General features: G+C 41.8%; 1 protein-coding gene across 1 annotated transcript; it reads right to left on the bottom strand.

Annotated features, from left to right (window-relative positions):
- Nucleotides 1–26,099: 26,099 nt before the first annotated feature.
- Nucleotides 26,100–37,818, bottom strand: GJB3 (gap junction protein beta 3). The gene is made up of 2 exons (XM_075264636.1): nt 37,770–37,818; nt 26,100–27,520 (listed from the first exon to the last, which is right to left on the bottom strand). The coding sequence occupies exon 2, from the start codon at nt 27,508–27,510 to the stop codon at nt 26,704–26,706; it is 807 nt and encodes a 268-aa protein (XP_075120737.1). The 5' UTR covers nt 27,511–27,520; nt 37,770–37,818; the 3' UTR covers nt 26,100–26,703.
- Between the last annotated feature and the right edge of the window lie 34,271 nt (nt 37,819–72,089).

Genomic DNA, 72,089 nt, shown 5'->3' on the forward strand with positions numbered 1-72,089 from the left:
ACATTATCACAGTCAGAATTCTGATGACATCATAAAGCCAGTGACATTACAATGTACTGTACAATCTATATAACTTGAGGAATGTACTGGAGTTAACTGAGGGTTTTGAAGATGGAGATAGTGATGAATATGAGAAATTTGCTGTTAGTTTTTCTGACAATTTTCCCATGTTTTGTGGATGGGAGGCCAACCATGAGACCTGCAGGTACAGTAATGGACATTTATAACTGGGGGGCTTTACAGATGGCTGTTTGGAGGGAGGGATTCAGGAATTTCCTTGTGTGTTATTCTCCTAATGTAATGATCTATTTCTAAGAGGTTCTGCAGCAGACAATGTGTGCATTGTAGGTATTGCAGCAAACCCTCAGCGGTGAAAAGTATTAATTACAAATATACAAGTGTCAGCATTCGGTATAATATAACGTTTCACCTTTGTGTATTATTCCTTTCTGACAGTGACCACAGATACTGCCACCCTGCGCCCGGCCACCCTGCACCTGGCCACCCTGCGCCCGGACTCCCCCAAGGAGAGAAGTGAGTAGACATCACCCTATGTATATGTATAGTAGCTACTAGTTGTATGTGTCTGGTGGTGGTGATGATACTGTAGAGAACATATCCCACTCAAAACCTACACTACATGGGGCAGATTTATGAAGATTGTCATGTTTATCTCCTGTCTTCAAAACCCCTGAGCTAGTGGAGGGTGCGCTTCATTTACGGTAAGGAACACGCTGTTATAAGTATGACGCACTCTCCACTGGGCCACGCACCCGCAGGGGAAATCTTCAACGTTTCATAACCGCCAAAGATTTCCTTGGTCATTTATGTCAGATTTCAAGCGTACATGATGATAAATCGGAGCCTGGTCCCCGATACAACCTGGCCACACCCCTTTTCGGGAAAGCAGTGAATGCAGCGCAGAATTAACAATTGAGCAAAAATTTTAGACTTTTTCTGCATTGTATAATGCACAATAAATCTTCCCCATTATCTCCGACCTGTGTCTTTCCATCTGTTTGGGAACTACAACTCCCAACATGCCTTGACAATTACAGACCATAATAGAATGTTTTATCACTATGACAACCATAGGGATTCTGTAGTGTGAGGCGATCTATGTGAGGAGTTTTCAGATTACATGATGTCTTATCAACCTTCTTGTTTCTTTCCTTTCAGTCCTTGTATACACGATTTCGCCACTAGTTGGCGTCGTTATTCTGTTGATCGTTTGCAGCATTATGTATTTTTGGTAAGTTTCTGGCATCTTTTCATGAAATATCCACAGTAGAACAGTTATATAGTATCGTGATAATGTAGTGTAAGGTGGGGGGTTATATCATGTCAGATCTACAGGGGGCGATGTGAGTCCTGGGTAATAATCTGCTTGTGCTATGACATCTGATCCATATCATGTCTGTGATATCTAGCGCCCCCTGTATTGTGCCCTCTATAGTAACACATGAGGTGAGGAAGGGCTTCTAGGTTCTCCCCATAACCAGGAGGGGACGTTCCATATTGCTGTATCTCATGATTTTTTCTTGTTATTCCAGCTGCTGCAAACGAAAAAGACCAAAAGACCTGAAAGAGGAGGAGAACTTAAACAAAGTTATTGTTGAGAAGCCGGGTAAGAATATAACCCTGACATCGGGTGTATATGGCACCCCAACTATGACATGTCACTTATAGCACTGCTGCCAATGGGCCCAGGAATGGCTGTGGCCCTGCACCCCTGTAGTTATACGCCATATATACCCCTGTCATACGGTGCAAATATGATATGTAGTATAGCCCCAGAAATTGGAAGTTTCCCTCTAAGTATAGAAGCAGTGTAGTTTAGGAGAACAGAGATAGCTCCTCCCCTGTACTACAGATGTAGCAGGGCTTGTTAGTAATATCACTATGAGTACTAAGAATCCAGAAGATTTACTTGCAGTCCTATGTAAGATCAGTAATAATACTTTATAGCGCCATGAGGAGATGTTCCAGATTACCCAGTCAGCTCTGTTACATCTATAAGCCCACCCATTGGCCAGTACTAATAATCGACACTTATTGATACAAAAGAGCGGAGTATAAAAAAGACAAATAAACATAAAGACAAGCCCAGAGTCCTTTATAATGGACACACATGTCTATCCTCTTCTGATGGTTTCTATTTTATGCTGTAGCTGTTCTAGCGGAGAAGCTAAGCCCGGCGGATGTAAAGGCCATTGCAATTCCTGAACCTGGTAAGAATCACTAATACCAAAGAGCAGAATATAAAGAAGACAAATAAACATAAAGACAAGCCCAGAGTCCTTTATAATGGACACACATGTCTATCCTCTTCTGATGGTTTCTCTTTTATGTTGTAGCTGCTTCAGCAGAGAAGATGTACCCAGTGGATGCAAATGTCATTGTGATTCCCGGACCTGGTAAGGATCACTAATAACCCTGAGAAGGTTGTGTGTCACCCCAATATATAGCAGACTGTCCCTGTGATATATGACCTATAAGGCTTCTCCTGATAATAGTCAATATGAAGAGTAGAAACCCACCTCAAATGTCCAAAATAATCCAAAAACATCAAGTGATCTGCTGTGAAGGACACTGAATATCTGAAACTAACTCTTCTCATTTATGGATTCTCTATTTGTAGACGACGATTCGGATGACGATGGGGAATACCAACGGCCAAGACAACCCCTACAAAGAATACAAATAGTGCAAAGCCAACAATTCCAAAAACCAACAGCTGCCAAAAAACGCAGAAATAAGAAAAGTGCTCATCGTAGAAGACCTTCAAAAGCCTATAGCATGAGCTGTTGTGGAGGAAGAAAGAAGAAAAGAGCTAAGAAACAACGGAAATAAATGTTATTGTTCCTTGCCAGTTGATGGGATATTTATTACTTCTCTCTTGTTTATTTCCTGATGGATATCTTGATACTTTCTTTCTTCTTAGTAAAACCTTAACCAGTTAAGGACCAGGTCTAAAAGTGCTTTATGGACCAGGCCTCATTTTACCAAACTGACATATGTCAGTTTATATGGCAATAACTTTGAGACGCTATAACTTACACAAGTGATTTTGAGATTGTTTTTGCATGACACATTCTACTTCATGTTAGAGGTAAACATTGATCAAAATTTTTGTATTTGATTATAAAACATTTGGAATTTTGTCTCTGCTTTATATTGGCATCTTCTTTTAATGGCCCTTTAATTTATTTTGGATGTTAGAAGGCTTACAGGTGTAACAGCGATTTTCCAGATTAACAAGAAAATTTTCCAAACTCATTTTTTAGGGACCACTTCAGTTCTGAAGAGGACTATAAAGGCTTATATATTATTATTAACCCCCATACATCACCATGATTTTAAAACTACACCCCTCAAAAAATTCAAAATAACATTTGGGATGTTTGTTAACCCTTTAAGCATTTCACAGGAATTAAAACAATATGGAGGTGAAATTTAGACATTGCATTTTTCTTCAATAATACATGACTTTGGATATGGGATGTCCCTCACTCCTACCTAAAACCACCCAAACTACGGTAAATAATGACTTTAGAATAAATGCACAAAACACTTTATTTTGGTTGTCAAAATGGCCACAGCTTTATTAAACTCACAGAAGTAAAATAATGACAGAAGGAGTCAGGTGAAGTGCTAGACCATTGGGATTCACGAATACTGTGAGATCCCCAGCTGTCTGACATACAGCACCCGGCCAGACAGCAATAAATAAATAAAGGGGGGCAGCACGCTCCGGCTTGCAATTCTAGCAGAGCCAGTACACTTTAAGGGCACTAACGACCCTGTGCTTAACCACTGTGCCCGCCCCTGGATGACGTTACTATTACGACATCCTTCAGGCTGGCCATTTCTAAAGCTCAGCCTGTTCACCACCATGAGGTTTAACCTCCTCTATTAGTTAAAATAAGTCTACAATAACTTGCCTGCAACTTCCACCTGACTCCTCAACCACAAAAGTAAAGCTGTGACAGTTTATCAATGGACCATGTGACACGTAATACTTTATTACACACGACTGACTAAATAATGGCAAACCCCCGACTCACAAAGAGTCATCCTACAGCACTCAGGAGAGGAAAAAACCCCTGTGGAGGAAACCTCTAGGGAACCATGGCTGGAGGACTGCCCTTCCCTTGGGCTTGGAAGGATAATGCCCAACAATAACTCATCAAAGTCATCTCAGAATTGAATATATAGAGCCAAATACACAATTACAGTAACACAGCAATGATACAATAATACATTAGATAGGAAAATGTGAAAAAAAAATAAAATAAAAATAAAAAACAAGTATAACATAGTGATGCAAAGAGGGCGGGAGGGCGGGAAATGCTTCATCCAGGTCTTGTGATGAGAAAGAGGATGAAGATGGGTGAGACAGGAAGTGACATCTATTCCTAACTCCTCCCTCCCTACAGTAACACACTAAGCACCATATACTAAAGCAGAACATACACAGATATATACTCCTACAACAGATATATACTCCTACAGCAGAACATACAGATATACACTCCTACAGCAGAACATACACCGATATATACTCCTACAGCAGAATATACAGATATATAGTCCTAAAGCAGAAAATACAGATATATACCCCTAAAGCTGAATATACACAGATGTATATTCCTAAAGCAGAACATACACAGATATATACTCCTAAAGCTGTATATACACTAAAGCTGAATATACACCGATATATTCTTAAAGCTGACCCAGTCTGTATAAATCTACTCAACTACTGCACAAAGAAGAAACTGCAGGAGTTATTGGTTCCCCCATCCCAAAGTCATGTCCCCCTTTGCTGATGGCTCTGGGGGTGTCTTTCCCTCATCCCTAAAATTAACACATTCACAAAGGGTTAAGCAAGATGCCTGCCCCCTGTTATGTACCAATAGACTTGGTGTTTCTGTAGTAATCCATCCTATGCCATCACAAACAGGTTACAAAGAAGCCACAAAAAAATCCTTCATACTTGGAGTGATCATTTTTTTATTGGCTGGATTATGTTTGCATTCAATAGCAGGATTGGTCTGTGAGGCTGACTATATATGTACCCAATTTTCAGGGGCAGGTTCATATCTGGACTGCAGCGCCAGCACTGGCGTCACTGAGGACGGGTTGCTGGTCCACAACAACTAAATCACCCGGAGATGGCGGATGCTCCAGTGTTTGGGCATCAGCACACACAAAGTCATGTGGTAGCTCCTGTGATTGGTGAAGTGGTTGGACAGAGTGAGGAACAGTTAAAGGACCTGAAAACATCTCCTTGGAGGGAGGAAATGTGGGATGACTATGCTGGGAAGATTGGGCATGTTGGGAGGAAGGAGGACCAGACTCTTGGCAAGGAAGAGGACTTGAGGTAGTGGATGACTGGCTAGTGGATAAGGAGCTGTAAGCATTATCCACTAGCCATTGTAACACCTGTTCCTGGTGCTCGGTCCTGTTCAGTGTGGTACCCTGTTTAACGCAGCTATCAAGTCAGGGATCGTGATGAGCACATGCTAAAGTTTCTTTAGCTTAAAATTTGGGTTTCATGTCCAATTGGGGAGGAAAGAAAGTTTCCAGGTATTTTTCCACTTTCATAGAGGTTTTTTTTTAATTTGGAAAGTGTCTAGTTGATAGGCTGTGATAGTGGGGTAAAACTGGGACTTGGGCGTGTTAGATGCCCCCAGACATGCTTCCCCTGCTGTCCTAGCTGCATTCCAGAGGTGTTGTCATCATTTGTTGAGGTGTCATAGTGGACTTGGTGACCCTCCTTAGTCGAATAGTGGTTTCCCCTGAAACAAAATGTTTTGATTCTGATAAAAATTTGAATAAAAAGTGATTAAAGCAATAACATTTCCCGAAAATGGTAGAACTAAAAAGTAAACCCGGCCCCGCAAAAAAAGATGCCCTATGCATTCCCGTACACTTACGTATAAAAAAGTTACGGCCGTCGGAATATGGTGACTTTTAGAAAAAAAATTTTTTAACACAGTTTTTTTTTTTTTTAAGGGGTCAAAATGTAAATAAAACCATATAAATTTGGTAACCCTGGAACCGTACCGAAACACAGAATACATGGGACATGTCATTTTGGCTGCACAGTGAACGCCGTAAAACCAAAGCCTGTAAGAAAGTCGCAGAAATGCATTTTTTCTTCAAATCCACCCCATTCAGAATTTTTTTCCTGCTTCCCAATACATTATATAGAATAATTAATGGTGGCATCATGAAGAAAAATTTGTCCCGCAAAAATTAAGACCTCATATGGCTCTGGGAGCGGAGAAATAAAAAAAGTTATGGGGTTTAGAAGGAGGGGAGTCAAAAACGAAAAACGAAAATCAAAAAATGCCATCGGCGGGAAGGGGTTAAAATTTGAGTTTCATGTCCAATTGGGGAGGAAAGAAGATTTCCAGGTATTTTTCCACTTTCATAAAGGTTTTTTTAATTTGGAAAGTGTCTATTCGATAGGCTGTGATAGTGGGGTAAAACTGTGACTTGGGCGTGTTAGATGCCCCCAGACATGCTTCCCCTGCTGTCCTAGCTGCATTCCAGAGGTGTTGTCATCATTTGTTGAGGTGTCATAGTGGACTTGGTGACTCTCCTTAGTCGAATAGTGGTTTCCCCTGAAACAAAATTTTTTCCTCATAAACTATAATGGGATTCGATATTCGTTCAAATAGTCGAATATTGGGGGTCTATTCAAATCAAATATCGAATATTTCACTGTTCGCTCATCTCTACTCTTCATCCAAGGTGTTCCATTGGACCCCCTTGTTTATCTGCTCAATCTCTTCTCTAGACAGCTGAGCAAGCAGATCTCAAAGTTGTTTCTATACCTCTGCACAGCTCCCAAGACTCTTATAGCTCTTTATTGGAAGAGACACTCCCCTCCATTAGATTCCCACCTTATAGCTAAAATGAAAGATGTGCGTAGTTTGGAATTCCTGACTGCATCCCTCAACCACACACTGGACGCCTTCCACGCTGTGTGGTCTCCTTGGGACACATATTGCATCCTTCGTGGTCTCTGATCCCCCCTCCCCCTCTCCCTTCCTGCTCCTTTTTCATGTTTTTATTTTATTCCTTCTTTTTGAATTGACTGCTTGATATTTTGACTTTATTTGAATCCTTTATTTGTTATGTACACAAAATTCTTAATAAAAATTACAGCTGAAAAAAAAAAAGAATCTAGATGTAAATATACTCTGACTATAGTATAGAGTCATGTGATCATTGTATACACTGCCTGCCATTCAGCACTTGCCCAGATGACATTATCACAGTCAGAATTCTGATGACATCATAAAGCCAGTGACATTACAATGTACTGTACAATCTATATAACTTGAGGAATGTACTGGAGTTAACTGAGGGTTTTGAAGATGGAGATAGTGATGAATATGAGAAATTTGCTGTTAGTTTTTCTGACAATTTTCCCATGTTTTGTGGATGGGAGGCCAACCATGAGACCTGCAGGTACAGTAATGGACATTTATAACTGGGGGGCTTTACAGATGGCTGTTTGGAGGGAGGGATTCAGGAATTTCCTTGTGTGTTATTCTCCTAATGTAATGATCTATTTCTAAGAGGTTCTGCAGCAGACAATGTGTGCATTGTAGGTATTGCAGCAAACCCTCAGCGGTGAAAAGTATTAATTACAAATATACAAGTGTCAGCATTCGGTATAATATAACGTTTCACCTTTGTGTATTATTCCTTTCTGACAGTGACCACAGATACTGCCACCCTGCGCCCGGCCACCCTGCACCTGGCCACCCTGCGCCCGGACTCCCCCAAGGAGAGAAGTGAGTAGACATCACCCTATGTATATGTATAGTAGCTACTAGTTGTATGTGTCTGGTGGTGGTGATGATACTGTAGAGAACATATCCCACTCAAAACCTACACTACATGGGGCAGATTTATGAAGATTGTCATGTTTATCTCCTGTCTTCAAAACCCCTGAGCTAGTGGAGGGTGCGCTTCATTTACGGTAAGGAACACGCTGTTATAAGTATGACGCACTCTCCACTGGGCCACGCACCCGCAGGGGAAATCTTCAACGTTTCATAACCGCCAAAGATTTCCTTGGTCATTTATGTCAGATTTCAAGCGTACATGATGATAAATCGGAGCCTGGTCCCCGATACAACCTGGCCACACCCCTTTTCGGGAAAGCAGTGAATGCAGCGCAGAATTAACAATTGAGCAAAAATTTTAGACTTTTTCTGCATTGTATAATGCACAATAAATCTTCCCCATTATCTCCGACCTGTGTCTTTCCATCTGTTTGGGAACTACAACTCCCAACATGCCTTGACAATTACAGACCATAATAGAATGTTTTATCACTATGACAACCATAGGGATTCTGTAGTGTGAGGCGATCTATGTGAGGAGTTTTCAGATTACATGATGTCTTATCAACCTTCTTGTTTCTTTCCTTTCAGTCCTTGTATACACGATTTCGCCACTAGTTGGCGTCGTTATTCTGTTGATCGTTTGCAGCATTATGTATTTTTGGTAAGTTTCTGGCATCTTTTCATGAAATATCCACAGTAGAACAGTTATATAGTATCGTGATAATGTAGTGTAAGGTGGGGGGTTATATCATGTCAGATCTACAGGGGGCGATGTGAGTCCTGGGTAATAATCTGCTTGTGCTATGACATCTGATCCATATCATGTCTGTGATATCTAGCGCCCCCTGTATTGTGCCCTCTATAGTAACACATGAGGTGAGGAAGGGCTTCTAGGTTCTCCCCATAACCAGGAGGGGACGTTCCATATTGCTGTATCTCATGATTTTTTCTTGTTATTCCAGCTGCTGCAAACGAAAAAGACCAAAAGACCTGAAAGAGGAGGAGAACTTAAACAAAGTTATTGTTGAGAAGCCGGGTAAGAATATAACCCTGACATCGGGTGTATATGGCACCCCAACTATGACATGTCACTTATAGCACTGCTGCCAATGGGCCCAGGAATGGCTGTGGCCCTGCACCCCTGTAGTTATACGCCATATATACCCCTGTCATACGGTGCAAATATGATATGTAGTATAGCCCCAGAAATTGGAAGTTTCCCTCTAAGTATAGAAGCAGTGTAGTTTAGGAGAACAGAGATAGCTCCTCCCCTGTACTACAGATGTAGCAGGGCTTGTTAGTAATATCACTATGAGTACTAAGAATCCAGAAGATTTACTTGCAGTCCTATGTAAGATCAGTAATAATACTTTATAGCGCCATGAGGAGATGTTCCAGATTACCCAGTCAGCTCTGTTACATCTATAAGCCCACCCATTGGCCAGTACTAATAATCGACACTTATTGATACAAAAGAGCGGAGTATAAAAAAGACAAATAAACATAAAGACAAGCCCAGAGTCCTTTATAATGGACACACATGTCTATCCTCTTCTGATGGTTTCTATTTTATGCTGTAGCTGTTCTAGCGGAGAAGCTAAGCCCGGCGGATGTAAAGGCCATTGCAATTCCTGAACCTGGTAAGAATCACTAATACCAAAGAGCAGAATATAAAGAAGACAAATAAACATAAAGACAAGCCCAGAGTCCTTTATAATGGACACACATGTCTATCCTCTTCTGATGGTTTCTCTTTTATGTTGTAGCTGCTTCAGCAGAGAAGATGTACCCAGTGGATGCAAATGTCATTGTGATTCCCGGACCTGGTAAGGATCACTAATAACCCTGAGAAGGTTGTGTGTCACCCCAATATATAGCAGACTGTCCCTGTGATATATGACCTATAAGGCTTCTCCTGATAATAGTCAATATGAAGAGTAGAAACCCACCTCAAATGTCCAAAATAATCCAAAAACATCAAGTGATCTGCTGTGAAGGACACTGAATATCTGAAACTAACTCTTCTCATTTATGGATTCTCTATTTGTAGACGACGATTCGGATGACGATGGGGAATACCAACGGCCAAGACAACCCCTACAAAGAATACAAATAGTGCAAAGCCAACAATTCCAAAAACCAACAGCTGCCAAAAAACGCAGAAATAAGAAAAGTGCTCATCGTAGAAGACCTTCAAAAGCCTATAGCATGAGCTGTTGTGGAGGAAGAAAGAAGAAAAGAGCTAAGAAACAACGGAAATAAATGTTATTGTTCCTTGCCAGTTGATGGGATATTTATTACTTCTCTCTTGTTTATTTCCTGATGGATATCTTGATACTTTCTTTCTTCTTAGTAAAACCTTAACCAGTTAAGGACCAGGTCTAAAAGTGCTTTATGGACCAGGCCTCATTTTACCAAACTGACATATGTCAGTTTATATGGCAATAACTTTGAGACGCTATAACTTACACAAGTGATTTTGAGATTGTTTTTGCATGACACATTCTACTTCATGTTAGAGGTAAACATTGATCAAAATTTTTGTATTTGATTATAAAACATTTGGAATTTTGTCTCTGCTTTATATTGGCATCTTCTTTTAATGGCCCTTTAATTTATTTTGGATGTTAGAAGGCTTACAGGTGTAACAGCGATTTTCCAGATTAACAAGAAAATTTTCCAAACTCATTTTTTAGGGACCACTTCAGTTCTGAAGAGGACTATAAAGGCTTATATATTATTATTAACCCCCATACATCACCATGATTTTAAAACTACACCCCTCAAAAAATTCAAAATAACATTTGGGATGTTTGTTAACCCTTTAAGCATTTCACAGGAATTAAAACAATATGGAGGTGAAATTTAGACATTGCATTTTTCTTCAATAATACATGACTTTGGATATGGGATGTCCCTCACTCCTACCTAAAACCACCCAAACTACGGTAAATAATGACTTTAGAATAAATGCACAAAACACTTTATTTTGGTTGTCAAAATGGCCACAGCTTTATTAAACTCACAGAAGTAAAATAATGACAGAAGGAGTCAGGTGAAGTGCTAGACCATTGGGATTCACGAATACTGTGAGATCCCCAGCTGTCTGACATACAGCACCCGGCCAGACAGCAATAAATAAATAAAGGGGGGCAGCACGCTCCGGCTTGCAATTCTAGCAGAGCCAGTACACTTTAAGGGCACTAACGACCCTGTGCTTAACCACTGTGCCCGCCCCTGGATGACGTTACTATTACGACATCCTTCAGGCTGGCCATTTCTAAAGCTCAGCCTGTTCACCACCATGAGGTTTAACCTCCTCTATTAGTTAAAATAAGTCTACAATAACTTGCCTGCAACTTCCACCTGACTCCTCAACCACAAAAGTAAAGCTGTGACAGTTTATCAATGGACCATGTGACACGTAATACTTTATTACACACGACTGACTAAATAATGGCAAACCCCCGACTCACAAAGAGTCATCCTACAGCACTCAGGAGAGGAAAAAACCCCTGTGGAGGAAACCTCTAGGGAACCATGGCTGGAGGACTGCCCTTCCCTTGGGCTTGGAAGGATAATGCCCAACAATAACTCATCAAAGTCATCTCAGAATTGAATATATAGAGCCAAATACACAATTACAGTAACACAGCAATGATACAATAATACATTAGATAGGAAAATGTGAAAAAAAAATAAAATAAAAATAAAAAACAAGTATAACATAGTGATGCAAAGAGGGCGGGAGGGCGGGAAATGCTTCATCCAGGTCTTGTGATGAGAAAGAGGATGAAGATGGGTGAGACAGGAAGTGACATCTATTCCTAACTCCTCCCTCCCTACAGTAACACACTAAGCACCATATACTAAAGCAGAACATACACAGATATATACTCCTACAACAGATATATACTCCTACAGCAGAACATACAGATATACACTCCTACAGCAGAACATACACCGATATATACTCCTACAGCAGAATATACAGATATATAGTCCTAAAGCAGAAAATACAGATATATACCCCTAAAGCTGAATATACACAGATGTATATTCCTAAAGCAGAACATACACAGATATATACTCCTAAAGCTGTATATACACTAAAGCTGAATATACACCGATATATTCTTAAAGCTGACCCAGTCTGTATAAATCTACTCAACTACTGCACAAAGAAGAAACTGCAGGAGTTATTGGTTCCCCCATCCCAAAGTCATGTCCCCCTTTGCTGATGGCTCTGGGGGTGTCTTTCCCTCATCCCTAAAATTAACACATTCACAAAGGGTTAAGCAAGATGCCTGCCCCCTGTTATGTACCAATAGACTTGGTGTTTCTGTAGTAATCCATCCTATGCCATCACAAACAGGTTACAAAGAAGCCACAAAAAAATCCTTCATACTTGGAGTGATCATTTTTTTATTGGCTGGATTATGTTTGCATTCAATAGCAGGATTGGTCTGTGAGGCTGACTATATATGTACCCAATTTTCAGGGGCAGGTTCATATCTGGACTGCAGCGCCAGCACTGGCGTCACTGAGGACGGGTTGCTGGTCCACAACAACTAAATCACCCGGAGATGGCGGATGCTCCAGTGTTTGGGCATCAGCACACACAAAGTCATGTGGTAGCTCCTGTGATTGGTGAAGTGGTTGGACAGAGTGAGGAACAGTTAAAGGACCTGAAAACATCTCCTTGGAGGGAGGAAATGTGGGATGACTATGCTGGGAAGATTGGGCATGTTGGGAGGAAGGAGGACCAGACTCTTGGCAAGGAAGAGGACTTGAGGTAGTGGATGACTGGCTAGTGGATAAGGAGCTGTAAGCATTATCCACTAGCCATTGTAACACCTGTTCCTGGTGCTCGGTCCTGTTCAGTGTGGTACCCTGTTTAACGCAGCTATCAAGTCAGGGATCGTGATGAGCACATGCTAAAGTTTCTTTAGCTTAAAATTTGGGTTTCATGTCCAATTGGGGAGGAAAGAAAGTTTCCAGGTATTTTTCCACTTTCATAGAGGTTTTTTTTTAATTTGGAAAGTGTCTAGTTGATAGGCTGTGATAGTGGGGTAAAACTGGGACTTGGGCGTGTTAGATGCCCCCAGACATGCTTCCCCTGCTGTCCTAGCTGCATTCCAGAGGTGTTGTCATCATTTGTTGAGGTGTCATAGTGGACTTGGTGACCCTCCTTAGTCGAATAGTGGTTTCCCCTGAAACAAAATGTTTTGATTCTGATAAAAATTTGAATAAAAAGTGATTAAAGCAATAACATTTCCCGAAAATGGTAGAACTAAAAAGTAAACCCGGCCCCGCAAAAAAAGATGCCCTATGCATTCCCGTACACTTACGTATAAAAAAGTTACGGCCGTCGGAATATGGTGACTTTTAGAAAAAAAAATTTTTAACACAGTTTTTTTTTTTTTTAAGGGGTCAAAATGTAAATAAAACCATATAAATTTGGTAACCCTGGAACCGTACCGAAACACAGAATACATGGGACATGTCATTTTGGCTGCACAGTGAACGCCGTAAAACCAAAGCCTGTAAGAAAGTCGCAGAAATGCATTTTTTCTTCAAATCCACCCCATTCAGAATTTTTTTCCTGCTTCCCAATACATTATATAGAATAATTAATGGTGGCATCATGAAGAAAAATTTGTCCCGCAAAAATTAAGACCTCATATGGCTCTGGGAGCGGAGAAATAAAAAAAGTTATGGGGTTTAGAAGGAGGGGAGTCAAAAACGAAAAACGAAAATCAAAAAATGCCATCGGCGGGAAGGGGTTAAAATTTGAGTTTCATGTCCAATTGGGGAGGAAAGAAGATTTCCAGGTATTTTTCCACTTTCATAAAGGTTTTTTTAATTTGGAAAGTGTCTATTCGATAGGCTGTGATAGTGGGGTAAAACTGTGACTTGGGCGTGTTAGATGCCCCCAGACATGCTTCCCCTGCTGTCCTAGCTGCATTCCAGAGGTGTTGTCATCATTTGTTGAGGTGTCATAGTGGACTTGGTGACTCTCCTTAGTCGAATAGTGGTTTCCCCTGAAACAAAATTTTTTCCTCATAAACTATAATGGGATTCGATATTCGTTCAAATAGTCGAATATTGGGGGTCTATTCAAATCAAATATCGAATATTTCACTGTTCGCTCATCTCTACTCTTCATCCAAGGTGTTCCATTGGACCCCCTTGTTTATCTGCTCAATCTCTTCTCTAGACAGCTGAGCAAGCAGATCTCAAAGTTGTTTCTATACCTCTGCACAGCTCCCAAGACTCTTATAGCTCTTTATTGGAAGAGACACTCCCCTCCATTAGATTCCCACCTTATAGCTAAAATGAAAGATGTGCGTAGTGTGGAATTCCTGACTGCATCCCTCAACCACACACTGGACGCCTTCCACGCTGTGTGGTCTCCTTGGGACACATATTGCATCCTTCGTGGTCTCTGATCCCCCCTCCCCCTCTCCCTTCCTGCTCCTTTTTCATGTTTTTATTTTATTCCTTCTTTTTGAATTGACTGCTTGATATTTTGACTTTATTTGAATCCTTTATTTGTTATGTACACAAAATTCTTAATAAAAATTACAGCTGAAAAAAAAAAAGAATCTAGATGTAAATATACTCTGACTATAGTATAGAGTCATGTGATCATTGTATACACTGCCTGCCATTCAGCACTTGCCCAGATGACATTATCACAGTCAGAATTCTGATGACATCATAAAGCCAGTGACATTACAATGTACTGTACAATCTATATAACTTGAGGAATGTACTGGAGTTAACTGAGGGTTTTGAAGATGGAGATAGTGATGAATATGAGAAATTTGCTGTTAGTTTTTCTGACAATTTTCCCATGTTTTGTGGATGGGAGGCCAACCATGAGACCTGCAGGTACAGTAATGGACATTTATAACTGGGGGGCTTTACAGATGGCTGTTTGGAGGGAGGGATTCAGGAATTTCCTTGTGTGTTATTCTCCTAATGTAATGATCTATTTCTAAGAGGTTCTGCAGCAGACAATGTGTGCATTGTAGGTATTGCAGCAAACCCTCAGCGGTGAAAAGTATTAATTACAAATATACAAGTGTCAGCATTCGGTATAATATAACGTTTCACCTTTGTGTATTATTCCTTTCTGACAGTGACCACAGATACTGCCACCCTGCGCCCGGCCACCCTGCACCTGGCCACCCTGCGCCCGGACTCCCCCAAGGAGAGAAGTGAGTAGACATCACCCTATGTATATGTATAGTAGCTACTAGTTGTATGTGTCTGGTGGTGGTGATGATACTGTAGAGAACATATCCCACTCAAAACCTACACTACATGGGGCAGATTTATGAAGATTGTCATGTTTATCTCCTGTCTTCAAAACCCCTGAGCTAGTGGAGGGTGCGCTTCATTTACGGTAAGGAACACGCTGTTATAAGTATGACGCACTCTCCACTGGGCCACGCACCCGCAGGGGAAATCTTCAACGTTTCATAACCGCCAAAGATTTCCTTGGTCATTTATGTCAGATTTCAAGCGTACATGATGATAAATCGGAGCCTGGTCCCCGATACAACCTGGCCACACCCCTTTTCGGGAAAGCAGTGAATGCAGCGCAGAATTAACAATTGAGCAAAAATTTTAGACTTTTTCTGCATTGTATAATGCACAATAAATCTTCCCCATTATCTCCGACCTGTGTCTTTCCATCTGTTTGGGAACTACAACTCCCAACATGCCTTGACAATTACAGACCATAATAGAATGTTTTATCACTATGACAACCATAGGGATTCTGTAGTGTGAGGCGATCTATGTGAGGAGTTTTCAGATTACATGATGTCTTATCAACCTTCTTGTTTCTTTCCTTTCAGTCCTTGTATACACGATTTCGCCACTAGTTGGCGTCGTTATTCTGTTGATCGTTTGCAGCATTATGTATTTTTGGTAAGTTTCTGGCATCTTTTCATGAAATATCAACAGTAGAACAGTTATATAGTATCGTGATAATGTAGTGTAAGGTGGGGGGTTATATCATGTCAGATCTACAGGGGGCGATGTGAGTCCTGGGTAATAATCTGCTTGTGCTATGACATCTGATCCATATCATGTCTGTGATATCTAGCGCCCCCTGTATTGTGCCCTCTATAGTAACACATGAGGTGAGGAAGGGCTTCTAGGTTCTCCCCATAACCAGGAGGGGACGTTCCATATTGCTGTATCTCATGATTTTTTCTTGTTATTCCAGCTGCTGCAAACGAAAAAGACCAAAAGACCTGAAAGAGGAGGAGAACTTAAACGAAGTTATTGTTGAGAAGCCGGGTAAGAATATAACCCTGACATCGGGTGTATATGGCACCCCAACTATGACATGTCACTTATAGCACTGCTGCCAATGGGCCCAGGAATGGCTGTGGCCCTGCACCCCTGTAGTTATACGCCATATATACCCCTGTCTTACGGTGCAAATATGATATGTAGTATAGCCCCAGAAATTGGAAGTTTCCCTCTAAGTATAGAAGCAGTGTAGTTTAGGAGAACAGAGATAGCTCCTCCCCTGTACTACAGATGTAGCAGGGCTTGTTAGTAATATCACTATGAGTACTAAGAATCCAGAAGATTTACTTGCAGTCCTATGTAAGATCAGTAATAATACTTTATAGCGCCATGAGGAGATGTTCCAGATTACCCAGTCAGCTCTGTTACATCTATAAGCCCACCCATTGGCCAGTACTAATAATCGACACTTATTGATACAAAAGAGCGGAGTATAAAAAAGACAAATAAACATAAAGACAAGCCCAGAGTCCTTTATAATGGACACACATGTCTATCCTCTTCTGATGGTTTCTATTTTATGCTGTAGCTGTTCTAGCGGAGAAGCTAAGCCCGGCGGATGTAAAGGCCATTGCAATTCCTGAACCTGGTAAGAATCACTAATACCAAAGAGCAGAATATAAAGAAGACAAATAAACATAAAGACAAGCCCAGAGTCCTTTATAATGGACACACATGTCTATCCTCTTCTGATGGTTTCTCTTTTATGTTGTAGCTGCTTCAGCAGAGAAGATGTACCCAGTGGATGCAAATGTCATTGTGATTCCCGGACCTGGTAAGGATCACTAATAACCCTGAGAAGGTTGTGTGTCACCCCAATATATAGCAGACTGTCCCTGTGATATATGACCTATAAGGCTTCTCCTGATAATAGTCAATATGAAGAGTAGAAACCCACCTCAAATGTCCAAAATAATCCAAAAACATCAAGTGATCTGCTGTGAAGGACACTGAATATCTGAAACTATTCTCATTTATGGATTCTCTATTTGTAGACGACGATTCGGATGATGATGGGGAATACCAACGGCCAAGACAACCCCTACAAAGAATACAAATAGTGCAAAGCCAACAATTCCAAAAACCAACAGCTGCCAAAAAACGCAGAAATAAGAAAAGTGCTCATCGTAGAAGACCTTCAAAAGCCTATAGCATGAGCTGTTGTGGAGGAAGAAAGAAGAAAAGAGCTAAGAAACAACGTAAATAAATGTTATTGTTCCTTGCCAGTTGATGGGATATTTATTACTTCTCTCTTGTTTATTTCCTGATGGATGTCTTGATACTTCCTTTCTTCTTAGTAAAACCTTAACCAGTTAAGGACGAGGTCTAAAAGTGCTTTATGGACCAGGCCTCATTTTACCAAACTGACATATGTCACTTTACATGGCAATAACTTTGAGACGCTATAACTTACACAAGTGATTTTGAGATTGTTTTTGCATGACACATTCTACTTCATGTTAGAGGTAAACATTGATCAAAAATTTTGTATTTAATTATAAAACATTTGGAATTTTGTCTCTGCTTTATATTGGCATCTTCTTTTAATGGTCCTTTCATTTATTTTGGATGTTAGAAGGCTTACAGGTGTAACAGCGATTTTCCAGATTAACAAGAAAATTTCCCAAACTCATTTTTTAGGGACCACTTCAGTTCTAAAGAGGACTATAAAGGCTTATATATTATTATTAACTCCCATACATCACCAAGATTTTAAAACTACACCCCTTTAAATAATTCAAAACAGCATTTGGGATGTTTGTTAACCCTTTAAGCATTTCACAGGAATTAAAACAATATGGAGGTGAAATTTAGACATTGCATTTTTATCCAATAATACATTCACTTATCCCTAAAATTAACACACTCAGAAAGGGTTAAGCAAGATGGCTGCCCCCTGTTATGTACCAAACTAGAATACGAATACAAAAAATGTCATCAGAAAATAAAAACAGATTAAAAAAAATATAATTTATGATGCAACTAACAACATACCTTTGTATAAATCTATTGGGGATCTTTTGCCTTCTGATCAGATTGAATAAATGAGACATTGTTACCATTATTTGTTAAGCAATTTCCCTTGACTAAGGAAATGCACCACATGCGTGTTTAAACTGTTGTATGGTCACATAGTTGGACCGAGAAGGGATAGAAAAATATTTGGAGGACAGGTTTTACTGTAATAGTTTTCAGGTACCATGTCACATGTACCTCAAGTGCCAAAACAGTGGAAATCACCAACAAATGCCCTTGGTTTGGAAATTACACCCCTTTAAATTTCATCAAGGGGTATAGCAAACACTTGGACTTCACTGGTATGACAATTTATTTTCCAGAAATTGCTTCACAAAAGGTGATTAAAGGTAAATCTGTGCAGAGTACATCACAGTATAAGGAAGTGATATAAATTCTAACTGTAATAATCCATGGATGTGTGGTACAATCTGAAGCAATCCTTTATGCACAAACCAGGTTTTTCAGGGCAGGTTTCACACTGATAAATTGCATCTTTCCTTTTGAAACACACTCTGCACATTTTTTTAGGTCTTCCTTAGTTTGTGCAATTTCACCAGGAAAATGTTGCCCTGGTACAAAACGGGCACCTTCAGTTCCAGAAGTACTGGGGCCTGACACTTCTTGGTCCCCAAATATCACGGCTTTGATAACTTTCTCACAAAACTCATGGAAAGTTCCTGCCCTGCCTGCACATTGTGATAGCATGTAAGCATTATACAGTGCCATCTGTACCATGTGCATGACCAGATTTTTGTAGCACACTCTTGTTTTTCTAATGAGGTGAAATGAGGCGGCCTCCTCAGGCAGCACTATGTAAGGGACGGCAATTTTTACAATTTTTTTACTAGTTTTTTTTTATCCTAAACCAGCCCAAGACAGGCTGCTCTGGAAACAAAGCTGATCAGGACCTGTCCTAGGCTGGTTTAGGAGACCTCTGCATCTTGGCACCAGCAGCTATGCTATGATGTCATTGCGCCTCCTTCGCTGAGACGCATACGTTTTATGCACGGGTGAAGCAGAGGCGGTTTCATCAAGGGATCACAGGTAGGTGAGGATAACTTTTTTTTTAATAGGATGTTTCCTGCTGGAGTAACCCCAGCAGGTAATGGGCCCTATTTACTTACCTATCCCCGCTGGGGGAGCAGAAGCGCCTGTGATTAGGAGAAGGGATTGGTAAGTGAGGCCTCTGGCCCATGAACCCCAACAAATGCTACTATTATTATTCTCTGGGGTCTTTGCAGACCTTGGAGTATAATAATCAGAGACCCAGTGGAGGTGAGGGAACATAAAAAACAGTGTTACTTACCTCTCCTGGTGTTACTCCCAGCAGGCTTTGGACCTTTTTGGTGATGTCCCAGACGTCACATGGCCAGACTAAAGTCATTATGCATTGCAACACTGGCCTGGCCCAAGTGACGTCTGTGCCGACGCTGAGGAAGGCCAAAAACTGAAGGGAGTACGCCGGAGCCTGGGATAGGTAAGTAACAGTGGTTTTTATGTTTGTCACCTCCCCATATCTACAATCATTATACTCTGGGGTCTGAAAAGACCCCAGAATATAATAATAGTTCATGGGTGGACCACTATGGGGCATAATAGAGTGTGCAGGGGCCACTGTGGAGCACAATAAAGTATGCAGGGGTGCCTGTGGAGCATAATACCACATGCAGGGGCCACTGTGGGCCATAATACTGGGTGTAGGGGCCGCTGTGGAACATTATAGTGTGTGTAAATGGGGCATTATACTGTGTGGGGTCCAGGAAAGGGGGTGCTATGCTGAGGGGGGCCCAAGTCCAAAGATTGCTCTGGGACCCAGTCTTTGCTAACTGATAATGGGTTTTTAGGAAGGGGCATATTATATAAGGGGGCTTTATGAAATTAAGAGGTGTCATTTATATAGGGGCATTATTAATACAGGGGGGGGGGGGTTATTTATATAAGGGGCCATTAGGGAGTATTATATATACATATATATCTAAGGGGGTGGCCATTTATAAAAGCGTTCATTAGGAGACATCAATTATATAGAGGGGGGCATTAGGGGACATTATAAATATAAGAGGGCATTATTTATTTATGTATACTTATAGAAAAGGTGAGTAGGGGAGCAGTATTTATGTCAGGGGAAATCAGGGGCCTAATATAAGGGGGCAATTAATTAAAAAGCTTATCCAAGATAACCACTTTTTTAATATGCGACCAGGAAAATTGATTAAAAAAATTCTACTCACTTGTCTCTTGTGCTCTGATGTCTGTCTCCTACCACAGTCTGGTTCTGCTGCTCCGGTGTTTTCTTCTGGAAGAAGTGTCCACCGCACATGACTGCAGAGGTCACTGACATGGGACATCACAGTGCTGTGGGACACTGGAGCAGCAGGACTGGAACACGCTGGAAGACATTGGATCATCTTCCATAGTCTCATATTTAAAAAGTGGTTATTCTGGACAACCCCCTTAAAGTCACAATTGGTCTTTATAAAGGGTCTTTCCAGCTTATTTTTATTGATGGTCTATTTGCTAAAGTGTTCAATTCACTGCCCAGCCCTGTCTTAACTGAAGACTCACAGGCCAATCAAGTTACGCTAGGTTCACATATGCATTCAAGTTTCCATTCCTGGACTCCGCTTGGGGACCCCACATACGGAAACCTAATATGCTTAAAAAAGTAGTTACCTGTGGAAACCCACAGTCCCCATAAATTATAATGCAGTCTGCCGGGTTACTGCCTGAAAAAGGCAGAAAGATGCATATTTTTCAAGTGGATTAGAGGATGGAAACCCCGACTGGAGATAGGACGTGTGTGTAAACCTTGCCTTCCATAGAAATCTATAGAGAGGAGAGGAGGAAGAGCAACCAAGGTACTAAGAAACATAGAGAAACAGACATTGTTGTTTTTTTACATCTATATTGCTCAGTGCTGCTAAAACCTGCTGTAAACTTCTATAAAACAATTAGTATTTTAGTATAGTGTATATACTATATAGTATATATAGTATCGTATAAGGAAAATGTTTGTTCTCGTACTGTGTTAGCCAATGGGTAGGAAATGTAAAAAACAAAACAAAAAGAACTTGATAGTCTTCAGTAGTTGATACCTTTTTAATGGCTAACTAATAATGATGACAGATTTCGGAACTCTAGGTTCCTTTCTCAAGTAAATTTAAAAACCATTTCTGAAGGATACATATTTATGTACATCGCCATACAATTAGAGAATGAAGAATGGACCTTCCCGTATCAAAACATTTCTGCAATGAGGATCACAATATCACCGATCACATGAAAATTTGGTTTTAAGAGGGAATTTTAAATCAAAGAAAGAACAACGGATTTATGAGTATAAACTTATGACCCTGCTTCAAACACTGGAGAAGGGGTTAAATCTGTCATGTGGTTTTATGGCATCTTACAGAAATCACTGACCTGAGACCCTGAGAACTGATAAGAACCTGGAATTGTTTACATTGTTTCTACCAATTACTAATAACCCTCTACCCCCCTTCTTCCTAGAATTCTATCCCTATGTGTCCTTTTGTACATAAATATGCATCCTTCAGAAATGGTTTTTAAATTTACTTGAGAAAGGAACCTAGAGTTTCGAAATGTTGTAATCTGTCATCATTATTAGTTAGCCATTAAAAAGGTATCAACTACTGAAGACTATCAAGTTTTTTTTTGTTTTTTTTACATAAAACAATTGAAATGCTAAGTGTTATCTGAACTACCATGTCCCTGTGTCTGTTTTTCAGTTACTGGACTCTTCCTCCACCCTGACTTCTGTATAATCTGATCTGTTTGTGAGCTGTAGCGTGTCTTCCCTAAAGATTGAATACAGCACCGTTGTTGTGGCAGTGTGGCTAGGTGTTAATTATGTGGTAATTTACCCTTTCTTGTGATCTTGCTGGCGTTTTATTGGTATTACATGTTAGTGCTATATTCTGTGTACTTTACATCTTTTATTATGTTTGCCGTATGCTATTCATATACCTTTACTTGTTGCTATTTATGCTCATGCTTATATTTTGTTACACCTTCCTTGCCAGCTTTTCTTGCTTAAAGAGGACCTTTCACATCCTCGGGTACATGTGGTATTATATACCGATAGAATTCAGTGCACTTCGGCTTTCCCGTTATGTGCTTCTGCTGAAGAGCTATCGATGCCGTTATTGTATCACTTCACTGTCAGAAGGGCGTTTTGGACAGTCTGTGATGAACACCCCTCCTGACAGTAGAGTCCATAGCGCTGTACTGTCAGAGGGGGTGTTCCTTCCTTGTCCATCAATGACACTGAGCAGTGAGGAATGATGCTGCCTCCTGACAGTACTTGTCTATAGACTGTCAGGAGGGGCGTTCCTCAAAGATTGTCAGAAACGCCCTTCTGACACTGAAGAGCTATGGTATTGGCACCGATAGCTCTTCAGCAGGGGCACATAATGGGAAAGCTGATAGTGTGCTGAATCCTAGCGGTATAATACTGCATTTGCCCAAGGACATGAAAGGTCCTCTTTAGACACCCCACACTGTCTTGGTACTTAGATTTTCCAAGTCCCCCTTGTGTATGTTATTCCTTTCTTTTTCATATATCCTTGTATGTTTTTTTTTTTTATTGGATATTAATATATTTGTATTGTTTTAGTATTATTTTGGTGTGGTTTTTATTTTTGGTATTTGATGTTGTGGTTTCCCCACACATGTGGTTTATTATTTGCTTCTTTTCTGTATTACTTTACTAAAGATTGGTCAGAACAGTGAATTGAGCAATCAGTTTAGAAAGAGAGGGCAGATAATAAGAGATAGAAGATAGGAGATAGAAGCATTTCCTCCAAAGAGATATATTCCAAAGATTGTTATAATCATCTACATTATTGAATAATGGAAAAAAAACTGAAAATGATAGTCTTTAAAGTGTAACTAAACTTTTTGGAGAACTTTTGATTTCTGGCAGTATCTGTGTCAATAATAAATTCTGTAATATACTTTATTAACAAATTTTGGATCATTTCTGTGAAATCTTGCATTTTCCAGCAAAAACTAACAATGAACTTAAAGGGGTTGTACAGTTTCAGCAAGTAAATGTTACTGTATCCTGAAAAGTATAGAAATGCAGAAATAAGAGCTGAGCTATAATTGGTTGCCATCTGTAATAGGACAATTTTTTGTTTCTGACAGCGTCGATAAATGAGGATCACTGTACCAAACTTATTAAAATGTTAAATGTTGTGAGATAACATTGGCATAACTTGTTAAACAGATTAGCTAGTTTTTGTCTAGTTGCTGGTGTACATTAAAACCAATATCTTGCACAAAAAAGAACATATGGCATATCCTAATATAACTGACTCTCAACTAGGTTTGAGCAGTTTTAAACTATACTATATCCTTTATATGGTCGATTGATATTAGTCATGATATAAAGAAGGTCTCCAGCAACTTTATTTAATGGGGTTTTCTGGGGCTCCCAGGCATTTTCCATACTGATGACCTATACGCACAGGAAAACTGAAAACTATAACTATTGAAGTAATTGGAGCAGAGCTGTAGGACTGCAATTCTATCACTATAAAGTGGATGTTGACTGAAAAGGGTTCCATTCACTGTGTTATGGTGATGCCTGGGTACCTGAATAGGAATGGTCCTGCATCCTACTCCATCCATTGCTATAGCTTCTGGCTCCTGGAGGCAATGAGATCACCTGATTAATGGGGGGTCCAGGCGTAAGACCGATAAGATACTGATGGCATATCATGTGGATGGTCCATCAGTATAAAAAAGGCCTTGGGGCCCAGAAAAATCCACTACAACTTACAGCTGGGACTGTCAAGGTTGTAGAACACATTATAGTTTCTATCCTTGTGCCTAATATGCTGTCCCTCTTCTATGTACATTTTATACAGTATGTTCGTATGGTTTCATTTCAAAACAAATTAAAACAAATTTCACTTATTTAAAAAAATGTGATTTTAATAAAATATACAGTTTTATAAATAATAAATACAAATTCAGTAGAAAGAATAGTCTTGGAACTTAACATAAGATAACAACGGTTCTTTTGCAGTGTCATTCATCCATCCAGTCAGTCAGTCCCTATCATTGGTTAGTAGCTTTAGCTTTTCATTATCTCTTTATATCAGTTAAAGTACTCATTATTTTACAACTATCTGTGTACAGTTCAGAACTGGATCATGGAAGGTGGAGGTACCTAGGCAAAGAATTTATTGGGGAGCATCCTTCCATCTTATAGATGGGATTTACTACTACGCCCTTCACATTAGCCTACAAGTCCAATTGACCCCATTGGTGAGCCTCTGAAGTGAAGGCTAAGTTTATGACAGAGGAAGAAATACTGCTGATAATGTGTCAAAAGCTCATACATTAACATGCTGAAACTCCCATGTCCATGTCTATGGCCGGAAGTCCCTGTACAGTGCTTAAGGGGAGCTGGTAGTGGATGCTCTGAAAAAACTGCCTTTTCTGCCCTATAATCCAGCCTTGGTTCTGTTTGTTAAAGCTTATCTCTAGTTATAAACCAACCTTTCATAAGTAAATAGTACAGGTGAATATAAGAAATGTGTAATACACCGTATAACATTATTAAAACCTATCTGACTTCCTCCTCTCTTCATACAGGGTCTTATCTGCAATAAATTCCATATATTTATTCACTCAGCTTCACTCACAGATGCCTGTGTGTGTATATGTATGTGTGTATGAGCATGTGTGTGTACGTATGTGTGTGTATTTGTATATGTGTATGAGTATGTATGTGTATGAGTATGTATGTGTGTCTGTGTATGAGTAAGTATGTATGTGTGTGTGTGTGTGTGTGTTTGTGTGTGTGAGAGTTTTTTCGTGTGTGTGTATGTGTGTGTGTGTGTGTGTGTGTGGGGGGGGGGGTTAGGTGGAGTGTCTACAATAGTGGAGCCTTATCTCAAAAGATTTAGAAGTGTCAAAAGAGCCCCCTCACTTACAGTGCATCAGAGTTTAGATCTGTAACGGGACTTTTATGAAAAAAGTAGATCGACATTATGTCTGTGAGGATCCAACACCATGGACCCACGTAGATCATATGCTCCAGGATAGTACAGCTCATGCTAATATTTACATGTTGGGGGTCACTTACTTGCCATGCAAAGTCTAACAGTGGTTTTGGGTCCTGTATACTTGGGGCAGCACAGTAGTACTAAAGCCACCATATACCCCATGTACGGTGTGTGAGCAGGGCAGCTCGAGATATGTAAACCTTATTGGGATATGTGCTATCTTGGTGTAAATGATCTGTAGGAGTCCTGAGCATTTTACCCTTGCAGATCAAAAATTGTTGGCCAATCATTGAGAAAATATAGATGATCACTTTAAAAAGATACATTGCAAAGTTTCTTATATTCACTTGTATTATTCATTTATAACGTTATATTATAATTGTACACTTTAACAGACAACTTACACACAGATGTAGCAAACTTTAACCTATTACCTACTAGGTAAACTTTACCTACTGCTGTAAACTTTACCTTGACATTTTTAAAGGCATATGATGTGATAAATGTAAAAAAGTAAAAAGTTAAAGTCATGTTATGAAACTTGTTACATGTGAAGATAAAGTTAACTCTATCAGTACAGTTGTAAATAATGAATTTCTTTTACAATTTGACAACAGGTACATGGACACGGCCATCTTGAAACACATTCTATTTTAGATATTTTCTAGAGTAGTAGTAGTGATAAGTGTTTTAGCTTGCCTACTATTATCCTTATTAGAAATCTATAATCAAATCTATAATGACACTTAATGGCTAGTCTAGTAGCTGTAGGATAAAAAAAACATTACATGTTACAAAAGCAAATTGATAGAGCCTCAGAACTTGAGCTCATTGAAGTAATCCCTTGGAGGGCCATTCTGACCCTGTATTTGAATGGAGTTTACCAATTTCAGCATTGGTGTATTATAACAAGGTATTGTCCACACAGTAATAGTGGAATGTTATTTTTCCTTCTTCAGCTTCCATTGTCATACATAAGATACAGTAGTCCATTCCAATGGTTTAGTCTCTGTCAACATGTACAGGATATTGCGGCAGTAAGTATAATACTTTCTTTTGAAGATCTCCATTACTTGTTGAGTCACCTCAGTTTTCACCTAGACCATGAAATGCATGTCATTGGATTTGTATCGCACTTGTTTCCAGAAGTAGACAGCAATATTGTCTTTATACTGTCTTGGTTGAATTTCAACCTATAGTGTTTACTATGCTTTGTTATATTCATGTAGTATTTCCATCATGGAATGTTTCATCCTCAGTAAAAGTTACGACACACATTTTCGATTCTAGCCAAAATCCTTATATCAAGACTCCAGGTATCTCTCTCCTAGACTTTTTAGACCAGACCTACCAACATACAAGGTAGTCCAAGTTCTGTGAAGTGCGTGACCTGTCTGGCAGTTGCTCAATGTCTTGTATGGACTGATATGACCACTTTACAAGGAGGTTAGATTGGGCGCAGAAGCTCTTAGGGAAGCCACTGTTTTGTTCATGGGTTTCTTCTCTGAGGCTTCCAAATGGATATGGCATTGACATGTTGATGCTTTGCTGTAGGTAACTGAGTGTTTATTGGTCCTTTTATACTTAGTAACACACCTGACAACTCTTTTAGTAATGAGGTAGAATATCTCACAAATACTCAGGATAATGCAGATGGCAGAGGCTGCTACCATAAAATAGGTAAAAACCTTCTTCTCTGTTGGTCGTGCAATGTAGCAATCCACAATGTTAGGACAAGGATCCACATTAGTACACTTGACAAGTCTTGGCAGGTCAAAGCTATCCCACATTTTATGAAGGATATACAGGAATGTGATTTCTATACCAGTTTTGAAGAAAAGGCTAATAAGGTAGGTCCACCACAGACCACCATGTTTCTTACCTGTGTTTTCATACAATTTATGACAGTTGTCTCCATTTTTTAATTTGTTCTTTTTCTCTCGATCTTCTCTGTAGGCCACATGCATAATGACCAAAAGTGATGGGCAAGTCACAAATATAAGCTGTAAAGCCCAAAGCCGGATATGAGAAATGGGGAAATAGTGGTCATAGCAGACATTGGTGCACCCTGGTTGTCGAGTGTTACAATCAAAGTCTTTTTGTTCATCTCCCCATACTTTCTCCGCTGCAACCACGTACACAAGAACTCGGAATACAAATACCACTGACAGCCAGATTCTTCCAAATGCTGTAGAATATTTATTGACGCCACTCAAGAGACCTTGGAAGGTTTTCCAATCCATTTTGGATTAGCTGTATAAAGAGATAAAAATAATTGGGTTACGTTGGTGCATTTAGCTTAGTATTGCTGCTCTACTCTATGTAGTTAGATATACATCACTTAGTTAAGGCTTTCTTTTTGTATGTCCGGGCCTCCGGTACAGTACAACAATATACCTTAGGGAAACTACTGACACAAGTAATCCTTTATTTACCTTGGGGTTATTTTTGTGTCGACAATCTTTGAGCCAGATGTTTCCCTTAGCTGAATAGAGAAACTTTATATATGCCTTGAAGATGAACAGCTGCTCAAAGGCAACAACTTAACCTTAACTGTGTCCTACTTAGGAATAAAAGAACTATACAGAGGCAGCTGTTATATGCAAGTCCAGCCTTATATAGTACAGTGCAATAAATGGCACAGTATATTAATGGAGCCTTCACACGGAGTAAACGCGTGTGTATTTTTGCAAAATACACGTGTAAAAATACACGTGTAAAAATAAGACTCCCATTGACTTCAATGATATTTTTTACACATGTAAAAATATGCCTGTAAAAATATGCCTGTAAAAATATGCCTGTAAAATGTCATTGAAGTCAATGGGAGTCTTATTTTTACATGTGTATTTTGCAAAAATACATGCGCGTTTACTCCATGTGAAGGCAGAGTGAGAGCTATATTTCCAATCTTAATCCTACCTCTGATGAGATGCCCCGGTTGATACCTTTGGGGCATTGAAACGCGTTAGGTGGCATGTTTTATTAGGTAGCAACTGTAGAGAAGTCCATAGGGTAGATATCAGCCTATATGTGGATAGCTGACCGGTGAAAAACTAACAAAGGTCGGGATCCGGGGCTATATCTGCTCTATGACCGGGGATGATTTGCTCATCGCTGTGACACTCCATAAAGATTTAAATGAATCAGGAAGGCAAAGTAATACTGGTCTTACTCGCTTGAAAGGACTTAGCTTTGGCTATTTGGCCATTTTTAGATCGCTTTTTACCTCCAAAAATAGGGGTGCCATCTGAGTTTTGAACACTGGTTTATGGGTGTTGGTTTTGTTTTTTTGTTTTTTGTGGGGATACAATTTTAAATCAATTATTTAATAAAATTGTTTTTATGGGAAACGTCCTAGTGGGATAGGTTTACTCTCCTGTTCGTATATTGGCAACAGTAAATTTAGTGTACAGATCCTGTAATTGATGCTACATGTGTTCCTCCAGTCACATGCTGTACCAACCTGACTATCCTTTCTTGCATTCCTTAGATGGTTCTTATTCCTGGTACATTACCAGTTCAACACTGAACGTAGTTAACAGGAATAGCAGCAGATTATTATTGTGTCTATGTATAACCATAAAACATGTCCAGATACTAATTATATCTGACTGTATAAGTGATTATAGTCTTCAATGCGTAGCATATGGATGAAAATCACAAAAGCCTTAGACATTAAAGAGATTCATTCTTAGATTTCTGGTACCATGCTTGTATAGAAAGTACAATTTACATACAATCTAAACATGAGAATTATTGGACAAAATATCAGAATATAGCACATGCCAAGCAAATTTTGTTTTGCTTGTAACTATGACAAGTCTAACTAGTCATTCGTGTTTGTCAGTTCACGGACAACTTTTATCTAGGTAATTAACATTTCATGGGATTGTCTTTTCAATTCTACTTTTTAACAAGAAGAGCAACAACATTCAATAGGAGACTCAAAAACCAAAGTAAGGGTGCATTCACACAGAGTAACATGCCGCGTGACCTGGCACGTATACGCCGTGTGAGATTTTGCGGGGCGTATATGCTCACATTGATTTCAATGGGAGCGTGTCTCGTAAACACCACGTTATTTTGCGGCCGTGATTTTGCGGCTGCAAAATAATGCGGCTTTTACTATCCGCGCTCCCATTGAAATCAATGGGAGCGTATATGGCCCGAAAAATCTCACACGGCGTATACGTGCCAGGTCACGCGGCACGTTATTCCGTGTGAATGCACCCTAATAAGGGCTTTTTCACATAGCAGTATTTAATGGCCACGTGCTGTTAGTTTTTAATGGACTACTGCACATGGCCCCATTGAAATCAATGGATCTCTTCACAAGGCCATTTTTTAATGACCTTGTGTCCGATACAACATAAATTACGGCATCTCTTAAGGCTCAGACAACATTTTTTAACGGATGTCAAACGGCAGCATTGAATTCATTGTCAGTGTATGGGGGCTATTCACATGACAATTTTTTGTCACAATATAGGTCATGTCCTATTTTTAGGGGATCTGTGAAAATGGGTGCCCTCCAAGAGCATGATGGCTGTAAAAAAATTGACATTTTGAAAGGCTATTTTGCACCCAGTTGTTTGAATGTAGCCTTAGGCTAGATGTACATGATCAAGGTGTAAAACAGACGTGAAAAACATCCACGGCTTTCTTACCCTTGAGGGGCACCCGTTTTGATGGATCCCCCATACATTTCACTGACTGAAATTAATGCTTCCGTGTGACGTTCATGAAAAAAACAGACGTCACATGGCCAGTTTTCACTGAAATGAATTTAGCCGTAGTCTGACTTATTTCGTTATATGGACCCAAATTGACTATGAAAAGTGGACTGATGCCTCTGTGTTGCATGGCTGACATTGTCATGTGAATATATGCTAACCCTTCCATAGTGTATGTCATGAGCAACATTTTCTCCAGCTTATCTCCTGTTTATGGAATATGAAAGACAATACTGTTTATACTTACATATACTATACTATATATACTATATACTGTAGGGTGAGGGAATGTTAATATATGTAACAACTTTTTATATTACCTGAAAACTGATGAAATTCTCTCTCTTTCTAGTGTCTATACTGTATGTGTGTCTACTAATGGCTGACCCACTGACTTTTAAAAAAAAAATGACATCAATAATTCTATCTTGTTCCAGTGACCTAGACTGTCTGGCATCTTGTATGATAATTTTATCACTGCACGTGCCAAATTGGTTGTGCACATGGATGTGAACTCTAAAAGGAAGACATGAGGCCATGTGTTGGGTGAGGACTCAGCATGTAGTAATAAATTCTCAATAGGTGTGGAAGCCAAAACTATACAGTTATTGGAAACTACGAAAGAGGAACTAAATACCAAAATGCAGGAGACTAAGTGTGAATATGCACTCTCATGCTGAGTTACTGGATTGAGATGTAATAAAAAAAAATGTAGTGATAAAATTAAAGTATAGTACAAAATGCCTTAGATTACTTTAGGTGCCAGTACATTGTAGCTTATCTTCATTTATATACATATAGAAAGGAACTTCACACCCAGTTTAAATAAACACATAAAAAACACTAACCATTTTATTATCAGGAATACGTCTGATAACTTTATTTGCTTTAGAAAGTGCTGTGTCTATGAAAGAATTTTTTTCCTGAGTACTGGCAGGTCATATAAGAAGAGTAAATATGCTCTGCAGTCAATTTATGTATCCAGTCAGTAGAAACGGATTCAGTGAATCTCGGACATTCACATTCAGAATAACTGGCACGTTCTTATAAAGTCAATGAAATGAATGTATAACCTCAAAGCAGAACATCTATAAAGCAGGTATAGTACAGGTGTCTAACAGAAAACCCTTGGAAATACATGTTTGGGTGCATTCACACAAAGGAAAATGGCACTGAATTTGGTGTGGAATCCGCGTCAGATTCAGCGCTGAAAAAAAGCCTGCCATTGACTTCAATGGGTTCCTTTTTCTTGTAGCAGAAAGCGTCCCATTGACTTCAATGGTTTCCTTTTTCTGCTACCAGAAAAAGGAATCCATTGAAGTCAATGGGAGGCTTTTTTTCAGCACTGAATCTGATGCAGATTCCACACCAAATTCAGCGCCATTTTCCTCCGTGTGAATGCACCCTTTATCTTAGCATGCACATAGGGGAGGTTTCTAGGGGAGAAATCATCTGGCATACATTTCCCCTCCTGGTTCATGAGTAGAGGCATGTGCCTCGTCATAAATGAGGCGTACCCTTTGGCAGCAATGGGCTTCTGGAGACAGGCATTGATAACACCAGTCTTCATAAATCTGCCCCAGTGTCTTTTATGACGTCTCACTACACACAAAGTAGAGGACAATTTGTTCCCGAACACTCTCACTCCAGAATATCCACAGAATCATACAGGATAATATAAAATAGTACTGAACTATATTGATATGAATAAAGCATTTGGGGTGAGATAAAAACTTCCTGTTTAGTTCCTTTCTCCCCTCTGCCTCTAAACGCAATGGTGAAGCAATTGAATAAACACAATTGCATAGACTTGTCCTTGACTCTACTGTAAAAACATATATATGCATGATACAAGTTTATCGTTGCACTGTTTTTCATGTTTGGAACAAAGGTACATTGATGTAGCTTATTATTGCCAAAAGTGTACGGCAAAAGCATGCTTTAAAAAAATAAATAAAAATTATATATATATATATATATATATATATATATATATATATATGTATGTAGCTATTATTAGTTCGTAGTCATATTGGACAAGTTCCTCACAAGTACTTTCTAACTTATCCAGCGAACACAGGCCTAGATTTCCTATTGTGCTTACGACAAGACACTGGCGTAAATGTACTGCATCTTTAGCACAATGTTGTGCATCTAGCTTGGTCTAAAATTTTTCAACTTGTTAGACATGTGGGTGTGGATTCTAAGGAAAAGGGGCAGTCCTTAAATGTGAAATTCTGTCGGAAAAAAAGCTAATAAAAAGGTACTTAGCCAACTTAGACAAGCCACTCTAAGGATACGCCAGATTTATGATCCAGCATCAGCCAATGTGATAAATTGTCATATTTTCAGACTAAGTTTACACGGTTTACTATTAGTAAATCTGTTCCAGAGTTCCCAACTGTTGCATAAACCTAACGTTATTTGCACAGTGTTATCTTGCTTTCAGGGTATCCATGTTCTGTGTGTGTAAACTCTCCAGCTGTGCAGTCAGCGCAGTCCATGACCTGTTAACGTTCCCTGCATTTTATTACGATGACACAAAGGTTACATTGCTGTACCTTTACTCAGGTGAACATTGCATTGGCAAGGAGTGGAAATATTAAGTGTTTGTTCTCTGAGAAGCATAAAATGTGCGCTAGAGACAAACATCTGGGTGTAGAGTTTCAAGTATCAAACTTGCTGGGCAGGTTTCAGCAAAAAGTATTCTTTACACAGACAAAGGGAGAAATCAAGAGTAAAATGGAGAAAGAGGAATAGAGTGTAACTTTGTGTTAGTAATATTCAGGTTTCCGAGGTGTGTAGGTTACCTTATTGTCATGCTATGACTACATCAGCAATTCTGCTTTAGAAAATGAGTGACGGTGAAATAGGATAAGGGAGTTAGTGCCTTCATAATGGAAGCTTAACCGATCACTAAGACAACACCCTTTATTCAGTGCTATTTTCTCACGCCCTAATACACAGACAACATGAGACTGCTCTCTTACAGAAGAGTCTGGTTGTGTATATTTTACTTCTAAGGCCTCGTTCACATCTGCGTTGGTTCGGGGGAATCTGCATGGGGATCCCCCCAAACGGACTACCGAACACATTTGCAAGCGGTGTGCAGTGAAAGCACACGAATCCCCATAGACAATAATGGGGTCCGTGTGCTTGCCACGAGATCTCCGCAGGGAACATGCGGACAGGAAAGTACTTCACAATCTACTTTCCTGTCCGTATGATTCGTGTGGGCAGTGCGCGGCAAGCACACAGACCCCATTATAGTCTGTGGGGTCCGTGTGCTTTAACTGCACACCGCTTGCAAATGCATTCAGTAGTCCGTTTGGGGGGTCCCCATGCAGACTCCCCGAATGGATTGCCAAACGCAGATGTGAACCAAGGGTATGGCTATTGCCAAAACGCTGTGTTTTACAGTACCTGCAAAGTGGATGAGAATCTGGCTAATGCCATCCACACATTGCAGAAAACAATCCACGGCGGAAAAGATGAGTTTTAGAAAAACACAGCATGTCAATTGTACCATAGTTATCATAAGGGCAGAAAGTCAGCAGAGAAAAATTTAGCAAAAATGCAATGAAAAACACTGAGGAATAAAAATACAATATGTTTCCATTGTGTTTTTTTCCGCTGTGTTTTTTTGCTGCAGTTCGCTGTGGGTGCCTTAGCCTTAGGTCTTTTCCCCACGTGACAGCATTTGCCACACGTCCGTTTTCACAACAAATTGAATTCGGTGGGGTTATTTATCATCTGCTTTTTTTTTGGCCATGCATTTTGCAGGTGAGTCTTTTTTAAGAATAGTTTTAGTGCAATGCTGATTTATGATGTAGGCGCAGCGCCGCACCTCCCATGAGGCGACCTGAAGCGGCACTATGCCAGGGCCTCAGGGAGGGCGGCATTTTTGGTTACCTAAGTCAGTCCAGGACAAGCTGTCCTGGACTGGCTTAGCACCGAGTGGTGGTTTGGGGAGGCCACTGGAGCAGCGCTCCTCCAGTAGCCTCCTCTCACTCTCAGGCAGAGAGCAGGTCGTCTCCGTGCCTGCTCTCTGCCGGCGAACGGCGCTAAGCCCCGCCCCCACACTTCACCACGCCCCCTCCGCTCCACTACGCCCCCTCCGCTCCACCCCCTCCTCCCGGCAGGGGGGGGGCTTTCTGTAGTTCGCCTTGGGCGGCGAAAGGGGCAGGTTCGCCCCTGTGTAGGCGCACGTCTTTGTTAAATATTGTGCACATGTTAGTGTAAATGTGCCTTTTTAGGCCATGTGCTCTTTGCCTCTTTTCGGTCAAACAGTGCAATTGTCCCTTTCTAATGCATTTAACAGCTTTTTACACTGCCCATGGACTGGAGTGCGTTTGCGTCTTTTTAAGAAAGGCGTATGTCATAAATACAGTATAAAAGGATCTTCATTTAGGCCAAGTCCCCTTTTCACACCAAAAAGCAAAAGTGGTGAGAGCATGAAAAAAAGGTGCAAATGCAGCGTAGCAGAGGAAAAGACCTCAAAAAGGGGCAATTTACAACATAAAAGGCTCAAGGGGCTTAATAAATGTGCCCCAATGTGTTCAAACTGAAACACTATCTTTGTCCATTTTCACAAACACAGACTCAATAGAAATCAATGGATTGTTTCATCTAACGTACAATAGACTGACCTCCACCAGCTAAAAATGGATCAGTGGGTTGGGTGAAAAAAGAAAGACTGATTAAATCCCTCCGTTGTTTTTACTGACAGTTAAAAACTGATTAAAAACTGATGACACTTGGCCATCAAAAAAATGGAAGAACTAAACAGAACGGATGCAAAATGAATGGACATCAAAAAAAAATCACTGTGCAATGCTAGGTTCACAAGACCGAGATTTTGCCACATTTACCAGCCTGAAATTCATGCTGTGAGCGGGATTTTCAGCATCATAGTTATCTATGCTGCTAGTGCCAGTGACATACTGTCCTATACTGTAATCGGTATGGGACAATAACTTGCTGGGAAGCCGGGACTCCTAACATCATAGATAACCATTATGCTAAGAGTCCCACTTCTGGATACTGTTCTGGCTGTTAAATCTAGTGAACACTCACGGACCAAGTTTCACGAGTGAAGCTCAGTTGTGTGAATCTAGGGTAAGAGTGATCCCTAACTTTTAAAGTTTTCTGCCAACAGTGATTGGCTAAATTGGTCACATACTCGTTTGAGATATTGCTGTTAGAGTGGCAAGTACAGAGACTGGTAGGGGACTAGAGAATGTTGCAATGGGAGCAGTAGGGGTTGGTAAGGTATGACTTTGTGTATCATAGATCATCTTTGCTACAAACTTATGCAATCAAGTGGTAGTGAAAAAGTATCCATGTGTAATAATTTGACAATATCCATTGTTGTCCTTTTCTTTTTTTGTTTCACCTGAATCTAAAGTGTGGTAGACTACACTATTCTGCCCAGCTAAAAACCCATATATTTAATATGGCCTAAGACTATAACCTTAAAAAACAAAAAAAAAATGACTTCCTGGCTGGAGAACCACTTTAGGCCAAGGACAAACAAGTTGAGGTTGCAGCAGGTTAGCTATGGCGGAATTGTAGGAGGCTAACTCACTGTGATGTACAGCTGAAAATGGCCAAAGATTTTTCTCTTTCTTTTAAACTGTGATGTACAGTAGCGGTTTAGTGGATGGGATGTACACAGATCCTATCCACACACTGCAGACAACAACCTGCAATGCAGTGTCTTTCAGTTATTGCTTTGGGATTTTGTTGCAGTTTTCAACCTTTGCAATTTAAGTACAAAGGTTGAAATCTGAACCAGTAGCCTAGAATTCATGGCTGAAGGCTGCAGCGAAAATAAACCGATTTCGGCTGTCCCAGGCATCCCTAAGCTTAAAAAGGAATTTATAAAGCATCTTGTATAACAAGCTCACAGACCTTTGACACACATGTATTTACAAAAAGGGTAAGGGTGCATTCACACTGAGTAAACGCTAGCTTATTTTGTAGAGTAAAATTACACTTGTAAATTTTGCTATCCCATTGACTTCAATGATATTTTTTTACAAGTGTAAAAATACGCCTGTAAAAAATACGCCTGTAAAAAAATACGCCTGTAAAAATACGCCTGTAAAATGTCATTGAAGTCAATGGGATAGCAAAATTTACAAGTGTAATTTTACTTTACAAAATAAGCTAGCGTTTACTCAGTGTGAATGCACCCTAATATGTGTCATTTGTGGCAGCTGCTTTTTTGGACCAAGCAGAAATATAAGTGGATATCACACAAGTTAGTTGCATAACAATATGTTTGTACTGACTACCCCCATTTCTAAAATTAAAAGGTAACTTGTATACTACAATATATAAAGATAATAAGGTATATACAGTAACATGAGTACAAGATTTAGGTTTTTAATCTGTGGGATTTCCTCCTGGTGAGTCTTAGTAACCTCCTCCATCCTTCACATAGTTGTGCTTTCTCCTCAGCCTCACTTTTCCCTGTTTATCTACCCTACCCCTCCCAAGCAGGGTGCTGCGTAGAGCTTGGCACTGGGTACAACAAATAAACTTTATTCTAGGCAGTCGCTGGGAGGCACTCTGTAATGTCAACAAGACTTGTAGCAAGGCAATGACCCTATTATACTACTAGTAACCAATCACTATCAATAACACTATATCAAAATGGTTCCAGCATATAGATAGTTAATTTTATATTAAATAAAAGAAAGATAATATTAAATAAATATTAAAATAAAATAAAGATAACATTGGAATATAGTTATAATAGAGAAGTGCCTATTTAAATTTTTTTGGATTTTTTTTTTTTTTTGCTTCTAGTCAACCACTAGGTGCCGTCATAGATTATCAATATAGAGGTGGGAACAATCGGCTCTTTGGTAATGCCATGGAGGGAGGAGACAGATTGTTGGCTGGATTTTCCCCTGTCCATGCTCCGCAATCATTTTACAAGAAGGCCACGAGACAAACATTCTATGAGACCAAGCCTAACACTTACTGTACTAGTCACCAGAATTTTAGCTTTGTGTAGCTTCCTTATTCAGAGGACTATGCCTTTATAGCTTTAATGTAGTTGTCTGATTAAGTGCATTTTTTCTGTTTTTAATACTGTACACCAATAAAACAATGTCATATAAAAAAATACAAATATATATTTAGAATTCCATGGTCATATACATAGAGTATCACTAACAAGGGAAGTGTGAAGCATGATTATACTGCTTGTTTAGGAAATGAAATAAAGTGAGTGCCAGATCATATATTCTACATAGTATGCATTAAAAGATGGTGCATCAGCGAGACTTCACATTAGCAAATGCATACAAATTGGTTTATCCATACACGTAACCTGTATTCAGAAGTGCGTACTATATGAGCATACAATCTGTGCTGTCAAACTCATAGGGCAAATTCCTTTCTGCATTATAAAGTACAAACGTTTCTGCTCTTTATCTATTGCTCCATGTATTCTGGTTCTCATTGCTTCTTTTTACACTTTGAATCATACTGCAAGCTTTATAGAATAGAAAAGATATTTAGTCTTGTATAGAAGTGAAGAAAGTGTCAAGAAATAATGTGTGTTGCATGCGATATGTCAGCTATTCTGGATTTGCTTGCACAGCAAAGCTTGTAACAATAGAAAACAACTTTAGGTGTGAGATCAGTATAGTATCTGTTCAAGAAGATATAAGAGTTCCGATCTATCTCAAGAATATATCGCACCTGAGTTACAGCCCCATAATACAAAGTGTTAAGTGCTGGAGTCCTACCTGTATGCCAGAAGTAAGAGTAGGGTCCTGATAGACTTGAATCTAGGTGTCGTACAGTCACAGAGCTCCAGATCCTTCGCAGCTTAACTAGGTGTGGCCAAGGAAATACCTGCACAGGCTGTATCATGTAATGTAAGTGATTGGTTAGGAGGAAAAGTACATGCTACTTGTAATGTTCTCCTAATTCCTCATGGTATAGTTCACTGTAGCCACGCAAGCTACTCTAGACAGGCATGTTAACATTATGGTTAAGAGCTGCATATTTTATACATGGAGATGGATGGAGAGCTGGACTACTAAAACAGCAGCTGGGGCAACATGGTGGCTCAGTGGTTAGCACTAGAGATGAGCGAACACTAAAATGTTCGAGGTTCGAAATTCGATTCGAACAGCCGCTCACTGTTCGAGTGTTCGAACGGGTTTCGAACCCCATTATAGTCTATGGGGAACATATACTCGTTAAGGGGGAAACCCAAATCCGTGTCTGGAGGGTCACCAAGTCCACTATGACACCCCAGGAAATGATACCAACACCCTGGAATGACACTGGGACAGCAGGGGAAGCATGTCTGGGGGCATAAAAGTCACTTTATTTCATGGAAATCCCTGTCAGCTTGCGATTTTCGCAAGCTAACTTTTCCCCATAGAAATGCATTGGCCAGCGCTGATTGGCCAGAGTACGGAATTCGACCAATCAGCGCTGGCTCTGCTGGCGGAGGCGGAGTCTAAGATCGCTCCACACCAGTCTCCATTCAGGTCCGACCTTAGACTCCGCCTCCTCCGGCAGAGCCAGCGCTGATTGGCCGAAGGCTGGCCAATGCATTCCTATGCGAATGCAGAGACTTAGCAGTGCTGAGCCAGTTCTGCTCAACTACACATCTGATGCACACTTGGCTCTGCTACATCAGATGTAGCAGAGCCGAGTGTGCATCAGATGTAGCAGAGCCGAGTGTGCATCAGATGTGTAGTTGAGCAGAACTGGCTCAGCACTGCTAAGTCTCTGCATTCGCATAGGAATGCATTGGCCAGCCTTCGGCCAATCAGCGCTGGCTCTGCCGGAGGAGGCGGAGTCTAAGGTCGGACCTGAATGGAGACTGGTGTGGAGCGATCTTAGACTCCGCCTCCTCCAGCAGAGCCAGCGCTGATTGGTCGAGTTCCGTACTCTGGCCAATCAGCGCTGTCCAATGCATTCCTATTGGAAAAAGTTTATGTCACAAAAATCACAATTGCACACCCGATAGAGCCCCAAAAAGTTATTTTTAATAACATTCCTACCTAAATAAAGGTTATCCCTAGCTATCCCTGCCTGTACAGCTATCCCTGTCTCTTAGTCACAAAGTTCACATTCTCATATGACCCGGATTTGAAATCCACTATTTGTCTAAAATGGAGGTCACCTGATTTCGGCAGCCAATGACTTTTTCTGATTTTTTTCGATGCCTCCGGTGTCGTAGTTCCTGTCCCACCTCCCCTGCGCTGTTATTGGTGCAAAAAAAGCGCCAGGGAAGGTGGGAGGGGAATCAAATTTTTTTGGAGTTTGCCACGTGATGTTCGATTCGAATCGAACACATCGAACAGCCTGATATCCGATCGAACATGTGTTCGATAGAACACTGTTCGCTCATCTCTAGTTAGCACTGCAGCGCTGGAGTCCTGGGTTAGAATCCTGCCAGGAACAACATCTGCAAGGAGTTTGTATGCTCTTCCCATGTTTGCATGGATTTCCTCCCATTCTACAAAGACATACTTAAGTGAAAAAAAAGTACATTGTGATCCCTATATGAGGCTCACAATCTACAAAAAAGAAAAAAACAAAAACAAAAACCAGCATCTACCTGCGGACTCAATAGACTCTAATGGGGTACGCCGGCTGAGCACCATTTTTATACTAAAATCTGCAGAGAGAAAAGTCCTCCATGCAGTGAGCACTCCAACAAAGACTCGGCCGCAGATGTGAACTTAGCCTAAGTTAAATTAGATATGTGTAGAACTTTTCCTTTTGCTTTTTGGTAAATTCTCTCAGACAAACTTCTCAGAAGTAAAAGAAAATGTGAAGACAATTTTTAAGTGAGAACTACAGCATTTTCTTTTGTGATTTAGTGAAAATCATGACTAGAACCAAGGTATGATAATGACACACTAAATGAATACACCCTTATTATCTCAGTAAATTTTAATGTTTTGTGTGCTATAGAGGCATATGAACATTTTAGAGGAGAGACGGTAAACTGTAAACTAGGTGATTTAGAACAAAAATATACTGCTGCATAACATCAAGTAATATACCGTAATTAGTTTCAGTAGCTAATATGGTAACAGCTCTGGGATCTAGGACATAGAAACAATTAATGTCTGCAACCTTTTCTAGGGCATGGCACAACCATGACAAGGCATGAGGAGAGATAGCAGTTTCTAAGTGGAGGGGCTCCCCTAATGGCAGGAGTAACCAAGTAAATGCAGCAGAGTCAGTTGTGGCACAGGAAACATATCGCCAGGCCCCTTTCCAATAGATGGCAGCCCAGGGGAGGTGACTGAAAATAAATAGATATACTCACCTCTCCTGGGCTCAGTGTCCTCTCCGGCACTCTTCCGTTATGTGACTGATGCCTGTGATTAGGCGGTCACATGGGGCGTGGTGGCGTAATGACATCAGTGCGCCCCACGTAACCACTGAGGACCAATCATAGGCCTCAGCACTGATGTCTGAAGAGCGATGAAGATGCTGAAGACAGCAGAATGGAGCAAGGATGCCCAGAAAAGGTGAGGCAAGGTGAGTGTGAGTGTTTGTTATTTTTAATCACCTTCCCTGGGCCTCTGATTACTATACAGTACAGACCAAAAGTTTGGACACACCTACTCATTCAAAGAGTTTTCTGTATTTTCATGACTATGAAAATTGTAGATTCACACTGACGGCATAAAAACTATGAATTAACACATGTGGAATTATATACTTAACAAAAAAGTGTGAAACAACTGAAAACATGTTGTATATTCTAGGTTCTTCAAAGTAGCCACCTTTTGCTTCACCGCTTTGCACACTCTTGGAATTCTCTTGATGGTCTTCCAACAGTCTTGAAGGAGTTCCCAGAGATACTTAGCACTTGTTGGCCCTTTTGCCTTCACTCTGCAGTCCAGCTCACCCCAAACCATCTCAATTGGGTTCAGCTCTGGTGACTGTGGAGGCCAGGTCATCTGGCGTAGCGCCCCATCACTCTCCTTCTTGGTCAAATAGCCCTTACACAGCCTGGAGGTTTGTTTGCGGTCATTGTTCTGTTGAAAAATAAATGATGGTCCAACTAAACGCTAACCGGATGGAATAGCATGCCTCTGCAAGATGCTATGGTAGCCATGTTGGTTCAGTATGCCTTCAATTTTGAATAAATCCCCAACAGTGTCACCAGCAAAGCACCCCCACACCATCACACCTCCTCTTCCATGCTTCACAGTGGGAACCAGGCATGTAGAGTCCATTCGTTCACACGGTAGTTGGAACCAAAGATCTCAAATTTCGACTCATCATACCAAAGCACAGATTTCCACTAGTCTAATGTCCATTCCTTGTGTTCTTTAGCCCAAACAAGTCTCTTCTGCTTGTTGCCTGTCCTTAGCAGTGGTTTTCTAGCAGCTATTTTACCATGAAGGCCTGCTGCACAAAATCTCCTCTTAACAGTTGTTGTAGAGATGTGTCTGCTGCTAGAATTCTGTGTGGCATTGAGCTGGTCTCTAATCTGAGCTGCTGTTAACCTGCGATTTCTGAGGCTGGTGACTCAGATGAACTTATCCTCCGCAGCAGAGGTGACTCTTGGTCTTCCTTTCCTGGGGAGGTCCTCATGTGAGCCAGTTTCTTTGTAGCGCTTGATGGTTTTTACAACTGCACTTGGGGACACTTTCAAAGTTTTTCCAATTTTTCAGACTGACTGACTCGTTTTTTTTTTAGCTGCTTTTTTCTTGCCATAATACAAATTCTAACAGTCTATTCAGTAGGACTATCAGCTGTATATCCATCTGACTTCTGCACAACACAACTGATGGTCCCAACCCCATTTATAAGGCAAGAAATCCCACTTATTAAACCTGACAGGGCACGCCTGTGAAGTGAAAACCATTTCCGGTGACTACCTCTTGAAGCTCATCAAGAGAATACCAAGAGTGTGCAAAGCAGTAATCAAAGCAAAAGGTGGCTACTTTGAAGAACCTAGAATATAAGACATATTTTCAGTTGTTTCACACTTTTTTGTTAAGTATATAATTCCACAGTGTGAATCTACAATTTTCATAGTCATAAAAATACAGAAAACTCTTTGAATGAGAAGGTGTGTCCAAACTTTTGGTCTGTACTGTACTTTGGGGTCTAAGTAGACCCCAGAGTATAATAATAGCACCAAAGCGGAGGGAGCTGTTGGGAGCATATAATATTGTGTGTGTGGCAACTGTGAAACATATAATCCTGGGTGGGGGCCACTGTGGGGAGCATATAATACTGGGTGGGGGAGCACTGTGGCACATATAATTCTGTATTGGGGCCACTGTGGAACATATAATGCTATGTGGGGGCCACTGTCAAGCAAATAATACTATCTGGGGGCTACTGTGGAGCATATTGTACTGTGTGGGGACCCATAACTGTCACTATTTAGAATTTGCTGTAGGGAAGGGGTATGGGGACCCGGACAAAAGTTTGCACCCAACAGTTTAGTTGCACCACTTGTTGCCATCCATTCGATGCAGGGTTCAGTGTCCCTAGAGTGGTTGAACCTTGATGTGGACCCTAGGTCCCAATGCCGGCTACAGAGCTCCTCCAGAGATTGCAGTCGATATTGCAGTCGACGCCAAGCCGGATGGCGTGGGTCTGCCTGTTTCTCCTCTGCGTAAATAGTAAAAAAAAAGTTATAAAAGACCTCAAAAAACCTAAAAGTTCAAATCACCCCCGTTTCCCTAGAATACATATAAAAGTAAAATATTACTGTGAAATATATACGTTAGGTGCAGCTGTGTCTGACAGTGCCTGGCCAACAAACTTATAAAAATATATTTCCCTTATGTTAAATGCCGTAGTGGAGGAAGAAAAATGCATAACCGCTGATTTTTTAATGTTTTGCATCTAATGAAAATTTGAATAAAAAGTGATCAAAGCAATAGACATTCCCCAAAATGGTATAACAAAAAAGTACACATAGCCCTGCAAAAAAAACAAAAAAAACAAACAAAAACACCCTATCCATCCTGGCACATAGAAATATAAAAAAGTTATGGGATTCTTTACTATGTTGTCCTTTTTCTTACACGACTGTAATCGCTACTGTTCTCATCTGATTTATTGCCGTTACAAACTTTTCTTCCTTAACAGATAACTTGGTGTTTACCAAATACATCCGCAGTGAAAGTAAGTTGTTCATATTTAATAGTGCACATAGAAAGATATAATATTATGGTCTCATAACAACAATTTATCTCCGAGAGGGATAGTCTAGCTTTGATTTTATAAGTCATGTGTGACTCATCATTTACGCACATAGAGAATACAGACTAGTGGTTTCATCATGGGAATTTGCTGTTACTCAGAGTGCATGTTACTATAGTGACCATGTTTCTTAAGAAGAAAATATTGTAAACATTCTTTTTTGAGGTTTATTCTGTTTTTTATTAGGTGCAAGGATAAAATGAACATGCTCTACTTTTTCATGGATCATAGGTCATTACTTTTGTTAAGTTCATGCAGATAGTCTTGTGTAATAGGGGTCTTACTGTCACTGTAGAGGGAATTCCATCAATGATAGGTTTCCCTTTGGACTAATGAAACTAGAAAGCATTTCAGTGGCCAGGATCACAGCAGACAGGTAATAGCCTAATTCATGAAGAAAATTCATAAAAAAGGTAATTCTAAAAATAATTTCTCTAAATGTTAACAACTAGAGATGAGCGAATAGTGAAATGTTCGAAGTTCGATGTTCGATCCGAGTAGCCGCTCAATACTCGACTGTTTGATCGAACATCGAACCCCATTATAGTCTATGGGGAATAAATATTCGTTTAGGGGGAAACCACTATTTGACTCAGGAGGGTCACCAAGTCCACTATGACACCCCAGGAAATGATGCCAACACCCGGGAATGCAACTGGGACAGCAAGGGAAGCATGTCTGGGGGCATCTAACATGCCCAAATCACTGTATTACGTCCAGATCCCTGTCAGCTTGTGATATGCGCGAGCTGACTTTTTCTCATAGGACTGCATTGACCAGCAGGGTTCAGCGCACACTCAGCTCTGCTGCATCTCTGATAAGGCAGAACTGAGTGTTCAGCAGGGTTCAGCGCATCTCTGATGCAGCAGAGCTGAGTGTGCAGCAGGGTTCAGCGGTTTTCTGGTGTAGCAGCGGTTCTCCAGTGTAGCAGTGCTAGCCGTGCGCTCAGATCGGCTCTGCTATATCTCAGCATAGGAATGCATTGACCAGCATTGATTGGCCGAATGCCATACAGAGTACAGCATCCAGCCAATCAACACTGGTTCTGCCGGAGGAGGCAGTGTCTAAGATCGGTCCACAGCAGTCTCCATTCTGGTCTGATCTTAAACTCCGCCTCCTCACAGACGAGCCTCCAGCAGAACCAGCGTTGATTGGCCGAATGCTGTACTCTGTATGGCATTCGGCCAATCAACGCTGGTCAATGCATTCCTATGGGAAAAAGTCAGCTCCCACATATCACAAGTTGACAGGGATCCCGACCAGATAGAGCCCCAAAGAGCTGGGTGAGTGACAATCCCACCTAAATAAAGGTAATCCCTAGCTAACCCTGCCTGTACATCTATCCCTGTCTCACAATCACATAGTTCACAGTCTCATATGAACCGGACATTAAATCCACTGTTCGTATAAATTGGAGGTCACCTGAATTAGCCAACCAATTACTTTTTCCAATATTTTTTCAATGCCTCGATTTGTCCTAGTTCCTGTCCCACCTCCCCTGCACAGTTATTGGTGCAAAAAAAGCGACAGAGAAGGTGGGAGGGGAATCGAATTTTTAGTGAGTTTGCCACCAAATCAAACATCTTGAACAGCCTGTAACTTCTTTTTTCAAGATGGCACCGCACTGAGTGGCTGCCTCGATACAGAGCTCCAAGCTGAGAGCAATCTTTATCTTTCCTTTTCACTCTTTCTGTCTGTATCTTCAAGAATCCTCTAACCAAGCAAACTAGCACTATGAATTAGCAGCTATAAATCGAATGAATGACCCTGTGGAGTATTTTTTTTCCCTTTTGTTTCTATTGTTAAAGCATTGAGAAGACTCAAGCTGGTTTCCTGTGTTAACTAGAGATGAGCGAACAGTGTTCTATCGAACTCATGTTCGATCGGATATTAGGCTGTTCGGCATGTTCGAATCGAATCGAACACCGCGTGGTAAAGTGCGCCATTACTCGATTCCCCTCCCACCTTCCCTGGCGCCTTTTTTGCTCCAATAACAGCGCTGGGTAGGTGGGACAGGAACTACGACACCGGTGACGTTGAAAAAAGTAGGCAAAACCCATTGGCTGCCGAAAACATGTGACCTCTAATTTAAAAGAACAGCGACGCCCAGCTTCGCGTCATTCTGAGCTTGCAATTCACCGAGGACGGAGGTTTCCGTCCAGCTAGCTAGGGCTTAGATTCTGGGTAGGCAGGGACAGGCTAGGATAGGAAGGAGAAGACAACCAACAGCTCTTGTAAGAGCTAAATTCCAGGGAGAAGCTTGTCAGTGTAACGTGGCACTGACGGGCTCAATCGCCGCAACCCAGCTTTCCCAGGATCCTGAATGGAATACACTGTCAGTGTATTCCCGTATACCCGATATATACCCCGATACCCGTTCCAACGGTGTGCCCCCCCACCTTCACCCCAGAAATACCCTGCAAGTCCCCTAGCAATAGAATTGGGGCTATATACACCCACAATTTTTACTACTGGTATACAGTGCCATTGTCTGACTGGGAATTCAAAGAATATATTGGGAATACAAATACCCTCATTTCTTGCTACTGCCATATAGTGCCAGTTTCTGACTGGTAATTCAAAGAATATATTGGGGTTACGTGCACCCACAATTTTTACTACTGGTATACAGTGCCATTGTCTGACTGGGAATTCAAAGAATATATTGGGAATACAAATACCCTCATTTCTTGCTACTGCCATATAGTGCCAGTGTCTGACTGGGAATTCAAAGAATATATTGGGGTTACGTGCACCCACAATTTTTACTACTGGTATACAGTGCCATTGTCTGACTGGGAATTCAAAGAGTATATTGGGAATACAAATACCCTCATTTCTTGCTACTGCCATATAGTGCCAGTTTCTGACTGGGAATTCAAAGAATATATTGGGGTTACGTGCACCCACAATTTTTACTACTGGTATACAGTGCCATTGTCTGACTGGGAATTCAAAGAATATATTGGGGTTATAAATACCCTCATTTCTTGCTACTGCCATATAGTGCCAGTTTCTGACTGGTAATTCAAAGAATATATTGGGGTTACGTGCACCCACAATTTTTACTACTGGTATACAGTGCCATTGTCTGACTGGGAATTCAAAGAGTATATTGGGAATACAAATACCCTCATTTCTTGCTACTGCCATATAGTGCCAGTGTCTGACTGGGAATTCAAAGAATATATTGGGGTTACGTGCACCCACAATTTTTACTACTGGTATACAGTGCCATTGTCTGACTGGGAATTCAAAGAGTATATTGGGAATACAAATACCCTCATTTCTTGCTACTGCCATATAGTGCCAGTTTCTGACTGGGAATTCAAAGAATATATTGGGGTTACGTGCACCCACAATTTTTACTACTGGTATACAGTGCCATTGTCTGACTGGGAATTCAAAGAGTATATTGGGAATACAAATACCCTCATTTCTTGCTACTGCCATATAGTGCCAGTTTCTGACTGGGAATTCAAAGAATATATTGGGGTTACGTGCACCCACAATTTTTACTACTGGTATACAGTGCCATTGTCTGACTGGGAATTCAAAGAATATATTGGGGTTATAAATACCCTCATTTCTTGCTACTGCCATATAGTGCCAGTTTCTGACTGGGAATTCAAAGAATATATTGGGGTTACGTGCACCCACAATTTTTACTACTGGTATACAGTGCCATTGTCTGACTGGGAATTCAAAGAATATATTGGGGTTATAAATACCCTCATTTCTTGCTACTGCCATATAGTGCCAGTTTCTGACTGGTAATTCAAAGAATATATTGGGGTTACGTGCACCCACAATTTTTACTACTGGTATACAGTGCCATTGTCTGACTGGGAATTCAAAGAATATATTGGGAATACAAATACCCTCATTTCTTGCTACTGCCATATAGTGCCAGTTTCTGACTGGTAATTCAAAGAATATATTGGGGTTACGTGCACCCACAATTTTTACTACTGGTATACAGTGCCATTGTCTGACTGGGAATTCAAAGAATATATTGGGAATACAAATACCCTCATTTCTTGCTACTGCCATATAGTGCCAGTGTCTGACTGGGAATTCAAAGAATATATTGGGGTTACGTGCACCCACAATTTTTACTACTGGTATACAGTGCCATTGTCTGACTGGGAATTCAAAGAGTATATTGGGAATACAAATACCCTCATTTCTTGCTACTGCCATATAGTGCCAGTTTCTGACTGGGAATTCAAAGAATATATTGGGGTTACGTGCACCCACAATTTTTACTACTGGTATACAGTGCCATTGTCTGACTGGGAATTCAAAGAATATATTGGGGTTATAAATACCCTCATTTCTTGCTACTGCCATATAGTGCCAGTTTCTGACTGGTAATTCAAAGAATATATTGGGGTTACGTGCACCCACAATTTTTACTACTGGTATACAGTGCCATTGTCTGACTGGGAATTCAAAGAGTATATTGGGAATACAAATACCCTCATTTCTTGCTACTGCCATATAGTGCCAGTGTCTGACTGGGAATTCAAAGAATATATTGGGGTTACGTGCACCCACAATTTTTACTACTGGTATACAGTGCCATTGTCTGACTGGGAATTCAAAGAGTATATTGGGAATACAAATACCCTCATTTCTTGCTACTGCCATATAGTGCCAGTTTCTGACTGGGAATTCAAAGAATATATTGGGGTTACGTGCACCCACAATTTTTACTACTGGTATACAGTGCCATTGTCTGACTGGGAATTCAAAGAGTATATTGGGAATACAAATACCCTCATTTCTTGCTACTGCCATATAGTGCCAGTTTCTGACTGGGAATTCAAAGAATATATTGGGGTTACGTGCACCCACAATTTTTACTACTGGTATACAGTGCCATTGTCTGACTGGGAATTCAAAGAGTATATTGGGAATACAAATACCCTCATTTCTTGCTACTGCCATATAGTGCCAGTTTCTGACTGGTAATTCAAAGAATATATTGGGGTTACGTGCACCCACAATTTTTACTACTGGTATACAGTGCCATTGTCTGACTGGGAATTCAAAGAATATATTGGGGTTATAAATACCCTCATTTCTTGCTACTGCCATATAGTGCCAGTTTCTGACTGGGAATTCAAAGAATATATTGGGGTTACGTGCACCCACAATTTTTACTACTGGTATACAGTGCCATTGTCTGACTGGGAATTCAAAGAATATATTGGGGTTATAAATACCCTCATTTCTTGCTACTGCCATATAGTGCCAGTTTCTGACTGGTAATTCAAAGAATATATTGGGGTTACGTGCACCCACAATTTTTACTACTGGTATACAGTGCCATTGTCTGACTGGGAATTCAAAGAATATATTGGGAATACAAATACCCTCATTTCTTGCTACTGCCATATAGTGCCAGTGTCTGACTGGGAATTCAAAGAATATATTGGGGTTACGTGCACCCACAATTTTTACTACTGGTATACAGTGCCATTGTCTGACTGGGAATTCAAAGAGTATATTGGGAATACAAATACCCTCATTTCTTGCTACTGCCATATAGTGCCAGTTTCTGACTGGGAATTCAAAGAATATATTGGGGTTACGTGCACCCACAATTTTTACTACTGGTATACAGTGCCATTGTCTGACTGGGAATTCAAAGAATATATTGGGGTTATAAATACCCTCATTTCTTGCTACTGCCATATAGTGCCAGTTTCTGACTGGTAATTCAAAGAATATATTGGGGTTACGTGCACCCACAATTTTTACTACTGGTATACAGTGCCATTGTCTGACTGGGAATTCAAAGAGTATATTGGGAATACAAATACCCTCATTTCTTGCTACTGCCATATAGTGCCAGTGTCTGACTGGGAATTCAAAGAATATATTGGGGTTACGTGCACCCACAATTTTTACTACTGGTATACAGTGCCATTGTCTGACTGGGAATTCAAAGAGTATATTGGGAATACAAATACCCTCATTTCTTGCTACTGCCATATAGTGCCAGTTTCTGACTGGGAATTCAAAGAATATATTGGGGTTACGTGCACCCACAATTTTTACTACTGGTATACAGTGCCATTGTCTGACTGGGAATTCAAAGAGTATATTGGGAATACAAATACCCTCATTTCTTGCTACTGCCATATAGTGCCAGTTTCTGACTGGGAATTCAAAGAATATATTGGGGTTACGTGCACCCACAATTTTTACTACTGGTATACAGTGCCATTGTCTGACTGGGAATTCAAAGAATATATTGGGGTTATAAATACCCTCATTTCTTGCTACTGCCATATAGTGCCAGTTTCTGACTGGGAATTCAAAGAATATATTGGGGTTACGTGCACCCACAATTTTTACTACTGGTATACAGTGCCATTGTCTGACTGGGAATTCAAAGAATATATTGGGGTTATAAATACCCTCATTTCTTGCTACTGCCATATAGTGCCAGTTTCTGACTGGTAATTCAAAGAATATATTGGGGTTACGTGCACCCACAATTTTTACTACTGGTATACAGTGCCATTGTCTGACTGGGAATTCAAAGAATATATTGGGAATACAAATACCCTCATTTCTTGCTACTGCCATATAGTGCCAGTGTCTGACTGGGAATTCAAAGAATATATTGGGGTTACGTGCACCCACAATTTTTACTACTGGTATACAGTGCCATTGTCTGACTGGGAATTCAAAGAGTATATTGGGAATACAAATACCCTCATTTCTTGCTACTGCCATATAGTGCCAGTTTCTGACTGGGAATTCAAAGAATATATTGGGGTTACGTGCACCCACAATTTTTACTACTGGTATACAGTGCCATTGTCTGACTGGGAATTCAAAGAATATATTGGGGTTATAAATACCCTCATTTCTTGCTACTGCCATATAGTGCCAGTTTCTGACTGGTAATTCAAAGAATATATTGGGGTTACGTGCACCCACAATTTTTACTACTGGTATACAGTGCCATTGTCTGACTGGGAATTCAAAGAGTATATTGGGAATACAAATACCCTCATTTCTTGCTACTGCCATATAGTGCCAGTTTCTGACTGGGAATTCAAAGAATATATTGGGGTTACGTGCACCCACAATTTTTACTACTGGTATACAGTGCCAATTTCTAACTAGGAATTCAAAATGCGCAAGGCTCCCGGAAAGGGACGTGGACGAGGCCGTGGGCGAGGTCGGGGGAATGGTTCTGGGGAGCAAGGTAGCAGTGAAGCCACAGGGCGTCCCGTGCCTACTCCTGTGGGGCAGCAAGCATTGCGCCACTCCACAGTGCCAGGGTTGCTTGCCACATTAACTAAACTGCAGGGTACAAACCTTAGTAGGCCCGAGAACCAGGAACAGGTCTTGCAATGGCTGTCAGAGAACGCTTACAGCACATTGTCCAGCAGCCAGTCAGACTCTGCCTCCTCTCCTCCTATTACCCAACAGTCTTGTCTTCCTTCCTCCCAAAATTCCGAAGCTTTACAGAACAATAACCCAAACTGTCCCTGCTCCCCAGAGCTGTTCTCCGCTCCTTTCATTGTCCCTCAACCTGCCTCTCCACGTCACGATTCCACGAACCTAACAGAGGAGCATCTGTATCCAGATGCTCAAACACTAGAGTCTCCTCCATCTCCGTTCGATTTGGTGGTGGATGACCAGCAACCCACCCTCATCGACGATGATGTGACGCAGTTGCCGTCAGGGCATCCAGTTGACCGGCGCATTGTGCGGGAGGAGGAGATGAGACAGGAGTTGGAAGAGGAAGTGGTGGATGATGAGGACACTGACCCGACCTGGACAGGGGGGATGTCAAGCGGGGAAAGTAGTGTGGATGTTGAGGCAGGTGCAGCACCAAAAAGGGTAGCTAGAGGCAGAGGCAGAGGTCAGCAGCTTAGGCGAAGCCAGGCCACACCCGGAATCTCCCAAGATGTTCCAGTTCGTACCCAGCCCCGAAAAACTCCCACCTCGAGGGCACGTTTCTCGAAGGTGTGGAGTTTTTTCAAGGAATGCGCCGAGGACAGATATAGTGTTGTCTGCACAATTTGCCTCTCGAAATTGATTAGGGGCTCTGAGAAGAGCAACCTGTCCACCACTTCAATGCGCCGTCATTTGGAATCCAAGCACTGGAATCAGTGGCAGGCAGCAACGGCAGGACAAAGGCCGACTGCCGTTCACGCCACTGCCACTGCCTCTGCCTCTGCCTCTGCCACTGCCACTGCTGACTGTGCTGGCGATGCACTCCAGAGGACGAGCCAGGACACCACTTCATCTGCCTCCGCCACTTTGTTGACTTCTACCTCATCCTCCCCTGGTCCTGTCTTATCTCCTTCTCCTGCACCATCAAAGGCACCATCAGGCGTTTCTTTACAACAACCCACCATCTCTCAGACATTGGAGCGGCGGCAGAAATACACTGCTAACCACCCACACGCGCAAGCCTTGAACGCCAACATCGCTAAACTGCTGGCCCAGGAGATGTTGGCGTTCCGGCTTGTTGAAACTCCCGCCTTCCTGGACCTGATGGCAACTGCGGCACCTCGCTATGCCGTCCCTAGCCGTCACTACTTCTCCCGGTGTGCCGTCCCCGCCTTGCACCAGCACGTGTCACTCAACATCAGGCGGGCCCTTAGTTCCGCGCTTTGCACAAAGGTCCACTTGACCACCGACGCGTGGACAAGTGCATGCGGACAGGGACGCTACATTTCACTGACGGCACACTGGGTGAATGTAGTTGAGGCTGGGACTGCTTCCCAAACTGGCCCGGTGTACCTCGTCTCCCCGCCTAACATTCCTGGCAGGGACACGAGAAGAACACCCCCCTCCTCCTCCTCTTCTACCGCCTCCTCCTCCGCCACCGCCTCCTCCTCCGCTGTTAGATTGACCCCAGCTACGAGTTGGAAACGTTGCAGCACTGGCGTTGGTAGACGTCAGCAGGCTGTGCTGAAGCTGATCAGCTTGGGGGACAGACAGCACACTGCCTCCGAGGTGAGGGATGCCCTCCTCGATGAGACGGCAATATGGTTTGAGCCGCTGCACCTGGGCCCAGGCATGGTCGTTTGTGATAACGGCCGGAACCTGGTAGCAGCTCTGGAGCTTGCCGGACTCCAACATGTTCCATGCCTGGCCCACGTCTTCAACCTAGTGGTGCAACGTTTCCTAAAGAGCTACCCCAATGTTCCAGAGCTACTGGTGAAAGTGCGGCGCATGTGCGCCCACTTTCGCAAGTCGACAGTAGCCGCTGCTAGCTTAAAATCTCTCCAGCAACGCCTGCATGTGCCACAACACCGGCTTTTGTGCGACGTCCCCACACGCTGGAACTCAACGTTTCAGATGTTGAATAGAGTGGTTGAGCAGCAGAGACCTTTGATGGAATACCAGCTACAAAACCCTAGGGTGCCACAAAGTCAGCTGCCTCAGTTTCACATCCATGAGTGGCCATGGATGAGAGACCTTTGTGACATCCTACGGGTCTTTGAGGAGTCCACAAGGAGGGTGAGCTCTGAGGATGCGATGGTGAGCCTTACAATCCCGCTCTTGTGTGTTCTGAGAGAATCCCTGATTGACATCAGGGATAACTCAGATCACACAGAGGAGTTAGGGATAGCATCCGATCCGTCACAGCTGGAGAGTAGGTCCACACATCTGTCCGCTTCACTGCGTTTAATGGAGGAGGAGGAGGAGGAGGAGGAGGAAGAAGAGTTGTCCGATGATGTGATGGTGATACAGGAGGCTTCCGGGCAACTTCGAATCGTCCCATTGTTGCAGCGCGGATGGGTAGACATGGAGGATGAGGAGGAAATGGAGATTGAACTTTCCGGTGGGGCCAGAGGAGTCATGCCAACTAACACTGTGGCAGACATGGCTGAGTTCATGTTGGGGTGCTTTACAACCGACAAGCGTATTGTCAAAATCATGGAGGACAACCAGTACTGGATCTTTGCTATCCTTGACCCCCGGTATAAAAACAACATCTCGTCTTTTATTCCGGTAGAGGGGAGGGCCAATCGCATCAATGCTTGCCACAGGCAATTGGTGCAGAATATGATGGAGATGTTTCCAGCATGTGACGTTGGCGGCAGGGAGGGCAGTTCCTCCAGTAGGCAACCAAGTTCTCACCGGTCCACACAAACGAGGGGCACACTGTCTAAGGTCTGGGACACCTTGATGGCACCCCCTCGCCAAAGTGCCGCCACGGAGGGTCCTAGTGTCACCAGGCGTGAGAAGTATAGGCGCATGTTGCGGGAATACCTTTCCGACCACAGCCCTGTCCTCTCCGACCCCTCTGCGCCCTACACGTATTGGGTGTCGAAGTTGGACCTGTGGCTTGAACTTGCCCTATATGCCTTGGAGGTGCTGTCCTGTCCTGCCGCCAGCGTCCTATCTGAGAGGGTGTTCAGTGCAGCCGGTGGCATCATCACTGACAAGCGCACCCGTCTGTCAGCTGAGAGTGCCGACCGGCTCACTTTGATAAAAATGAACCACCACTGGGTAGAGCCGTCATTTTTGTGCCCACCTGTGTAAAGCACCCCAACATGAAACTCCATGTCTGTACTCAACCTCTCCAATTCCTCCGCATCCTCATACTCATCCACCATAAGCGTTGCACAATTCTGCTAATACTAGGCTCCCTCCACCCTGATTTCCCCCAACTCTGCTGGTTAGAGGCTCCCTCCACCATGAATTTGCCCAAACTGGGCTGTTTAGAGGCTCCCTCCACCATGAATTGGTCCAAACTGGGGTGGTTAGAGGCTCCCTCCACCATGAATTGGTCCAAACTGGGGTGGTTAGAGGCTCCCTCCACCATTAATTGGTCCAAACTGGGCTGGTTAGAGGCTCCCTCCACAATTAATTGGTCCAAACTGGGCTAATTAGAGGCTCCCTCCACCATGAATTGGTCCAAACTGGGTTTTTTAGAGGCTCCCTCCACCATTAATTGGTCCAAACTGGGCTGGTTAGAGGCTCCCTCCACAATTAATTGGTCCAAACTGGGCTAATTAGAGGCTCCCTCCACCATGAATTGGTCCAAACTGGGTTTTTTAGAGGCTCCCTCCACCATGAATTTGCCCAAACTGGGCTGTTTAGAGGCTCCCTCCACCATGAATTGGTCCAAACTGGGCTGGTTAGAGGCTCCCTCCACCATGAATTTCCCAAAACTTGGCTGTTTAGAGGCTCCCTCCACCATTAATTGGTCCAAACTGGGCTGGTTAGAGGCTCCCTCCACCATTAATTGGTCCAAACTGGGCTGGTTAGAGGCTCCCTCCACCATTAATTGGTCCAAACTGGGCTGGTTAGAGGCTCCCTCCACCATGAATTTCCCAAAACTTGGCTGTTTAGAGGCTCCCTCCACCATTAATTGGTCCAAACTGGGCTGGTTAGAGGCTCCCTCCACCATGAATTTGCCCAAACTGGGCTGTTTAGAGGCTCCCTCCACCATGAATTGGTCCAAACTGGGCTGGTTAGAGGCTCCCTCCACAATTAATTGGTCCAAACTGGGCTAATTAGAGGCTCCCTCCACCATGAATTGGTCCAAACTGGGTTTTTTAGAGGCTCCCTCCACCATGAATTTGCCCAAACTGGGCTGTTTAGAGGCTCCCTCCACCATGAATTGGTCCAAACTGGGCTGGTTAGAGGCTCCCTCCACCATGAATTTCCCAAAACTTGGCTGTTTAGAGGCTCCCTCCACCATGAATTTGCCCAAACTGGGCTGTTTAGAGGCTCCCTCCACCATTAATTGGTCCAAACTGGGCTGGTTAGAGGCTCCCTCCACCATGAATTTGCCCAAACTGGGGTGGTTAGAGGCTCCCTCCACCATTAATTGGTCCAAACTGGGCTGGTTAGAGGCTCCCTCTACCATGAATTTCCCAAAACTTGGCTGTTTAGAGGCTCCCTCCACCATTAATTGGTCCAAACTGGGCTGGTTAGAGGCTCCCTCCACCATGAATTTGCCCAAACTGGGCTGTTTAGAGGCTCCCTCCACCATTAATTGGTCCAAACTGGGCTGGTTAGAGGCTCCCTCCACCATGAATTTGCCCAAACTGGGCTGTTTAGAGGCTCCCTCCACCATGAATTGGTCCAAACTGGGGTGGTTAGAGGCTCCCTCCACCATGAATTGGTCCAAACTGGGGTGGTTAGAGGCTCCCTCCACCATTAATTGGTCCAAACTGGGCTGGTTAGAGGCTCCCTCCACAATTAATTGGTCCAAACTGGGCTAATTAGAGGCTCCCTCCACCATGAATTGGTCCAAACTGGGTTTTTTAGAGGCTCCCTCCACCATTAATTGGTCCAAACTGGGCTGGTTAGAGGCTCCCTCCACAATTAATTGGTCCAAACTGGGCTAATTAGAGGCTCCCTCCACCATGAATTGGTCCAAACTGGGTTTTTTAGAGGCTCCCTCCACCATGAATTTGCCCAAACTGGGCTGTTTAGAGGCTCCCTCCACCATGAATTGGTCCAAACTGGGCTGGTTAGAGGCTCCCTCCACCATGAATTTCCCAAAACTTGGCTGTTTAGAGGCTCCCTCCACCATTAATTGGTCCAAACTGGGCTGGTTAGAGGCTCCCTCCACCATTAATTGGTCCAAACTGGGCTGGTTAGAGGCTCCCTCCACCATTAATTGGTCCAAACTGGGCTGGTTAGAGGCTCCCTCCACCATGAATTTCCCAAAACTTGGCTGTTTAGAGGCTCCCTCCACCATTAATTGGTCCAAACTGGGCTGGTTAGAGGCTCCCTCCACCATGAATTTGCCCAAACTGGGCTGTTTAGAGGCTCCCTCCACCATGAATTTGCCCAAACTGGGCTGTTTAGAGGCTCCCTCCACCATGAATTGGTCCAAACTGGGCTGGTTAGAGGCTCCCTCCACCATGAATTTCCCAAAACTTGGCTGTTTAGAGGCTCCCTCCACCATTAATTGGTCCAAACTGGGCTGGTTAGAGGCTCCCTCCACCATGAATTTGCCCAAACTGGGGTGGTTAGAGGCTCCCTCCACCATTAATTGGTCCAAACTGGGCTGGTTAGAGGCTCCCTCCACAATTAATTGGTCCAAACTGGGCTAATTAGAGGCTCCCTCCACCATGAATTGGTCCAAACTGGGTTTTTTAGAGGCTCCCTCCACCATGAATTTCCCAAAACTTGGCTGTTTAGAGGCTCCCTCCACCATGAATTGGTCCAAACTGGGCTGGTTAGAGGCTCCCTCCACCATGAATTTCCCAAAACTTGGCTGTTTAGAGGCTCCCTCCACCATTAATTGGTCCAAACTGGGCTGGTTAGAGGCTCCCTCCACCATGAATTTGCCCAAACTGGGCTGTTTAGAGGCTCCCTCCACCATGAATTGGTCCAAACTGGGCTGGTTAGAGGCTCCCTCCACCATGAATTTCCCAAAACTTGGCTGTTTAGAGGCTCCCTCCACCATTAATTGGTCCAAACTGGGCTGGTTAGAGGCTCCCTCCACCATGAATTGGTCCAAACTGGGGTGGTTAGAGGCTCCCTCCACCATTAATTGGTCCAAACTGGGCTGGTTAGAGGCTCCCTCCACCATTAATTGGTCCAAACTGGGCTGGTTAGAGGCTCCCTCCACCATTAATTGGTCCAAACTGGGCTGGTTAGAGGCTCCCTCCACCATGAATTTCCCAAAACTTGGCTGTTTAGAGGCTCCCTCCACCATTAATTGGTCCAAACTGGGCTGGTTAGAGGCTCCCTCCACCATGAATTTGCCCAAACTGGGCTGTTTAGAGGCTCCCTCCACCATGAATTTGCCCAAACTGGGCTGTTTAGAGGCTCCCTCCACCATGAATTGGTCCAAACTGGGCTGGTTAGAGGCTCCCTCCACCATGAATTTCCCAAAACTTGGCTGTTTAGAGGCTCCCTCCACCATTAATTGGTCCAAACTGGGCTGGTTAGAGGCTCCCTCCACCATGAATTTGCCCAAACTGGGGTGGTTAGAGGCTCCCTCCACCATTAATTGGTCCAAACTGGGCTGGTTAGAGGCTCCCTCCACAATTAATTGGTCCAAACTGGGCTAATTAGAGGCTCCCTCCACCATGAATTGGTCCAAACTGGGTTTTTTAGAGGCTCCCTCCACCATGAATTTCCCAAAACTTGGCTGTTTAGAGGCTCCCTCCACCATGAATTGGTCCAAACTGGGCTGGTTAGAGGCTCCCTCCACCATGAATTTCCCAAAACTTGGCTGTTTAGAGGCTCCCTCCACCATTAATTGGTCCAAACTGGGCTGGTTAGAGGCTCCCTCCACCATGAATTTGCCCAAACTGGGCTGTTTAGAGGCTCCCTCCACCATGAATTGGTCCAAACTGGGCTGGTTAGAGGCTCCCTCCACCATGAATTTCCCAAAACTTGGCTGTTTAGAGGCTCCCTCCACCATGAATTGGTCCAAACTGGGCTGGTTAGAGGCTCCCTCCACCATGAATTGGTCCAAACTGGGGTGGTTAGAGGCTCCCTCCACCATTAATTGGTCCAAACTGGGCTGGTTAGAGGCTCCCTCCACCATTAATTGGTCCAAACTGGGCTGGTTAGAGGCTCCCTCCACCATGAATTTGCCCAAACTGGGGTGGTTAGAGGCTCCCTCCACCATTAATTGGTCCAAACTGGGCTGGTTAGAGGCTCCCTCCACCATTAATTGGTCCAAACTGGGCTAATTAGAGGCTCCCTCCACCATGAATTTCCCAAAACTTGGCTGTTTAGAGGCTCCCTCCACCATTAATTGGTCCAAACTGGGCTGGTTAGAGGCTCCCTCCACCATGAATTTGCCCAAACTGGGCTGTTTAGAGGCTCCCTCCACCATGAATTTGCCCAAACTGGGCTGTTTAGAGGCTCCCTCCACCATGAATTGGTCCAAACTGGGCTGGTTAGAGGCTCCCTCCACCATGAATTTCCCAAAACTTGGCTGTTTAGAGGCTCCCTCCACCATTAATTGGTCCAAACTGGGCTGGTTAGAGGCTCCCTCCACCATGAATTTGCCCAAACTGGGGTGGTTAGAGGCTCCCTCCACCATTAATTGGTCCAAACTGGGCTGGTTAGAGGCTCCCTCCACAATTAATTGGTCCAAACTGGGCTAATTAGAGGCTCCCTCCACCATGAATTGGTCCAAACTGGGTTTTTTAGAGGCTCCCTCCACCATGAATTTCCCAAAACTTGGCTGTTTAGAGGCTCCCTCCACCATGAATTGGTCCAAACTGGGCTGGTTAGAGGCTCCCTCCACCATGAATTTCCCAAAACTTGGCTGTTTAGAGGCTCCCTCCACCATTAATTGGTCCAAACTGGGCTGGTTAGAGGCTCCCTCCACCATGAATTTGCCCAAACTGGGCTGTTTAGAGGCTCCCTCCACCATGAATTGGTCCAAACTGGGCTGGTTAGAGGCTCCCTCCACCATGAATTTCCCAAAACTTGGCTGTTTAGAGGCTCCCTCCACCATGAATTGGTCCAAACTGGGCTGGTTAGAGGCTCCCTCCACCATGAATTGGTCCAAACTGGGGTGGTTAGAGGCTCCCTCCACCATTAATTGGTCCAAACTGGGCTGGTTAGAGGCTCCCTCCACCATTAATTGGTCCAAACTGGGCTGGTTAGAGGCTCCCTCCACCATGAATTTGCCCAAACTGGGGTGGTTAGAGGCTCCCTCCACCATTAATTGGTCCAAACTGGGCTGGTTAGAGGCTCCCTCCACAATTAATTGGTCCAAACTGGGCTAATTAGAGGCTCCCTCCACCATGAATTGGTCCAAACTGGGTTTTTTAGAGGCTCCCTCCACCATGAATTTGCCCAAACTGGGCTGTTTAGAGGCTCCCTCCACCATGAATTGGTCCAAACTGGGCTGGTTAGAGGCTCCCTCCACCATGAATTTCCCAAAACTTGGCTGTTTAGAGGCTCCCTCCACCATTAATTGGTCCAAACTGGGCTGGTTAGAGGCTCCCTCCACCATTAATTGGTCCAAACTGGGCTGGTTAGAGGCTCCCTCCACCATTAATTGGTCCAAACTGGGCTGGTTAGAGGCTCCCTCCACCATTAATTGGTCCAAACTGGGCTGTTTAGAGGCTCCCTCCACCATTAATTGGTCCAAACTGGGCTGGTTAGAGGCTCCCTCCACCATGAATTTGCCCAAACTGGGCTGTTTAGAGGCTCCCTCCACCATGAATTGGTCCAAACTGGGCTGGTTAGAGGCTCCCTCCACCATGAATTTCCCAAAACTTGGCTGTTTAGAGGCTCCCTCCACCATTAATTGGTCCAAACTGGGCTGGTTAGAGGCTCCCTCCACCATGAATTGGTCCAAACTGGGGTTTTTAGAGGCTCCCTCCACCATGAATTGGTCCAAACTGGGGTTTTTAGAGTCTCCCTCCACCATGAATTGGTCCAAACTGGGGTTTTTAGAGTCTCCCTCCACCATGAATTGGTCCAAACTGGGGTTTTTAGAGGCTCCCTCCACCATGAATTTGCCCAAACTCTGCTGGTTAGAGGCTCAATCCACCCTGATTTTCAAAACAAATGTTGGTGCCAACCTCAACTTACTACAAGGGCCAAATTCACTGCTGGTGACAAGCTCTCCTCACTGCAAGTGCCAAATACACATGTTTCAAGGTGTTTTCCTACTGTCAGAGAGGTGGTATTGAGTGTGTAAAGTGTGTAGTTGTTAGGCTGTGATGTTGGGGTAATAGAGGGTCTTTGGTGTGTTAGATGCCCCCAGACATGCTTCCCCTGCTGTCCCAGTGTCATTCCAGAGGTGTTGGCATCATTTCCTGGGGTGTCATAGTGGACTTGGTGACCCTCCAGACACGGATTTGGGTTTCCCCCTTAACGAGTATCTGTTCCCCATAGACTATAATGGGGTTCGAAACCCGTTCGAACACACGAACATTGAGCGGCTGTTCGAATCGAATTTCGAACCTCGAACATTTTAGTGTTCGCTCATCTCTAGTGTTAACATGTACCTGTTACCATCCCCCCACGAGCTAAGAACCACATGGTCACCATGAGACAGACAAAGCTGGAGGAAAAACCTACATGGAATTGTGGACTTCTTCTTTCAAGGAGATGATTTTTGGCGTCTATTGCTAATGTGTGAAGATACCTACAGCTGACTGGTATTTCTTTCTTTTACTGTGGACACGTGGGACTCTGTTACAGCCTGGGAACCTACCATCACCCACCTACCCCATGAGTTTATGGAAGCTTGGCAAGAGAGCAGCACCCTGTCTACCTGGATGGCTTCAGACTTCTTTGGGCAGTAGAACACAGTGGTAAGAAGAAAGGGAGGGCTTGTGATGAAGGACATTTGGGCCATTTTATTGTGGTTAAGGAACAATAGCGCTGATGCAAGATACCGAACTATCAGCTGTGAGCAGGAGATATCACTACCTACCAAAGGAACTGCCACATGTTATCATGATAGCTGCATATGTCCCCCACCTCTGCAAAAACGTTTCTGCCTTTTATATCTACATGCTGTGACCCCCCTCCTCGTGTCCTTCAACCACGGTCGGGCTGTATTATTAACATCACTCTGCACAGAGAACTAAATGATCCTGCAGTGTGTCTGTGTTTCTTTCTTTTTAGTTGCTATGATTCCTGGGATTTCTCTATCTGCCATGAGCTTGTATGTGTTTCTTTCTTGTTATATACTACTGTACCATCCATGAAACTGTATCACTGAAATTTCCCCATTGTGAGACTTTTAAAGGATTATCTTATCTTATCTCTTATATCCGATCGAACATGTACTCGATCAAACGCTGTTCGCTCATCTCTATTAACAACATAATCAAATATTTTAAACATATCGTAGCTTTATGATAACATATTTAAAGGGGTTGCCCATGATAAATCTTTATTTTAATCACAAGCCTTCCCCCCTCCAACTTTCTAAATAACATTTATTATTAATTTTTTTTAGTTTTACTGTAAATATATGTAGGTATATGATCTACACATATTCATTTATTTGCCTTTCCGCTGATGTTCTGGTGTCTTGTTCTAATGGATATCCGCACCCAAAATGTCATGGAAAGGTGCCTGTCCCCAGCCCTATTATACTTACCTGCTCTTCCTGTGGATATCTGCACAGTATATGCACAGTGTTGGCGGCCACTATGGAGTATTATACTGTGTGGGGGTCACTGTGGAGCATATTATACTGTGCGGTGGCCAATGTGGAGCATTATACTGTGTGGGGGCCACTGTGGAGCATATTATACTGTGCAGTAGCCACTGTGGAGTATTATACTGTGTGGGGGCCACTGTGGAGCATATTATACTGTGCAGTAGCCACTGTGGAGTATTATACTGTGTGGGGGCCACTGTGGAGCATATTATACTGTGTGGTGGCCAAGGTGGATCATTTATAATATTAGTAGGATTCCCCCGCTAGTGTTAGATGCACTAACAATTATTAATGTTTGACTTCCCCCAACGTGCATGACATCCCTTATTACAGTCATACAATTTAAATAGTGGTAATGGTAATTTAGGGCTTGTATCATGTTTACCATGCTGGCTGATGCAAAAATCTTATTTGGAGTAGCTTTTGAAGAATTCTCAATTATTTTGAAAGCAATCTATAAATTTCTGAATATTGTGCATGAATTTGTTGCGACCTTTCATGTACGGACATTTTGTAGGCAAAGGGTAAAACTACTAAGAATTTGCAGGTGTTTGACAGATTTATAATGTTTCCATGGATATTAAATATTAGCAATAAATATTGTACAAACCTGCGTTCCTTCCAAGTAAAATGACTTTATTTGTTATGGGTGGATGCTTCTAAGAAGGGAAGCTCAAGGCAGGTTTTTGTGTTGCTTTTAATACACTACTGTTGAGTAGACATGTTACTTCTTGTAAAGAACAGAGAAATAGATAATAAGTTACGATATTGCGTGCTTGGAGTCAGTTCTTGACTGTCTGCTCAGTCTTGGATCAGTATAGACATGTAAATGCAAGGCTTCATTTATTTCATTTTTTCATTATTTATCCATTGATTTCATAATCGCTAAAATAAATAATGATACATAGATGGAAAAATGACTGACTAAACTCCCTTACACAAAATATAAAGTGAAGATCAATTGTATTTATTGAACACTGTTAATTTCTGCTTAAAGGGGTTGTGCTACCAAAGGAAAGTATGATCAATCAATATAGAAGCCATACCAGTATCTCTGCTCAATAAGCCCCATCTTCTCATTCACTCTACAATCATCTTGCTGCTGTATTAGGCCTGCTGTTGTGTGGGCTCATACTGACGAAATCTTAGTTGGTAACATTTTAGGAATTTGTAAAAAACATCAGGTAATATTTGTAGGTAGCTGTATAATGGGGCTCCTGAATGAAAATGACTGGTGATGTATGTGCAGTGACTACTGCAAAGAAAACCACTACAAAATTGGCAAGCATCAGTCTAATATGAGGCTTAGTAGCCAGAGGGAAAATAGGTGAATTAAAAAAAATAAATAAATATAAACATATATATTGACATGGAAAACTAAAAAAATAATCATCAAAATTTCTACAAAAAAGAAAAAAAATTAATATAAAGACACGATTTAAACTCTTAAGACAAAAACCGCCTTAGCCTAAGGCCCCATGAAGCTGGCCACAGCAAAAAAGTGCTGTGAGAGAAACTGTAGTGGAAATACATTACAGTTTTTCCTTAATCGCTTTTCACAGAAAGTCCACAGAGGTTTCCTCAGCAGACCTTCTGCTTCACTTATACCCAGAGGGAATCACCACTGCAGACATAATTGACATACTGAGATTTCCAAAACCGTAATGGTTTTGGAAATTGAAACGTGTCCACTATGCATGTCTTTCCACGATGTGTGCATGGGATTCACTAGAATCCTATCTGAGTTGCAGATAGGCCGGGGCCCCATGGGCCAGAATCGCCACGGGAAAAATTGTGGTGTTTTACAGTAACTACAAAGAGGATGGGATTCTTGTGAATCCCATGCCCACTTTGTGGTAAAAACCGTAGCACAGACATGCTGCAATTTTCAAAACTGGCACGTTTTTGGAAATCGCAGCATGTCAATTATATCTATGGAAGATATAATTGTAACAGAAAGTCTACGAAGGAAAACGCCGCAAACTTTCTGTTTAAAGCACTGCAAGAAGAACTATGATGCGTTCCTGCCACGTTTTTTCCCGCAGTGCTTTATAGCAGCGGGTCATCCCGTGGGGCCTTAACCTAAATGTGTTTTCCGGGCAAAAATTGCCAAAACACAAGCCAGTCTAGGAGACTATAGCATGAGCGAAAGGCAGGTTTACAGGGATTAAAGCCAGAAATGTGTGTGTAATGAGCAAAGGAATCCAACACACCTATCAAACCATCAAAAATGCTCCAAGAAACAGAGTCAGGACTGTCATGTGACCTATTTCAGAAGTGACATCACTACTAGCCTTCCGTGTTTTTTTTGCAAATCCGCAAATACGGAAGACTGCTGAGGATTATGGAGAGAATTTGCAGACAGTGCACTACAGGAGAGGATGACAAACTGAAGAACTGCTGAATGAATTTATGGATGAGTCTATCTACAATTGTGGATAATATTTTTTTTTTTTGAGAAGAAAGCCTTAAGATTAGAGATGAGCGAGTACTGTTCGGATCAGCCGATCCGAACAGCACGCTCCATAGAAATGAATGGATGCACCTGGTACTTCCGCTTTGACGGCAGCCGGCCGCTTAACCCCCCGCGTGCCGGCTACGTCCATTCATTTCTATGCGAGCGTGCTGTTCGGATCGGCTGATCCGAACAGTACTCGCTCATCTCTACTTAAGATGTTTATTGTCTTTTGGTAAAAACTGTTTGGTAGGGGTGTGCCGAAGAATTTTTTTTTTTTCAGGTGTGTCTTTAATCTGAAAAGATTGGGAAACACTGCTCTAAATGCTTTGTTTGCAGACTGTTTGGAATTATCTTTATAAATATTGTCCTTTGTTATAAGTGTACAGAGGAAAACATTAAAATGTCATTTCAAGGATTAAGAAAATACTAAGTATATATAAGGCTTAAATTAATCTGTGTAGCAGACTGTCATTCTACACTTGGATAGATTTAAGACATGATGAAATAAGACACATAAAGATTAAAAATTTGATGTAGACTGTGTGCATCTTCCACAACTTTGGTGTTTACAGCCTTATGCAAATAACCATACTAGTCAAATACTGTGTATAAAATTTATAAAACGCTCATCTGTAACAGCTAACTTATAGAACCCTGATAGCGTGTGTGCCAGAGGTGGCACTCAGAGCCCTCTGTGGGCACTCATCTGTGGAACAGATTATACTGTGTAGGGGCCACTTTTGGGCAGATTGTACTGTGTGGGGGGCACTGTGGAGCAGATTGTACTGTGTGTAGGGGGATGGGGGTGTACTGTAGAGCATATAATACTGTGTCAGGGCCACTGTGGGGCAGATTGTACTGTGTGGGGTCCCTTCACAGTATCTGTTTTATAGCAGACATGATATTATTACAGGCTGTAATAACATTGCACGGTCACTATTAAACAGATTTGTGCAATGTAAATAGTGAATATTAATTGTTTAAAAGTGCCAAATGCAAATGTCTACCTTTCAGTTCAAAGTTGTTTGTATCATTGAAAGCTCTGTAAAGCCCCATTCACACTACCGTATTCTGCTGGTCCATAATTGTCCGCAACGTGGATGTACACAGTTTTGGGTTTTGGGTTGCAGTTTGGTCATCGGTCTCTATAAGGTTCGCCATCACTGCTATAGAAGCACAGGTTTTTGTCATACGTGGTAAAAATCAATGTTAATATTTACTTATTGTATAACATATGGAGCAATAGGGAAATACATTTAGATGTAATTGACTATATACACTGGGTTCACATCTGCACCGGGTGTCTGTCCGGTGCAAGAGGGACCCAGAAGACCCAACTTTCTTGTCCAGAGATTTCAGTTAAATTTTACTTCTGACTGCCACTTGATGGATCCCATTATAGTCAATAGACCAGAATACCGGAAACACAGTGTATATGGGAACCTAGCCTTACCTTAGTTTCATTGATTTTTATTCAAAAATAAAAGTTTTCCAAAGTATCAAAAATTGAGATACACCAGCGAGTCTTGGAGATTTGTTGGATGATAAATCCTTATTGATCTGTGCAATTTTTAGTTCTGTCAAAGGGGAATTCATAAACTGTGATTACGTTAGTTTAGGGAGATTAATATGTGATAAAAAGTTATTAACATCTAATAAGGAAGGCTGGGTCAGAAATACTTCCTCTTTTATGTTACACAGTGAAGAATAATAATCTCTAAATCTTTTGGCAATGGATTCTGGAGTATATAGTTTATCTTTCCCATTGGTGTATAGAAAAAAGGGAATTTTGGACTTTAGAAGAAGCCAAAAGTTTGCCAACTTATAACTTGCTTTAATCCTTTTAGGCCATGGCCCCACATTGCAAAAATACTGCATTTTTTTGCTATTTTTTACAGTTTACAGTACCTGCAAAGTGGATGGGATTCTCGCTAACCCCATCTATATATAACAGAAAAAAATCCAAAGGGGAAAATCAAAACATAGTCAATTATACCTGTGGAAACCGTATAATAGAAGCAGAAAATCTGCAGAGGAAAACTTGCAAAGAAAAACATTGCAGAAAAAAACATGATGTGTTTCCACCTCGGTCTTTTCCACAGTGTCTATTTGTTGTGCATTTCTATATGTGGCCTTAGCCTTAGTCTGTCGAAAAAGAAGTGACTAAGTTGTTGTCTTAGCAATATGAGCTGCTGGGCCTGTGTTAGTGTCTGGTGATTTTTACTAATGTTGTCTACTGCTTTTATTTTTTGTAAAAGTGCATAGCTAGTGACCTCCTTAAGTTTTTTCTCTCTCTGTGACCAAACTTTATTATGAAGCTTCTAATGAAAACCTTAGAGGTATTCCATAATGACACTGGATCATTGGTAGATGGTTGGTTGGTTGAATTGGAAGAATTCAACTATTTAGTTTTTTTCGTTGGTGTTTTCTATATAATTGATGTGATAATAAATAAGGAATACACCGCCACAGGTAAATCGGGTTCTGAACAGATTGTTCTCCTAGCTGTAATAGTTATTGCTCCATAATCAGACCATTTGATATTTTCCATGGTAATGGATGGAACTACAGAGGCGAATCTATAGGTAGTAAAAAAAAATCAATACAGGAATAGCTATTATAGACTGGGGAAAAATGAGTATAATTGATCTCTGTATTATGATCTATACAGCAGTCATTACAGTCATAAAAATCTTCCTGCTATAATATCTCTTTCAATACCAATGCAGGGTGTCTGATATTCAATCTAGAATCTACAGAGGGATCTGGACAACATTGAAGTCGCTAAACAATATAAGATGGGTCTGCTGATGTTTGCGAGCCATTCTCAGTAAGCTTCTACAAAGTCTAAGTGGGCCTCTTCTTGGAGAGTGAATCCATAGTGTTAGGGACATTATTGAGATCACATATGATAAGCAAGTATGTCCCTTCATTGTCACTAACTGGTTTGATGAGCTTGAATGCCACAGAGTTCTTAAAGGCAAAGAGAACACCTCTACCTTTAGAAACTTGTGAAGAATGGAAGATATGTTTAACCTACAAGTATCCCTTTCTAGAAGATGTGTTTCCTGTGCACATATAATGTAACAAGAAAGTAGTTTTGCTTCCTTCCAGAACCATGTTTGGTTTTGAGGGCTAAGTTCCCTAGCATTTAAGTAGGCTATATTAATTATTATCAAGTGCTTTATGACCCAACCAGAAAACAAGAGGGCACCAGAAATGTTAACATATGTCACTCAGCCATTCCAGAAAGACAAGTAAAGGTCAATACCTAAAAATGCACCATAACAGATAACATAGAAACCGCAATCTTGAAAATGGCATAAAAAACATTGCATGGAATATATCGTAAACATTTTGTGGCAAAAGCTTGAATGGATAAATGGCAACATATCTGGGGGGAGTTAGTTGTTACAGAATGAGGTTGAGATAGGGTTATAGCCGCCTAGTCTAGTGTTGGTGATACCTGGTGGAAACTCAATTGTGGCATTTCACAATCCTCTAATCTTTTTCCAATTTGTCAGGAGATTACTCTTTGGGTATCGCTGTGGAGGTATCTTGTATGTTCCACTTTCAAAGTATGGTGGTACCTTCATCTAGGTTTCGAATGGCATGAATCACTTTGTTCCTGTGGACCAGGATGAACAGGAAAACCCCATTTACATGGAATGTTGTTGTTTCTAAGGGCAAATGTTACCATTGCCAGGTGTCGTCTTTGTTGCAAAGTAATGGCAGATAGATCTGTGTAAACAGTAGCTGTGTATATGGGTGAAGTAACTGTTTGCATTCCCATGCAGAGGCAATTAATTATTCTTTTATATGGAAGACATGCATACTTGGAGGCAACATTTTTATCCAGATGTTTGGGTCAAGGTAATCTGTGTGCCCAATGTATTGGGTTGTACTTTGCGGTAGGAGGATTTTCATAGGTTTCTGCAAATAATAGCTCACTTTGAAGTAATGGATTCCATAATTCTTCTTAACCTAATGCTATTCCTTTTTGACCTATCTTCTAGGTCAACACATTTATCTTTGGGACGTTCTACTTCTGAATCAAGCTTATAATTTGCATTTATGAGCTCATTGTGTGATGTTGCAAATTCACTCATCTTGGACTCTACATGGTCCAATCTTCCTCCAAACTCTTGGACAGTCTTATTGATAAGTCTTAAAAAAGCTTTTAATGACCACGTGAAGGTAGTGGCACATGGTCATTATCTGAAGTGGGTAAACTGTCAAAAGCCATCCAAATTTCTCAATTGGTCAGTGTCATCAACAATAGCACCTCTCACCTCCATTCCTCTAGTATGGTCCTCCAGAAGATTCATTCTTTCCTTGGGGGATTGAGCATTGAAGGTGAAGGCGTCAAAAAAAGAAGCTGTTACTCAAGGCCTGGTATGGGAATGGCACTAGGGAAGACACTCAGGGTTTAGATTCAGGTCCAGAACCTGTCTGCTCTGCTCCTGTTGCAGAATCTTCAACTGCTATCCAAGCTGAGAGCACTGGGACTGAAGTTGAATTCCTAAGAGAAGTTTTGTCTCTGGGTCATTTCAGGTACTATTTTATTTAATTTTTATAATAAAAGTTAAATTATAGGTTTTTTTTTGTTTTATCTGATAATTCATGTGTAACAGTCTCACAAATGAATTATCAGACAACACAATTTGTTGGTAAATTGCTTTACTGTAATGTTTTGGTACAATGTAACAGTCCCACACATATGTTGTGAGACAACACAGTTTCTTGATAAAATGTCTCACTGAAGATGTTTTAGGTACTTTTTTTGTTTTTTGTTTAGTGATTAGTTTCTTTAGTGATTTAGTTGTTAATCCTATGGGTGCAGATCCTCTGTCTTGTTCCCACATAGGGGTCCTCATCTGTCTGTCTCTGCTGGAATTGCCACCTGTTAAGTTATGGCATATTAATTTATTAACCTTCACATGTTGATTCCACTGCTTAAGTCTTTTTCTTAATTTTTTTTTTTACTAATAAACTTTCAATATACATGATTAGCGAGTGCTGCAGAATTTTAATCTGTGATCAGAAACCAGCAAATGGCTCATGGCTTAGCAAAGGACAGGACTTAGGCTAAGGCCTCACATTGCACAAATGCAGCTTTTCTGTTGCAGATTTTGTTGTTTTTTTTTTAGCCAAAGCCAGGAGTGGATAGAACAAAAGGTAGAAGTATAAGAGCTTTGTAATGATTACTAGAGATGAGCGAGTAGTATTTGATCGAGTAGGTATTCGATCGAATACTACGGTATTCGAAATACTCGTACTCGATCGAGTACCACTCGCTATTCGAATATAAAAGTTCGATGCAAAACCAGCATTGATTGGCCGAATGCTATACAGTCGGCCAATCAACGCTGGTTCTTCTCCTACCTTTAGAAGTCTTCTCCGTGCAGAGTCTTCCGGCTCTGAATTCACTCTGCCAGGCATCGCTTGTAGTGCAGACATGCGCAGTCGGCTCTGCAAAGGCCCAATGCCTGGCAGAGTGAATTCAGAGCCAGAAGATGCCGCGAAGACGCTGCAAGGAGAAGACTTCCCGGAGGATCCAGCCCAACCCTCACTCGTGGACTTGGTAAGTGTAATTTGATCGAACGTTGCCTACCCCTGAAACGAGCATTTTCCCCCCATAGACTATAATAGGGTTCGATATTCGATTGAGTAGTCAAATATTGAGGGGCTACTCGAAATGAATATCGAATCTCGAACATTTTACTGTTCGCTCATCTCTAATGATTACCCATTCCTTCTGTAGTCACTGTTGACTTTGGCTAAAAAAACTGCAACAAAATCTGCAACAACAAAAAAAAAACTGCATTTCCGCAATGTGGGGACTCAGTCTTAAAGGGAGTGTATCATTGGTGTCAGTGGTTTTGAGATAATGACATGCCTGAATAGGCTTTAAAAAGGCTATTTTACTTAATTAAACTTACAATGTAGAATCTACAGGGTTAAAAAATCATCAAAGTGCCTCTTCATGTCACATAAATAGATTTTTAGTAGTATTGACTTTAGAAGTACATTGGTTTGTCCATATATCATCCTTGCTTACATACAGTATCTGCTTTACAAAGATGAGATTTTTTTTCCATATTAGATATGAAAAGTGTATTCAAAGATTTTATAGCTTTGTGACTGGTCTGGTAAAACTGGTTTATGAACATTATGTATAATTATTGTCTTTGAGTGATTTTATTTTCTTTGTTGATATGCAGGAACCTCCTATGTTTGCATAACCTCCCATTATTTTAGTACTGTGAAAGCCCAGATTTCTATACAATTGGTTGAGGGGCCACATGGTGGCTCAGTGGTTAGCACTGCATCCTTGAAGCGCTGGAGTCCTGGTGTTCTAATCCTGCCAAGGGCAAAAAACCACCTGCAAGGAGTTTGTGTGTTCTCCCCGTGATTGTATGGATTTATATTCCAAAGACATACTGATAGGGAAAAAAAATGTACATTATGAGCTCTATGTGGGGCTCGCAACCTACATTTAAAAAAAAACAATAGGTTGATTTGGTACAATGTGCCCTTTAAATATAGGATTTTGTGTTTTTTGATGTTGGAATGTTTCAATAATGGAATAACTCAGGCAGACTTAGATGTAACTGGAAAACTGTAGAACTTTAAGAGGCAATGATCTTGACAGTTATAGAGTTCTCAAATTAGTTGACTAGCATGTTAGTTTCAGACATTTTTCAAGAGGCAAAGGGAGCCATTAAAAGAGGTTCACAGCTCCAAATGGGGTCTTCATACTGATGACCTATCCACAGGATAGAGTAAAATAGCAATGGTGTCGCACTCAATGAAGAATCGGTGGTGCACTGTCTGGTAGGGTGCTCCAACCAAGTTGCCATGTATGGCAAGATCATGGGACACACTGAAGACTGTGTTATTGCAAAGGTAACAAAGTTTATTAGAGTTCACAATAGAAGATATGTAACATGAAGTCATCCACCATGAATTAAAAATAAATAAAAATCCTCATATCCAAAAATCCTCAAAATGCTTTAATTCAGCCCTGAAAGAAACCCTATAACAGATATTTTTGTTCCGGCAGAAGTCCGCGTCATACATGACCATTGAGGCCAATCAGCAGCCTAAGGAAAAAAACAGAGATGTCACTCACATACAATAACTGAGATATCCTGGTTCCTTCCTGAGGCTACTGATTGACCTTAGTGGTCATGCGTGGCAAGGACATCCACTGGAACAAGCAGAGATATGTTCCACTGGCCGCTTTGCCACAAGCTTTGCCACTCCTAACTTCTGCTGTAAGTTCTATGAATTTTTTTAATATTATTTTATAAAATGTTATATATTATTTTATAAAATGTTATATATTATTTTATAAAATGTTATTTTCTATACACACAATAGTTCAAGAGTTGAATTGCTGTCCTATGTATTGTAATAAGACCTGTACAGCATGGTTCCCATAATAATACAGAATATTCTATCCATGCTTACCTTATTGTTGCAGATCTATTGACCTTGAATTATCTACCTTACCAAACATTCTCCATAGCAACACCATTTTGACAGATGTCAGTGGTTCCTGGTGACTTTGTCATGGGGTTAGTTGGGGGTTTCACTAGCAAAAGTTAACTGTGGAGGATGGGGAGGTGTAAAATTAAAAAAAAGTATTCACACCTTTCCCTGATGCTCTATTAACTAGTTCCTTACCAGCAACCACTGAGGCCACTGAGTGGACATGTGGGACTTCCAGCGGCAAGAACACAGAATGAGCAGGGCTGTTTTAATGCATTGAGGGGTCTTGTGCAAACTTTTTGAAAGTGGGTCCCCCAATGCCCCCCGATAACTTAAGTTCCCATGCCCCACTGAACCACATTCCTGTGGAACTTCAGGCTTCGAATATAATGTCTGTGGCTCGGTGTTTGTTGCTTCATGTGGTTCCAAGTCTCAGACATTATCAGCCGAAGGCTGAATAATGGAGCACGGAGCTAGCAGCTCCTTGCTCCACTATAGTATTTAACTGCCTCAACTCGATCCAGCTGAGGGGGGCCCCACAACCATAGGGCCTGATGCAGCTGAACCATTGCATCTATGGTTAAAGCAGCCCTGAGGATGAGACTGAACACTGGCGGTGAGCAATGGAGTGCCAAGGATAAGTGAGTATGCTTTTTTTATCCTACATCTCCCCCAACCTCCACAAGGGTTGATCCAATTCCTTGACAATCCCTTTAATGTGATGCCATTTATTCAGAAGAGCAGGAAAAGGGAATGATTTGTAGGAAAAAGTTGAGGTTTAAAGAGCTA

The sequence above is a fragment of the Leptodactylus fuscus genome, chromosome 2, assembly GCF_031893055.1.
Source record: "Leptodactylus fuscus isolate aLepFus1 chromosome 2, aLepFus1.hap2, whole genome shotgun sequence".
Lineage (NCBI taxonomy): Eukaryota > Metazoa > Chordata > Amphibia > Anura > Leptodactylidae > Leptodactylus > Leptodactylus fuscus.

Bases quoted from the DNA above. Each gene is read 5' to 3' on its own strand.
- GJB3 (XM_075264636.1), bottom strand. From the start codon at position 27,510: ATGGATTGGAAAACCTTCCAAGGTCTCTTGAGTGGCGTCAATAAATAT.